The following is a 72,089-nucleotide window of genomic DNA, read 5'->3' as shown; positions in this document are numbered from 1 at the left end:
AATAAGTGGGAAGGTCATTTCAACAGTTGGGGAACCACCCACTTCTTGGTCTTTTGATAGTGCCTTAGAAAGATGATGCTATGAAAGTGCTGCACTCAATATGCCAGCAAATTTGGAAAACTCAGCAGTGGCCACAGGACTGGAAAAGGTCAGTTTTCATTCTAATCTCAAAGAAAGGCAATGTCAAAGAATGCTCAAACTACCACACAATTGCCCTCATCTCACACGCTAGTAAAGTAATGCTCAAAATTCTCCAAGCCAGGCTTCAGCAATACATGAACCATGAACTTCCAGATGTTCAAGTTGGTTTTAGAAAAGCCAGAGGAACCAGAGATCAAATTGCCAACATCTGCTGGATCATCGAAAAGCAAGAGAGTTCTGGAAAAACATCTATTTCTGCCTTATTGACTATGCCAAAGCCTTTGACTGTGTGGATCACAATAAACTGTGGAAAATTCTGAAAGAGATGGGAATACCAGACTACCTGACCTGCCTCTTAAGAAACAGCTATGCATGATATTTTACATGTTTCAATGCCATTGAAACGAGATGCCAGTCCAGGTTCAATGCACGATACTGGATGCTTGGGGCTGGTGCACTGGGACGACCCAGAGGGATGGTATGGGGAGGGAGGAGGGAGGAGGGTTCAGGATGGGGAACACATGTATACCTGTGGTGGATTCATTTTGATATTTGGCAAAACTAATACAATTATGTAAAATTTAAAAATAAAATAAAATTAATTAAAAAAATTAAAAAAAAAAAAAAAAGAAACAGCTATGCAGGTCAGGAAGCAACAGTTAGATCTGGACATGGAAAAACAGACTGGTTCCAAATAGGAAAAAGAGTACGTCAGGGCTGTATATTGTCACCCTGCTTATTTAATTTATATGCAGAGTACATCATGAGAAACGCTGGCCTGGAAGAAGCACAAGCTGGAATCAAGTTTGCCGGGAGACATATCAATAACCTCAAATATGCAGATGACACCACCCTTATGGCAGAAAGTGAAGAGGAACTAAAAAGCCTCTTGATGAAAGTGAAAGTGGAGAGTGAAAAAGTTGGCTTAAAGCTCAACATTCAGAAAACCAAGATCATGGCATCCGGTCCCATCATGGGAAATAGATGGAGAAACAGTGGAAACAATGGCTGACTTTATTTTGGGGGGTTCCAAATCACTGCAGATGGTGATTTTAGCCATGAAATTAAAAGATGCTTACTCCTTGGAAGGAAAGTTATGACCAACCTAGACAGCATATTAAAAAGCAGAGACATTACTTTGTCCACAAAGGTCTATCTAGTCAAGGCTATGGTTTTTCCAGTAGTCATGTATGGATGTGAGATATGGAATATAAAGAAAGCTGAGCAGCAACGAATTGATGCTTTTGAACAGCATCGTTTTTGAACAGTGGCATTGGAGAAGACTCTTGAGAGTCCCTTGGACTGCAAGGAGATCCAACCAGACCATCCTAAAGGAGATTAGCCCTGGGTGTTCATTGGAGGGACTGATATTGAAGCTGAGAGTCCAATACTTAGACCACCTGATGAGAAGAGATGACTCATTGGAAAAGATCCTGATTCTGGGAAGGATTAAGGACAGAAGGAGAAGGGGACGACGGAGGATGAGATGGTTGGATGGCATCACCGACTCAATGGACATGAGTTTAGATGAACTCCAGAAGTTGGTAATGGACAGGGAGGCCTGGCATGCTGTGGTTCATGGAGTCGCAAACAGTTGGAAACGACTGAGTGACTGAAATGAACTGAACTGAACTGAGCAGATTATAATCAGTTTTGTCAGATACTAATTGCATTGGAATTATGTGATAAGTATTTTAAAAAAAACAGTTTCCAGTTTGTATAATTAATATATTTTACTTTAAAAATAGTGAAATTTATAGACTGTTTACTAGATTTAGATTGAAGTCCTTATTACTCAATTAAAAGTAGAGTAAATTGAATTCACATTCTCACTAAAACCCTTATTAAGTGTGTCATCTCTTAGAGTAGTGGTATTCAAATTTCAGAAAAAAATTCCAAACCTTTTACTAAATACTTTTTAGTAAATTATTTTACTAAATATTTTAGTATTTTACTATTTTTCTCTATTTTATTATTTTACTATTATTAGTTACTAAATTGTTACTAACCACTACTCTAAAATATAAATATGTTAACTTGTATATGGGGTGACTATCCTTATATGGCATATGTTTTATAAACTTAATCAGAACACTCAGAAGTCTTTAAGAGGATATATTTTTATAAATATATTTCTAATCACAAGAAATTCAGCACATTCTTTTTTTTTTCTCTAATTTTATTTTATTTTTAAACTTTACATAATTGTATTAGTTTTGCCAAATATCAAAATGAATCCGCCACAGGTATACATGTGTTCCCCATCCCGAACCCTCCTCCCTCCTCCCTCCCCATACCATCCCTCTGGGCCGTCCCAGTGCACCAGCCCCAAGCATCCAGCATCGAGCACATTCTTAACTTAGAAATTAAACCACAAGATAGGGCACTGTTTATTTTTAAATATAAATCCCTTTTTCCAATAATCTGATATTTTCCATCTGTTGCCAATCTTTTATCAGATATAATTAAAATAATCATTTTGTCTCATGATATAGCAGATGAAAAGCTTTAACTGGGATATATTAAATGTCCTATCTGCTTTTTTCTCATTGTGTTTGAATCACTGGTGCTATTTTTAATAAGCTGTTTCCTTACAAGAATATTTTAAGACCCTTAGGTCGTTATTCATTTTCAAGATTTATGTAGCTTAAGCTAGCCGTTATAACATATAAATCATGTTAATCTGGCATATGTATACTGTACTTTGTCAAAACACAATGAGAGAAAAGAAGCTATAGATGGTACAATTTTCACCTACTACCTCATGGAACTTTACACTTCCTTAAGGATATAACCTATTCTGAGCATCACACATGACATTCTGGTAGATATGGTCTCAGAAAACGTGTCATTATCAGTCAAAATATTAAATGTTAGTAAAGCATATTGCCTTTTTATTTTTAAATTCAAAGTTTGTTTTAAATGCATACTTCTCATCTTTGATAAATGCTCTTTAGAGCATTGTTATGTAATTATTTTAAAGTATTAGTTGTCTATAGTAGAAAGAGGGCTCTATTGGTGGCTCAGAAGTAAAAATCCATCTGCCAATGCAGGAGACGCAGGTTTGATCCCTGAGTGGGGAAGATTCCCTGGAGAAGGAAATGGCTCCCCACTCCAATATTCCTGCCTAGGAAATCCCATGGACAGAAGAGTCTGGTGAGCTTCAGTTCATGGGGTCACAGAGTCAGACATGACTTAATGACTAAAATAGCAGCACTAGTAGTGGAAAGAAGTAATAAAAACATATTTGTACATTGAATATGTCTTTTAAAATATCTTGAAACACTGTATATCTGTAATCTATATTGTTAGTCACTCTGAAGAGTCAGGTCTTCTGCCTAAATAAACAATAATTAACAACATATATCCTGCCTTTAAAATTCTCAAAAGTCAGACATAAAGCATATAAGATATAAAAAGATTTTTGAAAGCAGGAGCATTTTCTAACAGTATTCTTTATGTTGTAATTAAGCAATACCTAAAATTACAAAAAAGTTATCAATAGTGGTGCCTTAGGTAGTCTGTTTTCAAAACAGAAAATGTGTCCTAAAAAAAAAAAGAAAAAAAGCAAATGTGTCCTATCCAAAAGGCTCACTTCTATTATTGCAATATATTTAGCAATATTCACTGATACATGTTTTATTTTAAAGATGTTATGTATTACCTTTTTTTGTATTACCTTTTATTATTAATATTTATCTCTATAATGAGAAAACCTTCTCCTTTGCAGGGGATGAGGTTTTTAGCAGGGGGATTTGTTAAGAACATGAGGGCATCATAATGTGAGCAAAAGGAGAGGGAAAAGGTACTTTCTATCAATGCTGGGTGCTTAATAAAAAATAGAGTTCCTTCAAAGGAAGAAAGTTGTCCTTTATCATAGGTATTGGGATAGTTGACCTCTTCTGAAGAGAAATAGTAAGCTATTTAAAATACTGTGGTCCTTAATAGTATTTTAATCAAACAGTGGTTTGATTGTATTATCTATTTCATTGGTCATGCCTCTGCAACCATTTATCAGTGAGTGCAAGGACTTGCCCTGCACCACTTTCTCAGAGAAATGAACTCCTGTTGTAGGAAGGCAAAGGGAAGAAATTCCTTGGTTGGCAATAGAAACTTATCATTATTATTAAAAGATAGTATTTGCTGGAAACAAAGTACAAAGTCCCTATAAAAGCCTAAATAAAATGGGCAACATTCTGGAAAATCTGTACCTAAGACCTCCAATTCCAATGTTGCTTCTGAAAGCCAGGTAAAAGGGGACCTAACAGGAGGAAATATCTCTGTCCAGATGTCCTTCTTAACAGGTGAAAATCTATTACTTGAGGTCCATTTGAGTCACATAGGACCCATTTCATTGCAAGAAAAGATACTTGACTTGAAGTATGTTAAATAATAGAAATTTGCATTTCCATGTTACAGGTAGTCCATGCTAGGAAATTCCAGACCTGATACAACACTTGAACAAATAAGTTCTCCATATTCACTTCTCTGGTCTATTTTTATTTATTAATTTTGGTTATAAGAAAACTGCAGTAGCCTCTGAGTACCATTTCTTTGTTTCAGTTATTGAAACAGAAAGATGGAAAGGATTGTTTATCTGTTTTGCTTGGAGAAGAAAGTCATGCCTGGAAGACCTACATCCACTTCCCATAATTAAATGCCAAGCATGTGTCATATGCTCACTCATATGCTAATTACTGGCAAGTGACAGAGCAAATATGTTTCATACCCTGGCACATGGAACATTGCCACCCCCAATGAAATAAGAGACAAGGAAGAAGTGGGCAGCATTAATTGAAGAGTAACTAATCCTAGCTCATTATTATCTAGCCCATTATTTTTGTCATTATTTTTTTTCTCCTTGGCTCTCTTTGTACCTTGGGATCAACAACAACAACAAAAATATCTCATGGGCTTTCATGCATTGTTTTACTAACCATCAGTTGAGTTTGGGTGCTGGACACTGCAAATATAAATCTTAATACGAGACAAGTCATAGTAGCAGATTCACCTTACCTAGTCTGGAAGACAAGATATAAATAGCAATGAAAGGTTTTCAGTATGAGGGATCTGAGTTTTAAAGCAGAGTAGATATTGTATATGTAAAGGTCAGGTGATGAGGAATGGCATTTACAGAGGGACGGGAACAAAATTATGAAGGATACAACCTACAAACAGTCGGTTTTGAGTACAGGGATTATAAGCAGGTTTGTGTTTCTGGAGAGTGTAGGTTAAAGCTAGAATTTGCTAGATATAAGGTGGTTGACTGCCTCTTTAAATTAACTTTGTAGAGTTATATATTAATAAGTGATTATGGACTGAATGTCTTGGTCCTTTCCAAAATTCATAAGTTGAAGCCCTTATGTGATCGTGATTGGAGATGGAATTTTAAGGAAGCAATTCAATTTATGTGAAGTCATGAAAATGGGGTTCTAATGACAGAATGAGTGCCCTTATAAAATGAGACTAAAGAGCTTGTGCTCTCTATTAAGGTACATCAAAAAGCCAGCCATGTGCAAGCCAGAAAAAGAGCTCTCACCAAGAACCAATTGGCCAGAATCTTGGTCTAGGATTCTCTACCATCTCTAGAGCTATGGTAAATAAATTTATATTTTATTTAAGCTACCCAATCCCTGGATTTTAAGACAACAGCCAGAGCTAAGACATAGATATACAAAATCATTGGGGTACTTAAATCACCCAGGTAAAATTGAAGAAACTAGTGACTCAACTGAGAGCAGAATCGTAGATAAGAAGCACAGGACAGAAGTTATTTAACATCAGCAAAAGTCTTTTAGGACACAAAAATGAAGGCAATCTAATGCCTGTTATAAACAGGAAAGCAAACTCTAGTTATCTAACCATCATATCAGGGATTCCCTGGTGGCTCAGCAGAAAAGAATCCACCTGCCATACAGGAGATGTGGAATTGATCCCTAGTCCAGGAAGATCCCCTAGAGAAGGAAATGGCAACTCACTCCAGTATTCTTGCCTGGGAAATTCCAAGGACAGAGGAGCCTGGCAAGCTACAATTCATGGGGTCACAAGAGTCCAACATGACTTAGCGACTAAACCACTACTACCAAGCATCATATCATGGTAAAGAATACTGAGGTCACTACCTTTGAGGACTAGTATTCCAAAGAAAGAAAAAGGCCATGCTGGCTTTCTGGATAATGTAGCAACAAAGACTAAGGGGGTGACAACATCTCCTGTCGAATATTGAGATATGTAAGTTGTGAAGAAAAAATGTCACTGAAAAAGATCTGCTGGGGAGACCTTGACCTCTGGGGACAGATAAGTTATAGTTAGAGCAACCAGGTGATGGGCAGGTACAGACAAGTAGTAAAGGTTTTGGGAAATTTGCTGGGGGGCCAGATGAGGGAGAATATGCCTCTCTTTTCAAGAATATTCTTAGGCAGTTATGACTAGATGGTAATGATCTTCTTGTGAGATTAATAGTGGTGTCTTGTGTATTTTTATCATGGTAATCCAAGTCTATGCCCCAGCCAGTAATGGGAAGAAGCTGAAGTTGAATGGTACTATGGAGACCTACAAGACCTTTTAGAACTAACATGTGAAAAAGATATCCTTTTCATTATAGGGGACTGGAATCCAAAAGTAGGAAGTCAAGAAACACCTGGAGTAACAGGCATATTTGGCCTTGAAGTACAGAATGAAGAATGGGCAAATGCTAACGGAGTCTTGCCAAAGGAATGCACTGATCATAGCAAACAACCTCTACCAACAACACAAGAGAAGGCTCTACACATGGGCATCACCAGATGGTCAACACCAAAATTAGATTCATTATATTTTTTGCAGCCAACAATGGAGAAGCTCTACACAGTCTGCAAAAAACAAGACCAGAAGCTGACTGTGGCTCAGATCATGAACTCCTTATTGCCAAATTCAGACTTAAATTGAAGAAAGTAGGGAAAACCACTAGACTATTCAGATATGACCTAAATGAAATCCCTTACGATTGTACAGTGGAAGTGGGAAATAGATTTAAGGGCCTAGATCTGATAGAAACAGTGCCTGATGAACTGTGGATAGAGGTTCAAGACATTGTACAGGATACAGGTTTGAAGACCATCCCCAAGAAAAAGAAATGCAAGGAAGCAAAAGGGCTCTCTGAGGAGGCCTTACAAATAGCTGTGAAAAGAAGAGAGGCAAAAAGCAAAGGAGAAAAGGAAAGATATACCCATTTGAATACAGAGTTCCCAAGAAGAGCAAAGAGATAATGAAACATTTGTCAGTGATCAATGCAAAGAAATAGAGGAAAATAATAGAATGGGCAAGACTAGAGATCTCTTCAACAAAGTTAGAGATACCAGGGGAACATTTCATGCAAAGATGGGCTCGATAAAGGACAGAAATAGTATGGACATAACACAAGCAGAAGATATTAAGAAGAGGTGACAAGAATACACAGAAGAACTGTACAAAAAACAGCTTAATGACCCAGATGAGCACGATGGTGTGATCACTCACCTAGAGCCAGACACCCTGGAATGCGAAGTCAAGTGGGCCTTAGGAAGCATCATTATGAACAAAGCTAGTGGACATGATGGAATTCCAGTTGAGCTATTTCAAATCCTAAAAGATGATGCTGTGAAAGTGCTGCCCTCAATGCAGCACATTTGGAAAACTCACCAGTGGCCACAGGACTGGAAAGGTCAGTTTTCATTTCAATCCCAAAGAAAGGAAATGTCAAAGAATGCTCAAACTACTGCACTATTGCCCTCATCTCACACACTAGCAAAGTAATGCTCAAAATTCTCCAAGCCAGGCTTCAATAGTATGTGAACTGTGAAGTTCCAGATGTTCAAGCTGCTTTTAGAAAAGGCAGAGGAACCAGAGATCAAATTGCCAACATCCGCTGGATCATCAAAAAAGCAAGACAGTTTCAGAAAAAAATCTACATCTGCCTTATTGACTATGCCAAAGCCTTTGACTGTGTGGATCACAGAAAACTGTGGAAAATTCTGAAAGAGATGGGAATACCAGACCACCTGACCTGCCTCTGAGAAATCTGTATGCAGGTCAGGAAGCAACAGTTAAAACTGGACATGGAACAACAGACTTGTTCCAAATAGGAAAAGGAGTGTGTCAAGCCTTTATATTTTCACCCTGCTTATTTAGCTTATATTCAGAGTGCATAATGAGAAACCCTGGGCTAGATGAAACAAAAGCTGGAATCAAGATTGCTGTGAGAAATACCAATAACCTAAGATAAGCAGATGACACCACCCTTGTGGCAGAAAGTGAAGAAGGACTAAAGAGCCTCTTGCTGAAAGTGAAAAAGGATAGTGAAAAAGTTGGCTTTAAGCTCAACATTCAGGATACTAAGATCATGGCATCTGGTCCCATCACTTCATGGGAAATAGATGGGGAAACAGTGGAAACAGTGTCAGACTTTATTTTTTGGGGGCTCCAAAATCACTGCAGATGGTGACTGCAACCATGAAAATAAAAGACACTTACTCCTTGGAAGGAAAGTTGTAAACAGCCTAGACAGCATATTAAAAGCAGAGATATTACGTTGCCAATAAAGGTCTGCCTAGCAAGACTATGGTTTCTCCAGTAGTCATGTTTGGATGTGAGAGTTGGACTATAAAGAAAGCTGAATGCCAAAGAATTTCTGCTTTTGAACTGTGGTGTTGGAGAAGACTCTTGAGAGTCCCTTGGACTGCAATGAGATCCAACCAGTCTATCCTAAAGGAGATCAGTCCTGAGTGTTCATTGGAAGAAGTGATGTTGAAACTCCAATATTTTGGCCACCTGATGAGAAAAGCTGACTCACTGGAAAAGACTCAGATGCTGGGAAAGATTAAAGGCGGGAGGAGAAGGGGACGATGGACATGAGATGGTTGGATAGCATTACCAACTCAATGAATATGAGTTTGGGTAAACTCTGGGAGTTGGTGATGGACAGGGAGGCCTGTCGTGCTATAGGCCATGGGGTTTCAAAGAGTCAGACATGACTAAGCAACTGAAATGTATTGAAGATGTGTATGTGCAGGAAAAAGTTTATCATGCATAGAACAAAAGACTCAGTGGCCTCTCTTAATTCACATAGTTGGTGTTTCTAATCTACTGAATGGAAATTAAATGTATATATTTATTGTTACTTAAGTGTATTTACTGAAAGAGGAACTCCCCAGGTCAGTAGGTGCCCAATATTCTATTGGAGATCAGTGGAGAAATAACTCCAGAAAGAATGAAGGGATGGAGCCAAAGCAAAAACAATACCCAACTGTGGATGTGACTGGTGATAGAAGCAAGGTCCAATGCTGTAAAGAGCAATATTGTATAGGAACCTGGAATGTCAGATCCATGAATCAAGGAAAATTGGAAGTGGTCAAACAAGAGATGGCAAGAGTGAACGTCGACATTCTAGGAATCAGCGAACTCAAATGGACTGGAATGGGGGAATTTAACTCAGATGACCATTATATCTACTACTGTGGGCAGGAATCCCTCAGAAGAAATGGAGTGGCCATTATGGTCAACAAAAGAGTCCGAAATGCAGTAGTTGGATGCAATCTCAAAAACGACAGAATGATCTCTGTTCGTTTCCAAGGCAAACCATTCAATACCGCAGTAATCCAAGCCTATGCCCCAACCAGCAATACTGAAGAAGATGAATTTGAACGGTTCTGTGAAGACCTTTTAGAACTAACACCCCCAAAAGATGTCCTTTTCATTATAGGGGACTGGAATGCAAAAGTAGGAAGTCAAGAAACACCTGGAGTAACAGGCAAATTTGGCCTTGGAATGAAATTTGGAATGAATTTGGAATGAATCAGGGCAAAAACTAATAGAGTTTTGCAAAGAAAATGCACTGGTGAGGGTGTGGAGAAAAGGGAACCCTCTTACACTGTTGGTGAGAATGCAAAATAGTACAGCCACTATGGAGAACAGTGTGGAGATTCCTTAAAAAACTGGAACTAGAACTGCCTTATGATCCAGCAATCCCACTGCTGGGCATACACACTGAGGAAACCAGAAGAGAAAGACACACGTGTACCCCAATGTTCATCGCAGCACTGTTTATAATAGCCAGGACATGGAAGCAACCTAGATGTCCATCAGCAGATGAATGGATAAGAAAGCAGTGGTACATATACACAATGGAGTATTACTCAGCCATTAAAAAGAATACATTTGAATCAGTTCTAATGAGGTGGATGAAACTGGAGCCTATTATACAGAGTGAAGTAAGCCAGAAAGAAAAACACCAATACAGTATACTAATGCATATATATGGAATTTAGAAAGATGCTAACAATAACCCTGTGTACGAGACAGCAAAAGAGACACTGATGTATAGAACAGTCTTATGGACTCTGTGGGAGAGGGAGAGGGTGAGATGATTTGGGAGAATGGCATTGAAACATGTATAATATCATGTATGAAATGAGTTGCCAGTCCAGGTTCGATGCACAATACTGGATGCTTGTGGCTAGTGCACTGGGATGACCCAGAGGGATGGTATGGGGAGGGAGGAGGGAGGAGGGTTCAGGATGTGGAACACATGTATACCTGTGGTGGATTCATTTTGATATTTGGCAAAACTAATACAATTTGTAAAGTTTAAAAATCAAATAAAATTTTAAAAAAGAAAAGAAAATGCACTGGTCATAGCAAGTACCCTCTTCCAAAAACACAAGAGAAGACTCTACACATGGACATCACCAGATGGTCAACACCAAAATCAGATTGGTTACATTCTTTGCAGCCAAAGATGGAAAAGCCCTCTACAGTCAAGAAAAACAAGACCAGGAGCTGACTGTGGCTCAGATCACGAATTCCTTATTACCAAATTCAGACTGAAATTGAAGAAAGTAGGGAGAACCACTAGACCATTGAGGTATGACATAAATCAAGTCCCTTATGATTATACAATGGAAGTGAGAAATAGATTTAAGGGCCTAGATCTGATAGATAGAGTGCCTGATGAACTATGGACTGAGGTTCATGATAATGTATAGGAAACAGGAATCAAGACCGTCCCCACGGAAAAGAAATGCAAAAAAGCAAAATGGCTCTCTGGGGAACCTTACAAATGGCTATGAAAAGAAGAGAAGTGAAAAGCAAAGGAGAAAAGGAAAGATATAAGCATCTGAATTCAGAGTTCCAAAGAACAGCAAGAAGAGATAAGAAAGCCTTTCTCAGAGGTCAATGCAAAGAAATAGAGGAAAACAACAGAATGGGCAAGACTAGAGATCTCTTCAAGAAAATTAGAGATACAAAGGGAACATTTCATACAAAGAGGGCCTCGATAAAGGACAGAAATGGTATGTACCTAACAGAAGCAGAAGATATCAAAAAGAGGTGACAAGAATACACAGAAGAACTGTACAAAAAAGATCTTCACCACCCAGATAATCTCGATGGTGTGATCACTGACCTAGACACAGACATCCTGGAATGTGAAGTCGAGTGGGCCTTAGAAAGCATCAGTATGAACAAAGCTAGTGGAGATGATGGAATTCCAGTTGAGGTATTTCAAATTCTAAAAGATGATGCTGTGTAAGTGCTGCACTCAATATGCCAGCACATTTGGAAAACTCAGCAGTGGCCACAGGACTGGAAAAAGTCAGTTTTAATTCCAATCCCAAAGAAAGGCAATGCGAAAGAATGATCAAACTACCACACAATTGCACTCATCTCACATGCTAGTAAGGTAATGCTCAAAATTCTCCAAGCCAGGCTTCAGCAATGGGTGAACCATGAACTTCCAGATGTTCAAGCTGGTTCTAGAAAAGACAGAGAAACTAGAGTTCAAATTGCCAACATCCGCTGAATCATCAAGAAAGCAAGAGAGTTCAAAAAAAACACATCTATTTCTGCTTTATTGACTATGCCAAAGGCTTTAACTGTGTGGATCACAGTAAACTGTGGGAAATTCTGAAAGAGATGGGAATACCAGACCACCTGATCTGCCTCTTGAGAAATCTGCATGCAGGTCAGGAAGCAACAGTTAGAACTGGACATGGAAAAACAGACTTGTTCCAAATAGGAAAAGGAGTACATCAGGGCTGTATATTGTCATCCTGCTTATTTAACTTATATGCAGTGTACATCCTGAGAAACGCTGGGCTGGAAGAAACACAAGCTGGAATCAGGATTGCCGGGAGAAATATCAATAACCTCAGATATGCAGATGACACCACCCTTATGGCAGACAGTGAAGAGGAACTAAAAATCTCTTCATGAAAGTGAAAGTGGAGAGTGAAAAAGTTGGCTTAAAGCTCAATATTCAGAAAATGAAGATCATGGCATCTGGTCCCATCACTTCATGGGAAATAGATGGGGAAACAGTGGAAACAGTGTCAGACTTTATTTTTTGGGGCTCCAAAATCACTGCAGATGGTGACTGCAGCCATGAAAGTAAAAGACACTCCTTGGAAGGAAAGTTATGACCAACCTAGGTAGCATATTCAAAAGCAGAGATATCACTTTGCCAACAAAGGTCCGTCTAGTCAAGTCTATGGTTTTTCCTGTGGTCATGTATGGATGTGAGAGTTGGACTGTGAAGAAGGCTGCGTGCTGAAGAATTGATGCTTTTGAACTGTGGTGTTGGAGCAGACTCTTGAGAGTCCCTTGGATTGCAAGGAGATCCAACCAGTGTATCCTAAAAGAGATCAGTCCTGGGTGTTCTTTGGAAGGATAAAGCTTAAACTCCAGTACTTTGGCCACCTCAAATGAAGAGTTGACTCATTGGAAAAGACTCTGATGCTGGGAGGGATTGGGGGCAGGAGGAGAAGGGGATGACAGAGGAAGAGATGGCTGTATAGCATCACTGACTCGATGGACTTGAGAGTGAGTGAACTCCTGGAGTTGGTGAAGAACAGGGAGGCCTGGCGTGCTGCGATTCATGGGGTTGCAAAGAGTTGGACACAACTGAGTGACTGAACTGAACTAAATTGTTTTTAAACAATATTACCTTTAATTGAACATTTTTCTTAGGTTTCAGTTCAGTTCAGTTCAGCTGCTCAGTCGTGTCCGACTCTTTGCAACCCCATGAATCACAGCACTCCAGGCCTCCCTGTCCATCACCAACTCCAGGAGTTCACCCAGACTCATGTCCATCGAGTCAGTGATGCCATCCAGCTATCTCATCCTCTATCATCCCCTTTTCCTCCTGCCCCCAATCCCTCCCAGCATCAGAGTCTTTTCCAATGAGTCAACTCTTCACATGAGGTGGCCAAAGTACTGGAATTTAGTTTTAGCATCATTCCTTCCAAAGAACACCCAGGGCTGATCTCCTCTAAAATGGACTGGTTGGATCTCCTTGCAGTTCAAGGGACCCTCAAGAGTATTCTCCAACACCACAAAAAAATAAATGTCACTATGTCCCACATATTATAGAACTCCAGGATGAATTTGAAACGTGTACCATAGATTTGAGATTCTAGTTGACTCAGTGGTAAAAAATCTGCCTGCCAATGCAGGAGATGCAGTTTCATTCCTGGATAAGGAATATCCCCTGGAGAAAGAAATCACAACCTACCCAAATATTCTTGCCTGGGAAATCCCATGGACAGAGGAGCCTGGTGGGCTACAGTCCCTGGGATTGCAAGAGAGTCAGATATGAGTTAGCAACTAAACAAGAATAAACCACTGATTTACTCCATAGAATTTGGAGAACAGGTGTTGTTTTCTAAGTACAGAATAAGTAGTTTGCAGTTCAGTTCAGTTGCTCAGTCATGTTCTACTCTTCTCAACCCCATGAACCTCAGCACACCAGGCCTCCCTGTCCATCACCAACTTCCAGACTCCACCCAAACCCATGTCCATCGAGTCGATGATACGATACAACCATCTCATTCTCTGTTGTCCCCTTCTCCTCCTGCCTTCAATCTTTCCCAGCATCAGGGTCTTTTCAAATGAGTCAGTTCTTTGCATCAGGTGGCCAAAGTTTTGGAGTTTCAGCTTCAACATCAGTTCTTTCAATGAACACCCAGGACTGATCTTTAGGATGGACTGGTTGGATATCCTTGCAGTCCAAAGGACTCTCAAGACTCTTCTCCAACACCACAGTTCAAAAGCATCAGTTCTTCGGTGCTCAGCTTTCTTTATAGTCCAACTCTCACATCCATACATGACTACTGGAAAAACCATACCCTTGACTAGACATGCCTCTGTGGACAAAATAATGTCTCTGTTTTTTAATATGCTGTCTAGGTTAGTCATAACTTTCCTTCCAACGACTAGGCGTTTTTTAATTTCATGGCTGCAATCACCATCTGCAGTGATTTTGGAGCCCCCCAAAAATAAAGTCAGCCACTGTTTCCCCATCTATTTGCCATGAAGTGTTGGGACCAGATGCCATGATCTTAGTTTTCTGAATGTTGAGCTTTAAGCCAACTTTTTCACTCTCCTCTTTCACTTTCGTCAAGAGGCTCTTTAGTTCTTCTTCACTTTCTGCCATAATGGTGGTGTCATCTGCATATCTGAGGTTATTGATATTTCTTCTGGCAATCTTGAATCCAGCTTGTACTTCTTCCAGCCCAACGTTTCTCATGATGTACTCTGCATATAAGCTAAATAAGCAGGGTGACAATATACAGCCTTGGTGTTGTATATTTTTGGGGGTTGGACAAATGTATGATAATATATATCCATCATTATAATATCACAAAGAGTAATTTCACTGACCTAAAACCTCTTAATATATATATATATATTTTTTTTTTTTACAAAATAATATGTTTATGCATTTTGTCTCATTAGTATGATTCCACTTTACTGTGTTTTCACTCTCCAAAAATAAAACAATTTAAAAGATTACCATGACTTTTCACAGTGGGTAGAGACACATTTAGAAGACCTTGTTGTGTGTCTCGCTATCATCGAAACGTTTCTTCCCCTACAGGAGTAGTTAACTCAAAAGAGGGAACAGATGGTAGGAGAGACATAAACAGAAAAGAATTTATTTGTGCAGGATTGCACCTGGGCAAATCATACCTTTGACCCTGTCTTGGAGAATAGGAGAAAGGAGTTCCAGGAAACATTTTCTCTTTTTCTTGTTTCCTGTCACAGCATTATTAATCATCTTTTAAACCCATAAATTAACTCCAGCGAGTCTTAGAAAGATGATCTTTATCTTGTAACTTAGCCCATGTAAATGTCACCAGATTAAAATCATGCTCATAATCACTCTATAAAATTATAAAGTCTGGGTCTTTACTCTGAAAGCCCTTTTCACTTGTCAAGGTGATAGGTGACCTGATTAATTAAAGTTAAGTCTTTAGGATAAAGGCTTCTGACTACCTTCATTGCTTTAAGCCTTGATTTAATAACTGTCAACTTTAAAAAATCAGTTTTATATATCAAACAAAAAGTTAGAGATACATCTGGAAATAATATTAAAACTAGTAAAAAGTATATGTGATTGAATTGTAAAAATTAGAAATATTTTTTGAAATGTTGAATAAAAATCTGGCTAGTGTGAACCATATTTTTTATGTCAATTTATATTATGTCACAATAAGTTTCTGAGTCTAACAATAAATTAAAAATCAATAACATGGAAAACATTTTTCCCAAACAAGGGGAGAATTTGTTTTGTTTTTCTTTAAAGAAATGGCAATAATCTTTTATCATGTAAGACTCTCAACTGATGGATCAAGAAGACTTGAATCTGTTTAAGAAAACAAATTTTAAAGCTTTATGCATATTTTCAGGTTTTCTTTTAATATCCAAAATTTAAAATCATCTTATGTCTCTTTAATGACCCCTAAAACTGAAGGAGTAAACAGACGCGAGGAAATAATATGCTGTGTAAGCTGACTTTTGCAGCCACAAAATGGCTTGAACTCTTTTTTTTTTTTTTTCTTTACTATGTTTTATAGAAATGCTTGTGGTAAAATAAGACGTGGCATTCTATTGGAGAAAACATATCAACATCAAGCTCTTTACTCACTCACCATGAGAATATTTGTTTGTTTATTCATTTGTTTTTGTTAATGTTGTGATTTCCTAGATAAACATATGGTATCCACTTCCTCTTTTTAAACTTTTAGTGTCTTTATTACATAGATGTGATCAAGGTCTTCCTGCAGAGAGCGTCTGAAAACTAAGCAAGAGAAGATGAAAATTTCATTGTTTTAATACTCCCTGCTTTTGACATTTTAAACAGGATTTGGTTAATACCTCTAGTTCACTTCCCATAAAGTTTAAAAAAAAATACTTTTCAAGATAGAATCCAGAATTATTTTGTTACAGCTGAAATAACAATTCATTTAACTGCCAATTTGAAGTCTGGTTATGTCAGAAAAGATAGATGATTAGGAAATATATATTAATCTAAAACAAACCCTATTTGAGGGCTAAATCCTAAGTAATCCATTATGTAGTAATCCATCTTGTACAGTTAGACTCTCCTTTCTCTGCAATTCCACAGAACTGGGCTAGCTTTTTTTCTCAGTATCATAGTTGTCCATTTGCCAGGCACCCTTCCCATTATACTGTTCCTCTAGGTCATGAGCTGTGTCTTATTCTTTGTAGACATTCCAGTGCCTGGATAGTGAATGATTGAATAAATAAAGGTATGAACACACAAGTAAATAACATCAGTAAGAAAGATTTGAAATATAACTTGGGGTACATGATTATTCAAATGTAAAATAATTTATGGAAAATGATAAATTTTAAAAAAGATATAAGTAGTGAAATGAATTTTGTATAATTTTTTTTTCTAAACACTGAATTATGGGAGTTGAATTAATATTTATTGGACTATTTGTTAGGCTTCTTTGGATGATCTAACCAGGCAAGAAGGAATGGGGAAGGGAGTAATAATATAAGGATGACTCATTGGAAAAGACTGTGATGCTGGAAGGGATTGGGGGCAGGAGGAGAAAGGGATGACAGAGGATGAGATGGCTGGATGGCATCACTGACTCGATGGACTTGAATCTGAGTGAACTCCGGGAGTTGGTGATGGACAGGAAGGCCTGGCGTGCTGTGATTCATGGGGTCGCAAAGAGTCGGACAGGACTGAGCGACTGAACTGAACTGACCTAATCAAATTTTATTAATCAGGGTTGAATTTTAACCACAGAAACTTATCTAGCTTGTGCATTCAAATAAAGCTGAAAATCAGTTTTCTGCCATGTAAACTTTGGACTTTTTTTGTTTTTTTTTCACGCTTGCTGCTGCTGCTGCTAAGTCACTTCAGTCGTGTCCGACACTGTGCGACCCCATAGACGGCAGCCCACCAGGCTCCCCCGTCCCTGGAATTCTCCAGGCAAGAATACTGGAGTGGGTTGCCATTTCCTTCTCCAATGCATGAAAGTGAAAAGTGAAAGTAAAGTCGCTCAGTCCTGTCCGACTCTTGGCGACCCCATGGACTGCAGCCTACCAGGCTCCTCCCTCTAAGGGATTTTCCAGGCAAGAGTACTGGAGTGGGGTGCCATTGCCTTCTCCGTTTTTCATGCTTAACCTTAATCAATTCAAAGAAATAATGGTTGTGAATTGTGGTACTGGAGAAGATTCTTGGGAATCCCTTGGACAGCAAGGATATCAAACCAGTCAATCCTAAAAGAAATCAACCCTGAATATTCATTAGAAGGACTGATGCTGAAGCTTCATTTGAAGCTGAAGCTCCAATAGTTTGGCCACCTGATGCAAAGAGCACACTCATTGGGCAATAGAAGATGAGATAATTGGATGGCATCATGGACTCAATGGACATATATCTGAGCAAACTCTAGAGATAGTGAAGGAGAGGGAAGCCTGGAGTGCTGTAGTTCATGGAGTTTTAAAGAGTTGGACACAACTTAGTGACCAAACAACAACCACCTTTATTTACTTGAACAAACTTCAAAAAGTTTGCAAAATATAAATAACATTAGAAAAATATTAGGGCTTCCTAGATGGGTCAATGTATAAAGAATCTGCCTGCAATGCAGGAGATGCAGAAATATATTATATGTAGGATTTTAACATCAGATATAGAAAGCTAGGTACAGCTACCAAAAGCTGGATTTACAGAAGAGAAAGCTCAGGATTAGGATCAGAATAGAACTTAATAGAATAAGCCAAATAATTTTCAAATATTTAAATTTGTATTAAATGCATGAGGCATTTCTCTAGTATCTTATATCTTACAGTTCCAAACTAGGTATTGACCAGCCACACAGGTAAACAGATAGGTGACCCTGGTTCTCCTGATGGAAGCTTCCAGGGAGAGGTGGTCACTTGCCTTTTTCTTGTAGGCCTCACAGTCCAACCTCCTGGGGACTGTCACATTCCACTGGGAAGTCTGGGATGGCTGTGTGGTCTGCAAGTCAGGCAGTGACAGACACAGAATGTTGTCCCCAGGTTTTGTCTGCCTCTGACTTCCCAGGGTGAGCCTACTGGACCAGGTTGGGAGGGTCTGGCCTCTGGGGGAAAAAGATGGACCCCAGTGAGAGACATAGCTGATTTCCTCTCAGAACATGACATTCTGGATGGTCTACTCAGGGGTCCTGATCCCTCGCTTCCTTTCGAGGTCAATAGCTCCTCTGGACTCCATCTCTAAGCCCTTTAAGGAGTCACATTGCCCAGCTTACCCAGGCTCTCAGGACACATGTCGAAGGTTTATAGCTCTACTCCCTAGCCACAAGACCAGCTGCATAACTCCCCAAATTTCTTGAAGGAATTCAGGATGATGTTGGTGCTCACTGACATGAGCCTGTCTTTGGGCACCAGGAACAGAAATGCAGTCACGTGGGTAGCATGGGCCCTGGATGTGGACGGATGATCCGCAGCAGTGACCATGGAGTCTTTCTTGGCCAGCAGGAGTTGACATTGTTTCCAAACTTGGAACAACCTACCTGACCTGTGCCTCCTTGGAACCTGAGGCCACCCTGTCTGCGGCTGCCTACCTCCCCAGCTCCTACTCCTAAGTCAGCTGCTCTTAGTAGCGCCTGGTGTCCTACTCAAGTTTTATGACCAGCTGCTTGTCAACTGTAAAAAAAAGCCCTTGATTTCATCTCAGTAATCCCACATTGCCTCCCTGAGGTAGTGCATGAGTTCTCAAAACACTGGGATCTTGTTTTTCTCTAGGGCAGACTTCAGGGAGATGATAATTGGAATAATACTTTCTAGGAAATTCCTCCTTTGAACTTAAGACAAGCTCCTTCTGCACCTCCTACATGAACACTTTGGCTTGGGCCAGGTCCTCCTCCTCCACAAGCTGGTCCTTGTCTGGTTTAGCCCTCAATGTCTGCAACCTGATCTCCTTCAAACTGAGCACCTCAAATGTGTCTGAGAGGAGTTTGCTGTCTTCTGTGTCCACAGGAGGTCACTGTCAGTGAAGTATACCAGGATGTAGCTGAAGATTCTGGAAGTGATGTTGGACCCCTGCTCATCCGTGAAGTAGTGTTCCGGGAGAAACTTGTAGATTTTCATCTACTTTTCCTTGTCCATATTCCCCTTCAGGGAGAATAGCCACTTCTCTCTCTCCACCTGGGGGAGCCTAGTGAAAGTTTTGTGTTTCTCAAAGTTATTGAAGAGGAAAATGCACTCAATGAGGTGCTGGAAAAATATGTTTGGGTTCCTCTTCAGGAGCAATGGGCCAGACAGACTGCCCTGGTGCTGGTGACCTCTGGGTTCAGGTCTACTAGTGTGCTGATGAAACAGAGGAACAGGCAACACTTTCACTTCACCAAGTCCTCCTGCAGGGGTCGGGTGAACAAAAGTAGTGTCTGCTTCTGGAAGAAAGTGTTCAGGTCCTTCAGATGTGTGTGGATGTTGGGGATGTACTTGTTTCTTGGGGCTGTGTAGTGGACACAGAGGTCACATAAGATGATGTTGTTGAGAACATTCCTGCCTATGCCCACCTTCTAGTCCCTCTTTCAGGTTCATGCGAGTCATGCCCTCTGTGATCAGAGGACAAGCCATCATCACCTTGGGAAAGCTGTGGTTACAGCATGAGGACCTTGTCAAGAATAGTGTCCCCATCTTGGTGTGAGAGCTGGAGGTGGGCATAGACAGGAGCTCTCATTGTCCATCACAGCCAGGATAAACCCCTCCAGCCAGACCTTTTGTAGATGGACACACCAGGATTGGACCATCAGCAGTTCGGTAGAGATTGCAAAGTCTGCTTGTTGACAGACATGGTGATACCAAAACACTGATTATGCAGGACAGGCAGCTTCTCTCTCATACACAAGATAGCACAGTGTTCCAAGATGTTCACTAAGACCTGGACTGCAGATTTCCTGACGTTGGTCTTCTCATCACTAACCCTGTTCCTCAGCATCATCATGAAATCCTTTTCTGTTGAATTTTTCTGAGCACTCTTTTGGTGGCTCTCTACTCCTGAAACTGAAGGAGTGTTATCCAGAAATGCCTGCATGCTGTCCAATGGGGACGTGACAAAGGACTCTAGGCCGTGTGTGAAATTGGACACAGCCTTGCTGTGGACCATTGGGTCCTTGTCTATACAGTGGACAAACAAGATTTCCTGAACCAAGAACTTATGCTTCAGGAACTTCTCATGCTCAAGGGGAAGTGGGTCATCTACCTCTTATCAGGTAGTTCCAGAAGAGCCAAGGCAACATCTAGAGTGAAACCTGGAAAAGACATTAGCATCTGGTACTAATTCATAAATTCAGGCCATGAAAGAAGCATATTCCTCACAAGGAAGCTTGTTGAGCAGCTGGCCCAGAGGATGAGCCATATGGGTTTCAGTTCAGTTCAGTTCAGTTGCTCATTCATGTCCGACTCTTTGTGACCCCGTGGATCACAGCACACCAGGCTTCCCTGTCCATCACCAAGACCCAGAGCTTGCTCAAATTCATGTCCATCAAGTTGGTGATGCATTCCAACCATCTCATCCTCTTTTTTCCCCTTCTCCTCGTGCCTTTAATTGTTCCCAGCATCAGGGTCTTTTCCAATGAGTCAGTTCTTCGTATCAGGTGGCCAAAGTATTGGAGTTTTAGCTTCAGGATTAGTCCTTCCAATGAATATTCAGGACTGATCTCCTTTAGGATGGACTGGTTGGATCTCCTTGCAGTCCAAGGGACTCTTAGGAGTCTTTTCCAACACCACAGTTCAAAAGCGTCAATTCTTTGGTGCTGAGCTTTCTTTATGGTCCAACTCTTACATCCATATATGATTACTGAAAAAACCAAAGCTTTGACTAGATGGACCTTTGTTGGCAATGTAGTGTCACTGCTTTTTAATATGCTGTCTGGATTGGTCTAGCTTTTCTTCCAAGGATCAAATGTCTTTTAATTCATAGTTGCAGTCACCATCTGCTATGATTTTGGAGCCCAAGGAAATAAAGTCTATCACTGTTTCTATTGTTTCCCCATCTATTTGCCATGAAGTGATGGGACCGGATGCCGTGATCTTAGTTTTTTGAATGTTGAGTTTTAAACCAGCTTTTTCACTCTCCTCTTTCACTTTCATCAAGAGGCTCTTTAGTTCCTCTTTGCTTTCTGCCATAAGGGTGGTGTCATGTGCATATCTGAGATTATTGATATTTCTCCCTGCAGTCTTGATTCCAACTTGTCCTTCATCCAGCCTGGCATTTCACATGAAGTTTTCTGCATAGAAGTTAAGTAACCTGGGTGACAATATACAGCCTTGGTGTACTCCTTTTCCTATTTGAAACCTGTCTGTTGTTCCATGTCCAGTTCTAACTGTTTCTTCTTAACCTGCATACAGATTTCTCAAGAGGCAGGTCAGGTGGTCTGGTATCCCCATCTCTTGAAGAATTTTACACAGTTTGTTGTGATCCACACAGTCAAAGGTCTTCGCCTAGTTAGTAAAGCAGAAGTAGGTATTTTTCTGGAACTCTCTTGCTTTTTCGATGATCCAATGGATGTTGGTGATTTGATTTCTTGTCTCTCTGCCTTTTCTAAATCCAGCTTGAACATCTGGAAGTTCTCAGCTCACACAGTTTTGAAGACTTGCTTGGAGAATTTTGAGCATTATTTTGCTAGTGTGTAAGATGAGTGCAATTGTCATAGGTTTGATATTCAGATTTATTGAACACCTTGCCACAGATGTGTTGTAGGACTGGATGTATATAGTTTCTTTTAGTTCACCCAGAACTTACAAGCTGGATGACCAGGTTTCTACTGCTGACAACTGGAGACATGATGGCAAGGGGGCTGTGATGGCAGTCTTTGCTCACTTGTCTCATTAATATTATGGAGACCATCTGATGGAAAACACATCTGAGAATCTTGTTTCCTTCTCTGTGAATAGGGAAGTAAAGCAAATACAACCCATGATAGGCCAGTTCTGGTATATATTTTGCTTCATGGAGATTTCCAGCTTGTATAACATGAAATTCATGAACAACTGGTTCAAAATTAGCTAATGCAACAAAGACTTTCTACACAATTATGTATACACTCTGGCTTCTCTTTTAGGGAGAACTTGGGAAGAAGTCTTGAAAGCTCTTCAAACATAAGAGGTGGCATTTAGAATTTGACAATGGTCTTCAGAAGAAGAAAAAAATCTCTTCATCTCCTTTGTCTCTTCATCCTCTTCTTTAGTAACCTCATCCATCTTTATCACCTCTTTCTTGCAGGGCTTCCCTCTTCTCTTCTTTGGATTGGCCTCAGTGTTTTTTGGTTGCTCTTTTTTCTTTTCTCATCTAAGCTGGATTCTTGAGCCCACTCTTTTTAGAATCTGAACATATTTATCAAACAGCAGTGGGTGGAAAACTTGATTGAATTACCCTGTCTGCTACTTCCAGAACAAGAAGATAAAGCCCAGCAGTGTGAAGGATGAATTCCTGCTGTTGAGCACTGTCATTTTTCTTAACCACCTTATGAATGAAGTGATTAAACATGGCCATCAGCATGTTGTGGGAAATTCTGTTCTCCCCAAAGAAGGCCCAAATGCTCTTATTCTAAGGAGACTGGCTTGCCTTTTTGGAAGTTTTTGGTCTTCTGCTTGTGTTCAAAAGGTGTTCTGTAGGATCTGTTCCATATGCAGATGGATTTCAGATGTATTTGTGGGGAAGGATGTGCTCTTCCTGTCTTATTCCTCTGCTATCTTGGAAGTTCTTCTGGACTGGTTTTTTCTAAAGTACTCTATTATTTTATGTAACAGGGTCACAAGGCAGCCTGCATTTGCTTATCTATTTCTTGCAAGATAACCAGAAACATGAACTTGTTCTTCCTTCTATTTAATTAACATTATAATTCTTAGTATAAAGGATAATATAACTTTCCTGAACCTATTATATTAAATATTCTTATGGTTGTAATCTGTCATTAAAGGATTACATTAGAAGATAGCTGGTAGGAAACACACTGAGAAAAAAAAGTTGTTTTTAACTAAATTCTAGAGAACCTCTGTTGCTGAAATTTGATCTTTGGAATACTGTAATAATATTACTATAGAATATGTTAGTATTGGAATACTAGGAATAGCAATTACTATGGAATACTGCACAGTAATTGTTAAAGTTTATTGAGCATAATCCAGGCATAGTTTTATGCTCTGTAATGACCAAAATGGGAAGGAAATCCAATAAAGAATGGATATATGTATATGTATAGTTGATTCACTTTGCTGTACAGCAAAAAATACAACAGTGTAAAGCAATTATACATCAATGAAAATATATATGTATAAACATATCATTTTTGATAAATTAATATAATGAAACATAGTTGTTATAAATTCATGGATGATGGAACTATTACTTTCATATCCTAGCTTTGCTACTTGCATATTATTTGGAGAAAATTGCTATGCTTTCTCAAAAATAATCCCAATTTATAAGATAATGCTAGTTTTTGCTCAAGTTTATTACATTGTCATAAGATATATTTCAGAAAAGGTACATAAAATGCCTATGGATCATGTGAAGGCATACAACCCACAATGCCTGGCTCAGAGTAAATGTTCTATGAATAGTATGTGTATACTCAGCCACTTAAATGTCTAGAGATTTTAAAACATTGGCCCAAATCATACATCTTATATGTTAAACTTTTAAACCATATCAGATAATAAAGTCCTCTTCTGTCTCTACAGACTGTTTTCCACTATTTTCCACAAGCTTCTGTAATATATGAATTTGAAAATTAGCAATCCTGAAAATGAAATTTAGGAAAGTTCTCTATCACTTAGTAACAGGGATTTTTCTAGCACCTCCGGTTATCACAGGTTATATCAATTCAGGTCAGTCACTCAGTGGTGTCTGACTCTAGGCAACGCCATGAATCGCAGCATGCCAGGCCTCCCTGTCCATCACCAACTCCTGGAGTTTACTCAAATTCATGTTCATCGAGTCAGTGATGTCATCCAACCATCTCATCCTCTGTCACCCCCTTCTCCTCCTGCCCCCAATCCCTCCCAGCATCAGAGTCCTTTCCAATGAGTCAACTCTTTGCATGAGGTGGCCAAAGTACTGAAGTTTAAGCTTTAGCATCATTCCTTCCAAAGAAATCCCAGGGCTGATCTCCTTCAGAATGGACTGGTTGGATCTCCTTGCAGTCCGAGGGACTCTCAAGAGTCTTCTCCAACACCACAGTTCAAAAGCATCAATTCTTTGGCGCTCAGCCTTCTTCACAGTCCAACTGTCACATCCATACATGACTCCTGGAAAAACCATAGCCTTGAAAAGATGGACCTTTGTTGGCAAAATAATGTCTCTGCTTTTGAACACGCTGTCTAGGTTGATCATAAATTTCCTTCCAAGGAGTAAGTGTCTTTTAATTTCATGGCTTAAATCACTATCTGCAGTGATTTTGGAGCCCCAAGAAATAAAGTCTGATACTGTTTCCACTGTTTCCCCATCTATTTCCCATGAAGTGATGGGACCAGATGCCATAATCTTCATTTTCTGAATGCTGAGCTTTAAGCCAAATTTTTCACTCTACTCTTTCACTTCCATCAAGAGGCTTTTGAGTTCCTCTTCACTTTCTGCCATAAGGGTGGTATCATCTGCATATCTGAGGTTATTGATATTTCTCCAGGCAATCTGATTCTAGCTTCTGTTTCTTCCAGTCCAGCGTTTCTCATGATGTACTCTGCATATAAGTTAAATAAGCAGGGTGACAATATACAGCCTTGACGTACTCCTTTTCCTATTTGGAACTGGTCTGTTGTTCCATGTCCAGTTCCATGTCCTATATGCATGTCCATGACCTGCATATAGGTTTCTCAAGAGGCAGATCAGGTGGTCTGGTATTCCCATCTCTTTCAGAATTTTCCACAGTTTATTGTGATCCACACAGTCAAAGGCTTTGACATAGTCAATAAAGCAGAAATAGAGGTTTTTCTGGAACTCTCTTGTTTTTTTGATGATCCAGTGGATGTTGACAATTTGATCTCTGGTTCCTCTGCCTTTTCTAAAACTAGCTTGAACATCTGGAAGTTCATGGTTCACATATTGCTGAACCCTGGTGGAGAATTTTGAACATATACTTCACCACAGTTTTAGATGAGTGCAACTGTGCAGTAGTTTGAGCATTCCTTGGCATTGTCTTTCTTTGGGATTGGAATGAAAACTGACCTTTTCCAGTCCTGTAGGCACTGCTGAGTTTTCCAAGTTGCTGGCATATTGGGTGCAGCACTTTCACAGAATCATCTTTCAGGATTTGAAATAGCTCAACTGGAATTCCATCACCTCCACTAGCTTTGTTCATACTGATGCTTTCTAAGGCCCACTTGACTTCACATTCCAAGATGTCTGTCTCTAGGTGAGTGATCACACCATCCTAATTATCTGAGTTGTGAAGATCTTTTTTGTACAGTTCTGTGTATTCTTGCCACCTCTTAATATCTTCTGCATGTGTTAGGTCCATACCATTTCTGTCCTTTATCAAGCCCATCTTTGCATGAAATGTTCCCTTGGTATCTCTAATTTTCTTGAAGAGATCTCTAGTCATTCTGTTATTTTCCTCTATTTCTTTGCATTGATCACTGATGAAGGCTTTCTTATCTCTCCTTGATATTCTTTGAAACTCTGCATTCAGATGCTTATATCTTTCCATTTCTCCTTTGCTTTTCAATTTTCTTCTTTCACAGCTATTTGTAAGGCCTCCCCAGACAGCCATTTTGCTTATTTGCATTTGTTTTTCTTGGAAATGGTCTTGATTCCTGTCTCCTGTACAATGTCATGAACCTCTGTCCATAGTTCATCAGGCACTCTATCTATCAGATCTAGTCCCTTAAATCTATTTCTCACTTCAACTGTATAATCATAAGGAATTTGATTTAGGTCATACCTGAATAGGAAAAGGAGTACATCATGACTGTATATTGTCATCCTGCTTACTTAACTTATATGCAGAGTACATCATGAGAAACACAGGACTGGAAGAAGGACAAGCTGGAATCAAGATTGCTGGGAGAAATATCAATAACCTCAGATATGCAGATGACATCACCCTTATGGAAGAAAGTGAAGAGGAACCAAAAAGCCTCTTGATGAAAGTGAACGAGGAGAGTGAAAAAGTTGGCTTAAAGCTCAACATTCAGGAAACTAAGATCATGGTTTCTGGTCCCATCACTTCATGGCAAATAGATGGGGAAACAGTGGAAACAGTGTCAGACTTTATCTTTTTGGGGGTTCCAAAATCACTGCAGATGGTGATTTCAGCCATGAAATTAAAAGACACTTACTCCCTGGAAGGAAAGTTATGACCAACCTAAATAACATGTTCAAAAGTAGAGACGTTACTTTGCCAACAAAGGTCCATCTAGTCAAGGCTATGGTTTTACCAGTAGTCATGTATGGATGTGAATGTTGGACTGTGAAGAAAGCTGAGTGCTGAAGAATTGATGCTTTTGAACTGTGGTGTTGGAGAAGACCCTTGAGAGTCCCTTGAACTGCAAGGAGATCCAACCAGTCCATTCTGAAGGAGATCAGCCCTGGGATTTCTTTGGAAGGAATGATGCTAAAGCTGAAAGTCCAGTACTTTGGCCACCTCATGTGAAGAGTTGACTCATTGGAAAAGACTCTGATGCTGGGAGGGATTGGAGGCAGGAGGAGAAGGGGACAACAGAGGATGAGATGGCTAGATGGCATCACTGACTCAGTGAACTTTGGTTTGGCTTAACTCTGGGAGTTGGTGATGGACAGGGAGACCTGGCGTGCTGGAATTCATGGGGTCGAAAGAGTTGGACACGACTGAGCGACTGAACTGAACTAAACTGAACTGAACTGAATGGTCTAGTGGTTTTCCCTACTTTTTTCAATTTAAGTCTGTTTTGGCAATAAGGAGTTCATGGTCTGAGCCACAGTCAGCTCCTGGTTGTTTTTGCTGAGTGTATAGAGCTTCTCCATCTTTGGCTGCAAAGAATATAATCAATCTGATTTTGGTGTTGACCATCTGGTGATGTCCATGGGTAGAGTCTTCTCTTGTGTTATTGGAAGATGGTGCTTGCTATGAGCAGTGTGTTCTCTTGGCAAAACTCTATTAGCCTTTGCCCTGTTTCATTCCGTATTCCAAGGCCAAATTTGTGTGTTACTCTAGGTGTTTCTTGACTTCTTACTTTTGCATTCCTGTCCCCTATAATGAAAAGGATATCTTTTGGGGGTGTTAGTTCTAAAAGGTCTTGTAAGTTTTCATAGAACCATTCAACTTCAGCTTCTTCAGCATTACTGGTTGGGGCACAGGCTTGGGTTACGATATATTAAATGGTTTGCCTTGGAAATGAACAGAGATCATTCCGTCATTTTTGAGATTGCATCCAAGTACTGCATTTTGGACTCTTTTGTCGACCATCATGGCCACTACATTGCTTCTAAGGGAATCCTGCCCACAGAAGTAGATATAATGGTCATCTGAGTTAAATTCACCCATTCCTGTCCATTTTAGTTCGCTGATTCCTAGAATGTTGATATTCACTCTTGCCATCTCCTGTTTGACCGCTTCCAATTTGCCTTGATTCATGGACCTAACATTCCAGGTTTCTATGCAATATTGCTCTTTACTTCATTGGATCTTGCTTCTATCACCATTCGCATCCACAACTGGGTATTGTTTTTGCTGTGGCTCCACCCCTTCACTCTTTCTGGAGTTATTTCTCCACTGATCTCCAGTAGCATATTGGGCACCTACCAACCTGGGAGTTCCTCTTTCAGTGTCTTATCATTTTGCCTTTTCATACTGTTCATGGGGTTCTCAAGGCAAGAATACTGAAGTGGTTTACTATTCCCTTCTCCAGTGGACCACACTCCGTCAGACCTCTCCACCATGACCTGCCCATCCAGTGGCCCCACAAAGCATGGCTTAGTTTCATTGAGTTAGACAAGGCTGTGGTCTGTGTGATCAGATTGACTAGTTTTCTGTGATTATGGTTTCAGTGTGTCTGCCCTTGATGCCCTCTCGCAACACCTACCGTCTTACTTAGGTTTCTCTTACCTCAGACATAGGGTATCTCTTCACGTCTGCTCCAGCAAAGCACAGCTGCTGCTCCTTACCTTGGATGAGGGGTATCTCCTCACGGCTGCCCCTTCTGACCTTGAACGTGGAGTAGCTCCTCCCTGCCCTTCTGCTCCTGTGCAGCTGCCACTCCTTGAACATGGGGTAGCTCCTCCTGTCTGGTCCTGCACCATCGCAGCCTGGCACTGTTGGCCTCCGCCCCTGACCTTGGGTGTTGAGTAGCTCCTCTTGGCCACCGTCCCTGGCCTCGGACGTGGGGTAGCCCCTCTCATTATATAAGGTTAGATACAGGTTGCTGCTGCTGCTGCTAAGTTGCTTCAGTCGTGTCCGACTCTGTGCGACCCCATAGAGAGTAGCCCACCAGGCTCCCCCGTCCCTGGGATTCTCCAGGCAAGAATACTGGAGTGGGTTGCCATTTCCTTCTCCAATGCATGAAAGTGAAAAGTGAAAGTGAAATCACTCAGTCGTGTCCGACTCTTAGCAACCCCATGGACTGTAGCCTACCAGGCTCCTCTGTCCATGGGATTTTTCCAGGCAAGAGTACTGGAGTGGGGTGCCATTGCCTTCTCTGAGATACAGGTTATATAAGGTTATATACAGGTTATATAAGAATAATAAATAATATTTGTCTCTTATAAAGAATGAAAGTTCTCAGCAGTTTATATTCTCTAGTAGTTGCTTGCACGTTCTGCTTCTTTTATTTTTATGATTCTTAAATTATTATTATTGAGCAAGTAGGAAGGCAATTATCAAATGTAGTTTTGTCTTCTTAGAAGGAACACTTTAAAATGCTCCTCTTAAAAAAAAATTGCAATTTTAAATTCTCAGATGACTCATCCATTGTCTCTCTTACTTCTATTTAATAGGGGGAGGAGAGAGGTTTTATATTTTCTTCTTAGAGAATTTTTTCATTATTTTAATTTGAACGGTATTCCTGTGAACAAAATGTTGGAGTTTGGGATACGAGAAGGTAGAGAAACTATACCAAGTTCCCAGATTATAAACATTACCTATACAATAAAGGATATTAGATTCACTTGCTCAGACAGTAAAACATCTGCCTACACTGTGGGAGACCTGGGTTTGATCCCTGGGTGAGGGACATCCTCTGGAGAAGGAAATGGCAACCCACTCCAGTACTCTTGCCTGGAAATCCCATGGACTGAGGAGCCTGGTAGGCTACAGTCCATGGGGTCCCAAAGAGTCAGACACGACTGAGTGACTTCACATCATACAGTAAAGGAAAGGGAACACTGGTGTTACATATTAATCATTTCATATGTTCCATAGAAAAATATAGAATAATAACAACTGTATTTTCTATCCCAGGAGGTATTTCTGCATTGCTGCCAACATCTGCTGGAACATCAAAAAAGCATGAAAGTTCCAGAAAAACATCTATTTCTGCTTTATTTACTATGCCAAAGCCTTTGACTGTGTGGATCATAATAAACTGTGGAAAATTCTGAAAGACATGGGAATATGAGACCACCTGACCTGCCTCTTGAGAGATCTGTATGCAGGTCAGGAAGCAACAGTTAGAACTGGACATGGAACAACAGATTGGTTCTAAATAGGAAAAGGAGTATGTCAAGGCTGTATATTGTCACCCTGTTTATTTAACTTATATGCAGAGTACATCATGAGAAATGCTGGGCTGGAGGAAGTACAAGCTGGAATCAAGATTGCCGGGAGAAATATCAATAACTTCAGATATGCAGATGATACCACCCTTATGGAAGAAAGTGAAGAGGAGCTAAAAAGCCTGTTGATGAAGGTGAAGGAGAGTGAAAAAGGTGGCTTAAAGCTCAACATTCTGGAAACTAAGATCATGGCATCTGGTCCCATCACTTCATGGCAAATAGGGAAACCGTGGAAACACTGTCAGACTTTCTTTTGGGGGGTTCCAAAATCACTGCAGATGGTGATTGCAGCCATGAAATTAAAAGACGCTTACTCCCTGGAAGGAAAGTTATGACTAACCTAGATAGCATGTTCAAAAGCAGAGACATTACTTTGCCAACAAAGGTCCATCTAGTTAACGGCTATGGTTTTTCCAGTGGTTATGTATGGATGTAAGAGTTGGAATGTGAAGAAAGCTGAGTGCCGAAGAATTGATGCTTTTGAACTGTGGTGTTGGAGAAGACTCTTGAGAGTCCCTTGGACTGCAAGGAGATCCAACCAGTCCATTCTAAAGGAGATCAGTCCTGGGTGTTCTTTGGAAGGAATGATACTAAAGCTGAAACTCCAATACTTTGGCCACCTCATGAGAAGAGTTGACTCACTGGAAAAGACTCTGATGCTGGGAGGGATTGGGGGCAGGAGGAGAAGGGGACAACAGAGAATAAGATGGCTTTATGGCATCACCGACTCGATGGACATGAGTCTGAGTGAACTCCAGGAGTTGATGACGGACAGGGAGGCCTGGTGTGCTGCAATTCATGGGGTCGCAAAAAGTCACACATGACTGAGCGACTGAACTGAACTGAATCAGAGTTAAGTTATGCAGTTAGTATATTCTTACTATTGCCTTTTGACCACCAATAAAATGGCTGTTTTAAATTTAAAGACTCAAAGAATTCAATTACCATATAAATAGTAAGAAGAAATAAAGCTTAATATACAGCTCATTTATTATTATAAGATAGACATTGATTCTATAATGCAGTGTAAGTCAAAAAAACTAATCTTATTTACTAAAGCAATAGTGACTAGATTTACATTGTCAGATATGACATCTACAAACACAAGATAAAAGAAAGTACATATACAAAAACTGGAATTATAATCTAACATCAAGGGATTTTTCTTTAAAACATATTAGCTTGGATAATCAAGAGTTTTTTACTTCATCTTTAACATTTCTATTAGTATGAACTTACAAATAGATATACTTCAATGAAAAAATTTAAGAAGATAGGACAAATGAAAGAATAAATCAATTAACTATAATATTCAATTCCATTAATAATTTTCAGTAAATGATTTACAGTTTATTTAATATCACTGGGGCATAGTAAGGCCACAGGTTTTCTAATGTGTTTTTGTTGCTGACAATCTGCTAAATGTTCTCAGAGATTTGCAAATTCCTAACTCATGGTCAACATTTTGTTGAAGTTTATTGTCTTATAACTGTAAGCAATTTTTTCTAATTCCATTTGTTTACACAAAGCCTAGCTGTCTGACTACAGAAGATACTCAAAATCTTCAGTCTATAATTTTTTATGTCTGAACACAATTATTCATCTTACAGAAATATGATGAATCTCCTAAATGCCTAAAATGTAACTAAGTAGCAAAGCAAGCCTGATGTCTGGGACCATGAAAACAGCTGGTTTTATACTGTTTTCTGCTACACTCTGTTCTTTCAGTTTTAAAGAATATGTTCATTTTGATATTTGGCAAAACTAATACAATTATGTAAAGTTTAAAAAAAAAAAAAAAAAAGAATCTTTTTAAGAGTCTATGGACTGTTCTGTTGGGATTGTCCTGTGAACTTGAAGCAGTGAAATGGGGACACCATGAACATGGAATACACTGACACTTCTCTTATAAGTCTCTCATTTACCTTAAGATAGGGAATGGAATTTATATTATAGGTAGTGTCTGCTATTATACATGGGTTTCCCAGACAGTTTAGTGGTAAAGAATCCACCTGCCAGGCAGGAGACACAGGTTTGATCCCTGGGCCAGGAAGACCCCCTGGAGAAGGAAATGCCAACCACTCTAGTATTCTTTGCCAGCAAAGGTATATCTAGTCAAAGTTATGTTTTTTTCCAGTAGTCATATATGGATGTGAGAGTTGGACCATAAAGAAGGCTGAGCACTGAAGAATTAATGCTTTTTAACTGTGGTGTTGAAGAAGACTCTTGAGAGTCCCTTGGACAGTGAGTAGATCAAACCAGTCAATCCTAAAGGAAATCCATCCTCAATATTCATTGGAAGGACTGATGCTAGAGCTCCATTACTTTGGCCACCTGGTGAAAAGAACTGACTCATGGAAAAGACCCTGATGCTGGAAAAAATCGAAGGCTGGAGGAGAAGGGGTTGACAGAGGATGAGATGGTTGGATGGCATCACCAACTCAATGGACATGAGTTTGAGCAAACTCTGGGAGATGGTGAAGAACAGAGAAGCCTGGCATGCTGCAGTCCATGGGGTGGCAAAGAGTCAGACATGACTGAGTGACTGAAAAATAACAATCAGTATTCTTGCTTGGGAAATGCTATGGGCAGAGGAGCCTGAAGAACTACAGTTCTTGGGGTCTCAAAGAGTTGGACACAATTTAGCAACTAAACAACACATTGTGCATGATTTTTAATGATAAGTAAATGGATACATAGAATTATTTAGACAGAAAATGAGATTTGTATGAGATCTTACCCCAAACCTTGAAGATAGGTATTTCTTTGCTGTATACTTTAAAATATATTAATATTAATTTTTAAGAATCTCAGATTAAGCATAGTTAATAGCATTATTTCCTTTTATATGAACGTCTAAAGGGAGCGCACATCGTTCAACCCCTTTCATGCATTGCTACATTTTAGGTAGGAGTTCTGGTTGATTGAACTATATAAAGAGAATTAAACAAAAAAGATTATACATGGATACTTTTGCTGGAAAAAAGTGTGGCACTTAAGTTGTTTCTATGATTCTTTTGAATTTTGCCAAATTTAGATGCTACAATATCAAAGATCACCACAGTCAGATTTCCACAGTCAGTTTAGTCACTCAGACATCTGACACTTTGCAACCCCATGGACTGCAGCAGGCCAGCTTACCTGTCTATCACCAACTCCCAGAGCATGCTCAAACTCATGTCCATCAAATTGGTGATGCTATCCAACCATCTCATCCTCTGTTGTCTCTTTCTCCTCCTGCCTTCAATCTTTCCCAGAAACAGAGTCTTTTCCAGTGAGTCAGTTCTTCACATCAGGTGGTCAAATTACTGGAGTTTCAGCTTCAGCATCAGTCCTTTCAATGAATATTCAGGACTGATTTCCTTTAGGATTGACTGGTTGGATCTCCTTGCAGTCCAAGGGACTCTCAAGAGTCTTCTCCAACACCACAGTTCAAAAGCATCAATTCTTCGGCCCTCAGCCTTCTTTATGGTTCAACTCTCACATCCATACATGACACTGGAAAGAGCATAGCTTTGATTAGACATACCTTTGTTGGGAAAGTGATGTCTCTGCTTTTTAATATGCTGTCTAGGACTCAATGGACGTGAGTTTGAGTGAACTCCAGGAGTTGGTGATGGACAGGGAAACCTGGCGTGCTGCAATTCATGGGGTTGCAAAGAGTTGGACACGACTGAGAAACTAAACTGGACTGAACTGAACTGAAGGTTGGTCATAACTTTTCTTCTAGGGAACAAGCATCTTTTAATTTCATAGCTGCAGTCACCATCTGCAGCAATTTTGGAGCCCAAGAAAATAAAGTCTGTCATGGTTTCCATTGTTTCCCCATCTATTTGCCATAAAGTGATGAGACTGGATGCCATGATCTTAGTTTTTCGAATATTGAGCTTTAAGCCAACTTTTTCACTTTCCTCTTTCACTTTCCTCAAGAGGCTCTTTAGTTCTGCATTTTCTGCCATAAGGGAGGTGTCATATGCATATCTGATATATATTTCTCCTGGTAATCTTAATTCCAGCTTGTGCTCTATCCAGCCTGACATTTTGTATGATGTACTCTTCATGTAAGCTAAATAAGCAGGGTGACAATATACACCCTTGACATACTCCTTTTCCTATTTGGAACCAGTCTGTTGTTCCATGTCCTGTTCTAACTGTTGTTTCTTGACCTGCATACAAATTTCTCAAGAGGCAGGTCAGGTGGTCTGGTATTCCCATCTCTTGAAGAATTTTCCACAGTTTGTATCATAGTCTCTCTAGATTTTATTTCAACATTAAAAAATAGTGTTACCAAAAGTGGGGTCTGGTTTCTCACAGCTCTAAAGTCAATAAAGAGGCAAGACTCGTAGAAAGGAAAGGAAAGCAAGTTTGCTTTAACTTAACTTTAAAGGCTGGCAACAGAATGTGGGGGTCATTCCTGTCCAAAGGCTGACTTCCCCTACTGGCAATCAGCATTCAAGAGACTTTAGATGCAGAGGGAGGGGCTATATGCAGAAATGGCACAGTCAGCTCTCATAGTCATCTTAAAATTGGTCATGTTCTGATCTGATGAGCATCATATTGATTGTTTTTTTTTAATTTTATTTTATTTAACTTTACAATATTGTATTGGTTTTGCCATATATCAAAATGAATCTGCCACAGGTATACATGTGTTCCCCATCCTGAACCCTCCGCCCTCCTCCCTCCCCATACCATCCCTCTGGGTCATCCCAGTGCACTAGCCCCAAGCATCCAATATCGTGCATCGAACCTGGATTGGCGACTCATTTCATATATGATATTATACATATTTCAATGCCATTCTCCCAAATCATCCCACCCTCTCCCTCTCCCACAGAGTCCAAAAGACTGTTCTGTACATCAGTGTCTCTTTTGCTGTCTCGTATACAGGGTTATTGTTACCATCTTTCTAAATTCCATATGTATGCATTAGTATACTGTATTGGTGTTTTTCTTTCTGGCTTACTTCACTCTGTATAATGGGCTCCAGTTTCATCCACCTCATTAGAACTGATTCAAATGTATTCTTTTTAATGGCTGAGTAATACTCCATTGTGTATATGTACCACAATGTTTTTATCACAGTTAATCTTCAGTTCCAGGGTCAGTTTTTCCTTTTCTTTGAGGCCAGTTCTCAGAATTGTGGCAGCTTATATCATGGCTATAGTCTGGTCATCATATAGTTAACTTCTTCACCTGCATAGGGGGAGGAGAGTGGATTCAGTATCTACATGACAGCTCAAATGTCCTGTAGACATGTTTATCTCAGTTGTGGCCTAGAAATGGAGGGGAGGACTAAGGAGCTATTGTTTAATGGGCAGAAATTTTCAGCTTTGGAAAATGAATGGTTAGGAAATGGTGGTGAAGTTTTCTAAAAAATGTGAGTGTACTTAATGCCAGTAAAGTGTACACACTTTTTTTTTTTAACATGGTAGGAAAAAATACTATATTTTCCTCTTAAGGCTGAGATAGAACAAAGTTCAAAGATAGAATTTTAAAATCTCATTCGTTAAGCTTGTACTATTTCTTTCATTATTGTGTAGAATTATCTGTATCTCTTTTGGGATCACTCTTTACATCCATTTTAGTTAACAAAAATCTTGTTATTTGACCCCATTATTTATCTGTGATGACTGAAAACTTTCAACTAATATTAACCAAATTGCAAGAGAGTTCCAGAAAAACATACTGTGTGGATCACAATAAACTGTGAAAATTCTGAAAGAGATGGGAATACCAGACCACCTGACCTGCCTCTTGAGAAATCTGTATGCAGATGAGGAAGAAACAGTTAGAACTGGACATGGAACAACAGACTGGTTACAAACAGGAAAAGGAGTATGTCAAGGCTGTATATTGTCACTCTGCTTATTTACCTTATATGCAGAGTACATTATGAGAAATGCTGGGCTGGATGAAGCACAAGCTGGAATCAAGATTGCGGGGAGAAATATCAATAACCTCAGATATGCAGATGACACCACACTTATGGTAGAAAGTGAAGAGGAACTAAAAAGCCTCTTGATGAAAGTGAAAGTGGAAAGTGAAAAAGTTGGCTTAAAGCTCAACATTCAGAAAACAAAGATCATGGCATTCAGTCCCATCACTTCATGGCAAATAGATGGGGAAACAGTGGATGACTTTATTTTGGGGGGCTCCAAAATTACTGTGGATGGTGATTGCAGCCATGAAATTAAAAAAATGTTTACTCCTTGGAAGGAAAGTTATAACCAACCTAGACAGCATACTAAAAAGCAGAGACATTACTTTGCCAACAAAGGTCCATCTAGTCAAGGCTATGGTTTTTCCAGTAGTCATTTATGGATGTGAGTATTGGACTATAAAGAAAGCTGAGCACCAAAGAATTGGTGCTTTTGAGCTGTAGTGTTGGAGAAGACTCCTGAGAGTCCCTTGGACTGCAAGGAGATCCAACCACTCCATCCTAAAGGAGATCAGTCCTGGGTATTCATTGGAAGGACTGATTTTGAAGCTGAAACTCCAATACTTTGGCCACCTGATGTGAAGAGCTGACTCATTGGAAAAGACCCTGATGCTGGGAAAGATTGATGGCAGGAGAAGGGGACGACGGAAGATGAGCTGGTTGGATGGCATCATCGACTCAATGGACATGAGTTTGGGTAAACTCTGGGAGTTGGTGATGGACAGGGAGGCCTGGAGTGCTGGGTTTCATGCGGTCGCAAAGAGTCAGACACAACTGAGCAACTGAACTGAACTGAAACAAATTGTAGCCAAAATTTAGAATATGCACAAAACCTGTAATGTTAAAATAGCAGCTAGATTAATTTATAAAGTAGTTCCTCAAAGGTACAAATATTTTCAAAGTCTTATTGATAGCAGGCTACAGAAAGAAAACATATTATTTCATTCATATATATATATATATGTTTTATCTCAACATTTTTATATAACAAAAATAATAGGCATATGAAACATTTTAAACTTTGACAATTTTTACTTTAATATTACAACTTGTTTAGATGCAGTTTTTATGTTCCTAATAATTGCATGTATTTACTTCATATTTTTCTAATTTCCTAAGTGATATGTTTATCAAGATCATGTGCTATACCAAAACTTGTGCTTGTGTTATTACAAAAATGATTTGTCTGAATTTTGAGCTTTCCAACTGAATTTATATTAATAATCCCTATAACACAAGATGTTTGATTTTAACCAGAGTGAAATTCCAAAAGATTTTTGATTCCATGAATTAGTTGAAAAAATTAAATCATTGTTGGAATTAATTTGGCTTCTTTTTTATTTGAAGACATAATATTAACAATTTGTAAGTTCTGTGTAAACTTCTGCTGTTGTAATGAAGCCTACCAATTAACATCTATGCATCACTTACAATATGTTCAAATCAATAATGTTACTGCAGGAGAATAGTTATTTAAGTGAAAAGTAATGTTTCATAAAGATACATATGAATCTAACTTCTATAATTGCACTTGGGAACAGGGCCTGGCCCAAGTGGCTCACTTGGTAAAGAATACACCTGCCAGTGCAGGAAATGCAGCTTTGATCCCTTGATGAGGCCAATCCCCTGGGGAAGGAAGTGGCAACCCACTCCAGTATTCTTGCCTAGGAAGTCCCATGGACAGAGGAGCCTCCTGGTTATAGTCCATGGGATCCCAAAGGGTCAGATACAACTCAGCAGACATGGACACAACGGTATGTTCAGAGATGATGACTTAACTATCTAATTAGATGAAGCCCACCTACTTTATGGAGGATAATCTGCTTTACTCAAACTGATTTGAATGTTAATGTCATTCAAAAAGTTTACCTCCTTAGCAACATCCAGACCAGTGATTGACCATATATCTAAGCACAGTGGAGTTGTCAAGTTGATACATAACCCCAAGGTCATTGAATGAAGTAGAATTGCTGCAATGAATATAGAATGTATTTCCAAAAAGAATAATATGTTTATTTCTTGATATGACTGCCTCTTCAACCATGAAAGTAGTTTCAGTTTGAGAAAATGGGAGGCATGGGTCTTATTCTTTTGATTTAAGCAAGCTTTAGCAAAGTAGGTCTTGAGGGTCAAATTCCATTAGCCAGCTTTTTTGTAAATAAAGTTTTATTGGAACGGCCATTCACTTAAGCATTGTGCACAGCTGCTCTCATGCTACAAAGGCAGAGTCCAGTAGTTGTCATGCAGACTTGGTGGCCCAAAATCTAAACTTGTTACTACATTTTTATTTATAGAAAATTCTAATCATTGGTTTAGAATCAAAACATACATGTGTTACCCGAACATCCTAGAATTTTAATATGAAACAGATAAGATCCAGGAAAAGTAAAGCTATAATATTCATCACACTTTCCCTCTGTCAAACAATGGGGAATAACTTCAACTGGTGGTAAATTTGTGCTCTTTGTAATTTTGTGGTAATTATAGTGTGTGTTTGAATGAATTGGACATGAGAATGTCTTATTACCTTTAGAAATTGCAACCAAAGTTTTCAAGGGACTACTTTTGTATTTGAGATGTTATTGCTCGTTGCAAGAGCTTTACTAATATATATATATATATATAATTTATATATATAAATATATATAAATATATATATATATATTTTTTTTTTCTTTGTAAGGCCAGAGTTACTACTCTCAATACTTGCAAAATGGACCCTTGGAACAAAAAAATGAATTATGTGAACTTAGTGGGTTATAAAGTGTGACCAGATAGGCTGTTAGGAAATTAACTCTCAACTAGTTTTCCAGTTGGAGGCTACTTATGCTTTTTAATCGCTAACTTGCCACATCCCACTATATTTTGCATACAGAATAATACATTCAATAATTTGGTTTCAAAGGCTAATGTGGTCATGAAAATTCAGTGTTTGTAGCCACTCAAGCTAATTGTTCCATTGAAAATATAATGAAGAAGCCATAAAGGAATTTCATAGATTTTTCAAAGTGCTGGAGCAATAAATGATCCCCCGTGGTTCCTCTTTGAAACATTATTTTCTGTGCTTCACAGCTCTTACTAACAGAATGAGAAATATCTGGAATGTATTTATGCATTAAAGGAATATGGACATTCCTGGCCAAGGCACAGATGGTAGAAATTAAAGTTCATTCCCTGGGATAGGATTCAGTATATGAATACAGAGATGCTGATAAATGATTTAAAAAGTTGAAGTTTACCATAGAGTGTGAAATCTTTCTAAGAAACATGTGAATCTATTAACAGTATTGCCAGGTGATTCTCCAAATGTGTTTTCATATATCTCTTTAAAATAGATTACATTTATTTTTAAGATATAAAATTTTTAGCTGGTACTTAACACCATTTAGAAAGTAATAAGCAAAGCATGTATGCCAATATGGATTAGGAAAAACTAAAATTGCTTACATTAAAATAAAAGATTATATTATATCTAGTACTTAAGCTAAACTGCTGTTGTTAAAGCCAAATATTAGCTCCCTCCATTAAATCAAGCCCACTGGTTTAGAAACATCCAGTCTGAATTCAGATTATCAGTATTTTGGTGACCATACTAAGGCTTAGGCATGAATTTTGTTGTTTTTTGTCATCAAAATTAATCTGCTAATTCTTACATAAAATAATGTAATATTTATAGTATATTTTAAAATGTCTTTTATAAGTATATTTTACTTGCCAACTATGTATTTAAAGCATTGGCTTTAGAAAGGAAAAAGAATGCAGAATTCTAGGATGACTGCCAATGACCAAAACCATTGAATAACCCTTGTTATTTTATGTAAGCAGAACCTCTGAATATGATGGAATATCACTTCCATGATTAAGTTATGTTATATGACACACAAAAAAGTAACCTGATATTTTGAGAGACGAGAGCAAATTAGTAAAAAGAATATAACATTAGGCAATTTTCTTAATCCAGAAGAAAAAATAAAGTAATAAAAATCCATAATTTACTCTTTTCATCAAATTATTATTTAATTTAGCTATATTTTATAAAATAAATTGTTGGTTTTAGATATTGATAAATAATGGAAAATGAAAAAATACATCATCCCAACTTTTGCTTCATTTTCAGTAAAAGTTTAAAAAGAATATCCTGAGGTTGCTGAAATTGCTTTAGAATTTTTCTTTTATTCTCAGTTATATATTTAGTTAGATTGGTTTCTCCTATGAGTGATGATAAAATAAAACATAGAAATTTTCACTGTAAAGTGTCAGATACTGTATCATTGCCATCAGTCCAACTTAGGTAAGACAAATAAGCAAACTCATAACACTTTATATGCATAATGTTCAAAATGTGCAAATATACCTTAAATATGACTAATTTCTTTTCATTTATGACATTTTAATTAATTTATTTTAATAGGAAAATAATTACTTTGCAATATCATGATGTTTTTTGCTGTACATAGACATGAATCAGCCACAGGTGCATTGCAGAATATCAAACAGTTGTGAATATACAACCATTTTCTCTATTGCCTATGTGCTTATTTTTAATTTTTATGATAAGCTTTAATTTTATTTATTGAAATGTAACTTTAACAGTAAAATTTGGGGTTTATAATTTGTGTATATTTTTCTAAATTTCATTTTCTAGTTCTTAGTTTTTTTGCTCGTGTATGTGTCTTATAGTAGAATTAATCCAGGGCTTTTCTTCATGGATGAAGAAAATCTGGCTTTTCTTTATGGATGGTTTTAGAAGCAATATCCTAGACTTTTGTATAATTTTTTAAAAGTTATATGCAGAATATATTTATGTAATTTGAAAGTCATATCTGGATAGGACCCTTAAATACAGGATTGACTCAAGGACTGCAATAGGATTGAAGTGCTAATGGTGGTTCAGGCATCGATTTAGTTGTGAAAAGCAGGTAAGAATGAATGTACCAGTTGTACTTCATATTTATTACAAATAAGTACAATGAAGATAACTCAAGCATAGTTATCTATGCTTAAAAATAAATACTTTAAAATATATTCAAAAGCTATTTTGAATAAAATTTAAAGTGATGAGTATCTAAATAAACTGCTGAGTTGCACAGGAAGTTCTCTGAGCTCTCTCCTAAATGGCCATGTACAACATTTACAAGGAGAGATTCATACTTATCCATTAATGCCAAAAGTGGTATACAGCAATAAATCCAGAATATTCAATTACCTTTACTTGGGTTTTAAGAAAGCAGTGGAAAACATCAGTAGATTTGAGGATCACCAAAACACTGGCCTCTAAGGGACAAAAGATATTGGTAGAAAATTCTTGATGAACCTTACCACCCTGGACCCCTAATAGTCCATGCAGAATAGGCATCAAGATGTCAGGAAAGGAAGCACTGGCTTTGTTGCTAGACATTAAAGATATGCATTTCCTAGAATGCCCTGAAGATTTAGATCTTCATTATTTGTTATTTTAACAAAAGCAACAGACAGTCTCAAAGAACACTGAAAAGCTTACCAAGCAAGAATTGTGCAGATAATAGCCCATGAAGATGGAAGTTGGGAGGTTAGAAATGCACAGCTTGCATTCTGTACCAAAGAGTGATAGCTGATATGAATTTTAGAAGTGAAAAAATTCTCTCCTTAGAAATGTGAGCTCAGATTTTGTATGTGAACCTGCAGCAGTTGGAAGCCCTAGAGCATTTTTGACTCCAGGAATGTTCTTCTCTCACTTTAACTGCCAGCTCCTGGTGGAATGAGACTTGGACTTTGCAGGTGAAGCTTAAGGACAAAACCAGGAATCACAGTCTGGGATATGTCAAAAATCAAATCAGATGACAAATGCCGAAGATAAGTCCTATCCATGGGAATATATGGCCAACAAGAGTCAAAGGAATGGACTAGAATTAAAAGTAGGGAATAAGAGAAAGAAATTATAATATTAATAAAAAATAACAATGACAATAATAATGCCTAGCATAAATTGATCACTTGTTCTAAGCATTGTCCTAAGCACTTTATGTATATTAATTCATTTAATTCTCTCCATTTACTTAAGAGATGGACTTTGTTATAACCAATCTTTTGTTTACAGATACAGAGACTAGATATAGTGAGGATAAAACTTGTTCTTATTCAGATAGAGAGCAGAAAAACTAATGTGAAATTGACTTAGAGATATTTACCCTGGTTACACTTGTGAAAGGATGCTGCTGCTGCTAAGTCGCTTCAGTCATGTCCGACTCTGTGTGACCCCATAGACGGCAGCCCACCAGGCTCCCCCATCCCTGGGATTCTCCAGGCAAGAACACTGGAGTAGGTTGCCATTTCCTTCTCCAATGCATAAAAGGGAAAAGTGAAAGTAAAGTTGCTCAGTCGTGTCGGACTCTTCGCGACCCCATGGACTGCAGCCTACCAGGCTCCTCCATCCATGGGATTTGCCAAGCAAGAATACTGGAGTGGGGTGCCATTGCCTTCTCCGTGAAGGGATGCTAGGTTCATTTAAAAGATAAACAATGAAGCAGGTAGAGCAGCTATTTAGATTTAGTTTGTAAAAATGTGTGAACAGCATACTAAGTACTTCAGATTTCATTATGTTTCTCTGCTCAAGTAACTCCATAACTCCTTTTTAATAAGAAATAAAGAATTGTCTAATAATTAGAATTTTTAAAATCCATTAGCCACCACAAGAGTTCTTCATTACTACATTGTTGAACATGCTCATGCAGAGTCTAAAAGTCTGTCAAGGGTTGTTTTAGAATAGAATCCTACATTGTTTGAGATATTTTTAATTGTAACCTCCAAGTTAGAGACCTTAAGATCCATTCTGACCCAAGATACTTTTATTGTCTCTCAAACAAACAGATATCCTGTAATTAAATATATGATATTAAAAAATTTTGAAACTATTATCCTGTATTGTAATATAACATGCTATGTGGGATTTTACTCAAAATTTAGAATAAAAATCACATGCTCAGATACCCTTCCAACCATCAATGTAATTTCAGTTTGCTTAAAGGAATCTTTGCATGAGAAAGGAATAATTACACTGAACTCCTATTATGTTTGTGTTAAAGAGATATGAGATGTAAACTCTGTTGTGCTTTCTCATTTTCTAATCCTGCCAGCTATTACTGATTATTTAAAGCCAATATATAACTTAAACATCTTTTCATCTCTAGTCATCAATGTGCCTTGGTATCTGTTTTTGAAACATGGTTAACATTCACTGAAATAGCAACCAGAATAGAGGAAGCATAAATTTAGGTTTGCCTGTTGGATAATAAGAAGACTCAGGTTAGACAGAGAGTGTTAGATATTGAATTTGGTTTTGAGTTTACTATGCCTGAAAGACAAAGAAGTAGGTGGTTTGGTTTTGTCTGAAGTTTTGTTGTTGTTGTTTTTTTCCATAGAAAATTATAAATAGTCTTCAATTCAGTTCAGTTCAGTTCAGTCACTCAGTCGTGTCTGACTCTTCTCGACCCCATGAATTGCAGCATGCCAGGCCTCCCTGTCCATCACCAACTCCCGGAGTTCACTCAGACTCACATCCATCGAGTCACTGATGCCATCCAGCCATCTCATCCTCTGTCGTCCCCTTCTCCTTGAGAGAATGTTAAATTTCAAGTGGAGTTATAGATTTGCAATGCATCCATGTATAGATGATAATTAAGAGAATAGGAGTGAGCTTTCCCAGAAAAAGAATACAGAATGATTTGAGGCCCTGGGAGAGAGAATAGGATATAGCACATTGTGGGGAAAGTGCTTAACATCGGCAGAGTCCTTCCTCAGTTGGAGAAGCAGATATGGTTTAGCTGTAACTATGGAATCTTGTTCCATAGTTAGAGAGATCAAATTGCCAACATCCGCTGGATCATGGAAAAAGCAACAGAGTTCCAGAAAAACATCTATTTCTGCTTTATTGACTATACCAAAGCCTTTGACTGTGTGGATCACAATCAACTGTGGAAAATTCTGAAAGAGATGGGAATACCAGACCACCTGATCTGCCTCTTGAGAAACCTATATGCAGGTCAGGAAGCAACAGTTAGAACTGGACATGGAACAACAGACTGGTTCCAAATAGGAAAAGGAGTTCGTCAAGCCTGTATATTGTCACCCTGCTTATTTAACTTATATGCAGAGTACATCATGAGAAACGCTGGGCTGCAAGAAGCACAAGCTGGAATCAAGATTGCCGGGAGAAATATCAATAACATCAGATATGCAGATGACACCACCCTTATGGCAGAAAGTGAAGAGGAACTCAAAAGCTTCTTGATGAAAGTGAAAGATGAGAGTGAAAAAGTTGGCTTAAAGCTCAACATTCAGAAAACGAAGATCATGGCATCCGGTCCCATCACTTCATGGGAAATAGATGGGGAAACAGTGGAAACAGTGTCAGACTTTATTTTTCTGGGCTCCAAAATCACTGCAGATGGTGATTGCAGCCATGAAATTAAGGACGCTTACTCCTTGGAAGGAAAGTTATGACCAACTTATATAGCATGTTCAAAAGCAGAGACATTACTTTGCCAACAAAGTTTCATCTAGTCAAGGCTATGGTTTTTCCTGTGGTCATGTATGGATGTGAGAGTTGGACTGTGAAGAAGGCTGAGCACTGAAGAATTGATGCTTTTGAACTATGATGTTGGAGAAGACTCTTGAGAGTCCCTTGGACTGCAAGGAGATCCAACCAGTCCATTCTGAAGGAGATCAGCCCTGGGATTTCTTTGGAAGGAAGGATGCTGAAGCTGAAACTCCAGTACTTTGGCCACCTCATGTGAAGAGTTGACTCATTGGAAAAGACTCTGATGCTGGGAGGGATTGGGGGCAGGAGGAGAAGGGGACAACAGAGGATGAAATGGCTGGATGGCATCACTGACTCAATGGACGTGAGTCTCAGTGAACTCCGGGAGTTGGTGATGTACAGGGAGGCCTGGCGTGCTGCGCTTCATGGGGTCGCAAAGAGTCGGACATGACTGAGCGACTGATCTGATCTGATCCGATGGAATCTTGAGAGTTAGGAGGTAAAGCTATTTCTCCTGTGTCTGGTCTTAGACTCACGGGATTTGAAGTTAAACAGACCCTGGTTAAATTTGAGTGTGACCTTTTCAGTACACTCAATTTTATACTACCTACCTGTATATAAATCTACTATTCTTACCTGAGCAATTGTCTGTCCTCCTCAAAGAGTACATGCTCATCCTTGCCACTTTTCACATATACTCTCTGTTTTACACACAGGAACCAACAGACTGTTTTAAAATATAACAGATTTTGTTATTAATCTGGCTTAAATGCTTTTAATAAAGCTTGAAGTCCTCATGGTGAACAAGTTCTACATGATCTGCCCTCCCCCAGCCCCGCCCTCTTGCTGTATCAGCCACACTGTCCTCCTTTGCTGCTCCTTGCACCCTTGTACTATCCAAACGCAAGCCTGCCTCAGCACTTCTGCAGTTTGTTTTCTGGCAGTAATCTTCTTTCCCAGATGATTGCATCTCTCCTAGTTTTTATTAGGTTTGGCCTCATATGGGTACACACACACACACATATATATACATATATATATATATGTATATATATATATATATATATATATATATATGACAGCAGGCTCATTCATTGACCTGTAAAACATTTATCTGTTTAATTTTCTTGATGGTACTTATTGTCACTTAATATGGTACATATTTACTTGTTTAGACATTATCTGTCTTCTCCCACTGGAATGTAAACTCTTTGAAAGGATTAACATTGTCTGGTTTATTCATGACTATATCCCCTATGTCTAGAACAGGTCCTGTAAACACTCCATAAACATATATTGAATATGTAATAATAGCTAATGCTGATAAAGCATTAATTGTATTCCTGGCACAGTTTTACGTGTCACCTGTATATCAATTCATTTGATCCTTGCAATGAAGATAATATTGCCCGTATGTACCATTATTATTCCTGCTTAGAAATAGGGTCACTAATGCACAAAACAGTAAAGAAATGTGGTCAAAAACACAAACAGTTAGGGGCTGAGCCAGGAATACTAACCAAGCAGCCTAGCTTTAGATTTTAAACTTGTCATGAAAGCAGTAGTGGGGATGGATAGATGGATATATCTTCTAAAAACAGTTATATAACATTGTATACCTTCTCTAAGCCTCAGTTTCCTTTCCTGTAAAATGGGAATACTTATAAAATTATCTACTTTATAATGTAAATGTCAGTTATTAACATTATGATGAAATTATGTATTAATAATAGCATATCAATTTACCTCTCCCAGACTGGGTTTTTCACATTTTATAAGTAATATTAGGCCAAAGGAACAGTAAATTTCTCCTGTTACCTGAGTAATGTCATTTTAAGAACATGGTCTCTTGAACCAGAATGCTGGGATTAAAATCTAAGTTCCAATGAGGTGGACAATAATGTTCATTTACAACTGGATATAGAAATGCTAGCTCTTACCTCTGGGGATGCCTGCATATCTGACCTTGACTTTTGGCTAATATCAGGGCAATGGAATTTATAATGGGCTTTTTATAAGGTGCGAAACTCCCATGGTGACACCCAGAGCTGGTTTGTTGGTTGGTATTTTTCACCTGACCTCTGTGGTTAGACTGCCGGGTTTGACTAGCTGGTCAGAGGGGCATGAAAAGACCCCATTTCTGGGGAACTTGTGTCCTGAGCTATTCTGAAGCCAGGAATCAGGACACACACCAAAAAACTGGTTTTTTAATGCAGAGACAAATCATGCCCATGTGTTCATAGGACCTTAGTGAGATTTTTCCTGGATGTCTCACACATTCTCAGTGCTTGTCTGTATACTCTCATTCTGTAACATTTAAATAAAACTTCATTGTGAGTATGCTCTGGGGAATTTGGTAAGTCCTTCCAAACATACAAATGTATGCAGTCTTCACAAATAACAATTGCCTGTGTTGTTGAACAACTTAAGTTTTTTCTCTGGTACTCAGTTTTTCCTCTACTAAACAGGGAAACATTATCTTACATACTGGGATGATAAAAGTTTAATTTAATTACATATACTTCTCATAAAAGTATGTAATACATAGTGAGAAATAAATGTTATTTTTATACACTTGATTCTTTCAAAGTCAAACGTTATACAATGGCTTGACTATGTGCTGATAGTAAAGATTATTTAAGGTCATATTTGCAATCTAATCTTGGCACTTCCAAAAGTACATTTGAATGTCATCATATAATTGTGTATTTTTGTTAACACTTAAAAATGTGGCGAAGCATCACATACACTTGACTACTATTCTTGACTTATCTATAACAACACAACATAATACCTAGGAGAAATGGACAATGTGAAAAATAACCAATTGTGAAAATGTCAACTGAGGAGTAATTTTCTTAGAAGCAATCTCATCTTTTAAATGCACTAAAAACAAAGAATTATAAAATAATGAATTGTTGAACTACCTCTTAAAATTTCATTTATTCAAACCCTGCCCAGTCACTTACCAGTTATGACTTAGGAGAGGGAGTTAACCTCTCTGTGGCTCAATTTTCTCCCTTATAAAAGTAAGAAAAGTAATAGAGCCAACTTCATAAATTGTTGTGAGAATTCAATGAGATAATCTATATAACAGTAAGTGCTCAATAGATACTCTACTTTATTTTCATTTAAAATTGATGATTTCAGGATTTCATAAGAGCAAAATTAAAAAGTTGCAATTTAGTGTGATAAAAAGCATTTATACTTTCTTAAATTTATTTATGTATTTAAAAAAGATACAGTAAGAAAGTACCTATTATATCATACTTATTATTTGATTATTTTATGTGTTTATTATGGGCCAGTAGTCTGATAGATGAAGGAATAAAATGTTGAAAGATAGTCACAATCCTTCCTCAGAGAATTTATAATAAATCAGTAACTTAAAGAGTGATAAGTATTATAATAAAAGAAATGCCATGTAGCAGTAGCATATGTAGAAACATATAAACTATTATTAATACCTTGGAGACTTCAGGAAATTAACCAGAGAAAATTTGTTCATTTGTGACCTGAAGGACAGGTAGACATTAATCCTGTGTCTTACAAAGTTAATAGCATTTATAGATATCCAGACACTTAATACAAGTTTGTTTATTTCATGGATTGGGTGAAGTCCAGAATGTCTGGAGAATAAATTAACAGCTAATAGTTTCATAGCTCAACAAAAAACAGTTGATACAATCTAATTAAAATAAGTCATTAAATCAAGGTTTGTCATTAATAAACATTTATATATCCCACCTTTTAAACTTCCTTTATGACTAAAGAAATTCCATTAGAAGTTATTTTACAGCAATTCTGGTAGCAAGTTCAGTTCAGTTCAGGTCACAGTCACGTCTGACTCTTTGCAACCCCATGGACTGCAACACGCCAGGCCTCTCTGTCAAACACCAACTCCCAGAGTTTACTCAAACTCATGTCCATCTAGTCAGGGATACCATACAACCATCACATCCTCTGTTGTCCCCGTTGCCTTCCACCTTCACTCTTTCCCAGCATTACGGACTTTTCCAATGAGTCAGTTCTTCGTGTCAGATGGCCAGAGTATTGGAGTTTCAGCTTCAACATCACTCCTTCCAATGAATATTCAGGAGTGATTTCCTTTAGGATGGACTGGTTGGATCTCCTTGAAGTCCAAGGGACTCTCAAGAGTCTCTCCAACACCACAGTTCAAAAGCATCAATTCTTTGGCACTCAGCTTTCTTTTTCTTTTTTTTTTTATAGTCCAACTCTCACATCCATACATGACTATTGGAAAAACTATAGCCTTGACTAGATGGACCTTTGTTAGAAAGTAATGTCTCTGCTTTTTAATATGCTGTCTAGGTTGCTCTTGGCTTTCCTTCCAAGGAGCAAACATCTTTTAATTTCATGGCTGAAGTCACCATCTGCAGTGATTTTGGAGCTCCCCAAAATAAAGTTTGTCACTGTTTTCATTGTTTCCCCATATATTTGCCATGAAGTGATGGGTCCAGGTGCCATGATCTTAGTTTTCTGAATGTTGAATTTTAAGCCAACTTTTTCACTCTCCTCTTTCACTTTCATCTGGAAGCTCTTTTGTTCTTTTTCACTTTCTGCCATAAGGGTGGTGTCATCTCCATATCTGAGGTTATTGATATTTTTTCCAGCAATCTTGATTCCAGCTTGTGCTTCTTCCAGCCCAGTGTTTATCATGATGTACTCTACATATAAGTTAAATAAGCAGGGTGACAATATACAGCCCTGACGTACTCCTTTTCCTATTTGGAACTAGCCTCTTGTTCCATGTCCAGTTCTAACTGTTGCTTCTTGACCTACATAAAGATTTCTCAACAGGCAGGTCAGGTGGTCTGGTATTCCCATCTCTTGAAGGATTTTCCACAGTTTGTTGTGATCCATGTAGTCAAAGGCTTTGGAATAGTCAATAAAGCAAAAGTAGATGTTTTTCTCGAACTCTCTTGCTTTTTCAATAATCCAACAGATGTTGGCAATTTGATCTTTGGTTCCTCTGCCTTTTCTAAATACAGCTTGAACATCTGTAAGGTCGTGGTTCATGGACTGTTGAATCCTGGTTTGGAGAATTTTGAGGATTACTTTGCTAAAGCGTGAGATGAGTGCAATTGTGCAGTAGTTTGTGCATTCTTTGGCATTGCCTTTCTTTGGGATTGGAATGAAAACTGACCTTTTCCAGTCCTGTGCCCACTGCTGAGTTTTCCATATTTGCTGGCATATTGAGTGCAGCACTTTCACAGCATCAACTTTTAGGATTTGAAATAGCTCAACTGGAGTTCCATCACCTTCACTAGCTTTGTTTGTAGTGATGCATCCTAAGACCCACTTGACTTCACATTCCAAGATGTCTGGCTCTAGGTGAGTGATCACACCATCTTAATTATCTGGGTCATGAAGATCTTTTTCTGTACAGTCTTCCATGTATTCTTGCCACCTCTTTTTAATCTCTTCTGCTTCTGTTAGATTGATACAATTTCTGTCCTTTATTGTGCCCATCTTTGCATGAAGTGTTCCCTTGATATCTCTAATTTTCTTGAAGAGGTCTCTAGTCTTTCCCATTCTATTGTTTCTTCTATTTCTTTGCATTGATCGCTGAAGAAAGCTTTCTTATCTCTTCTTGCTATTCTTTGGAACTCTGCATTCAGATGGGTATATCTTTTCCTTTTCTGATAGCAAGAGATTTTCTTAATTTTTCTTCGTATGACAGTGTCTTTCTCCTGCATTCCAAAAGAATATTTTCACTAGATAATTATGGGTTGCCCATCTTTTTCTTTCAGCATTTGAAAAATGTTATTTCCTTCCAAACTCTTGGCTTCTGATGAGCAATCCTCTGTTATTTAATTTGTTACTGCCCTGTAGATTATGCATCTTTTCTTGCTGGCTAGTTTAAGATTTTTCTTTTTCTTTGGTTTTAAAAAAATGATTCTTATTTTCTGGTTATTTATTTCTTTGAATTTATTTATTATGATCATTATTTTGATTGTACTAAGCTTCCTATATCTGTAGACTTAGGAGATTAACAAATCTAGAATGTCTTCAGACATTAACAGATCTACAAAGTTTTCAACCATTCTTTTTTCAATTTTTTCATTTGAATATTTCTCCTTTTTCTTTTCCTGGAACACTAATGGCTATGAATGATCTGTCAGAGTGTTGCTCAAGTTCTGATCTGGGCTGCTTCAAATTGCTTATGTAGACAAAGGTCCTGACCAAAGTGTCTTATATATACTCAGTGTAGCTTTGAAGAAGATATAGATCAAGATTGATGCTTTTTACCAGTGCTAATCTAATTGTTCCAACACTTCCATTGAATTATGTTTGAAAATCAGCTGACAATATACAAGTAGGTCTAGTTCCTGTCTCTATTCTCTTCCATTGATCTATGAATTTATCACTTTAATAAAATTATGCTGCCTTCATTATTATAATTTTATAGATCCTTAAATTATATGTACTTCAACTCTTTTCTTCTTTTTCTAAACTGTTTTTACTATTCTAGTTCCTTCACTTCTTCACAAAATGTTTAGATTCACATTGACAATTTCTGCTAAAATATTGTTGATTACAGGTTTAAAACCTGCTGATATTGCAAAGAAATTGCATTTATTACAGAATTATTTTTGCATTTAATTTATGGGTTAATTAGAGGAGAATTGACATCTTTATAATGTTGAGCAATCTGATCCATGAACAAAGAATACTGCCCTACTTATTTAGTTCCTGCTTAATTTGCCATATAAATGTTTTACAGTCTCAGTAAAAATTATGATTAGTGTTTCATACTTTTTGCAATGCTACTGTAATTTTAAAAATTCTAATTTTCAATTGTTCTTTTTTATCATAATTAATTATATACATTAATCTTGTATCTAGTATCCTTGATAATATAACACTACTTGATAATAGACTTTTTTGCAGATTCTTTAGAATGTGTTGCATAGAAAATCCTGTCAATTGTGAAGAAAAATAATTTTCTTCTCACTTTTTATTCTGTATTTTATTAAAATTTTCATACCTTATTGCACTGACTAGAACTTTCACTGCAATATTTATGAAGACTCACATCATTATCCTGCTGCTAATATTAAAGGGAACATAGTGTTTCATCCTAAAGGTCAGGTTAATTATACATTCTTCAAGGACACTATTTATCAGGTTGAAAATGTTCACATTAATTCCTACCCCCTTATAGATTATTTCAATGATAAATTGATGTTGAATTTTGTCAAATGCATCAGTTGAAATTATAATATTTTTTTCATCTCCAGTCTGTGCTTTGAGCTACATTGATTGATTTTCAGATGTTGAACAACTTTAAGTTAACAGAGCAGACTCCACCTTTTCACCGTATAGTATCAGCTTTCCCTTGCACTGCTCTGCATATCCTTAATATAACCTTGTTGAAGAAGTACATAAATATTTATATTTATCTATATTTACTAATATTTTGTGGAAGTTTTTGCATTTATGTCCATGAAAGTTATTCTGCAGTTTTATTATAACTCCTTTCTTTGGTTGGAAATCAGGATAATTCTTACCTTAAAAAAATCAGTTGGGCATGTGTTCCTACCTCCTTCTCTAATGTAAAAAAGGGATTGTTTCTTAAATACTATATAGAATTAATGAGCAAGATTATTTAGGTCTAGAACTTTCTTTGTGGGAAAGTTTTTAAATATAAATTTAATTCATTTAAAATGAGACAATTTGGATTATTCTTTAATTTCTATTGATGCTTTCTATAATTCAAGTAACTTATACATTCATACACATTGTCAAACATTTTAACATGTTTCTTTTTAATCTCCCCTTAGTTTTTCTTTAATATCTGCAAAATCTTTATTGATGGACCAATTTTATTCCCAGTATTGGTAATTTATTTTTTTTAACATTTTGAAGTAATAGTAGATTTACAGAAGAGTCACAGGAGAGTTCCTGTGTATTCTTTACCCATCTTCCCCTAAAGCTAACATTTTACATAACTATCGCATAGGAAATGGCTATCCTGTGCAGCATTCTTATCTGGGCAATTCCATGGACGGAGGAGCCTGGCAGGCTACAGTCCACGATGTTGCAAAGAATCGGACATGATTGAGTGTGCACACACACAGCATGGTTATCAAAACTGAGGAACTGACATTGGAAAAATACTACTAACTAAAATGCTATCTGTACTTAAATATATCTTTTATGATTCCAGGGTCTAATCCATAGTCTCACTTGGCATTTAGTTGTCATGTCTCCTTGATCTCCTCCCATCTATGGCAGCTTCTCAATCTTTGTGTTTCATGACCTTGGCACATTTGAAGTGTCTTTGTCAGTTATTTTATATAATATCTCTAAATTTGACTTGTCTGATATTTCTTATGCTTATTTTGAGCTAATGCATTTTTGGTAAGAATATCACAAAAGTGATATGCTCTTTCTTGGTGATTTGTATCAGAGGTACATGTTATCAATATGAAAAGGAGCCTGGCAGGCTACAGTCCATGGGGCAGCAAAGAGTAAGACATAACTGAGCACAGCCAGAACAGTGATGTTGTAATTTCTATAAATTTGTGTCAAAGAATGTATCTTCTCCATTAACTTGCCCCTCCCTCAGTGTTAACCTGTTGCTTTTTGTTACTTAGTGCTTGCCAGTATGCTTTTGGAGAAAGTATCCTTACCTCATGTGTAGGACTTTTTGTGTTTCCTCCTGTCTTCCCCATGAGACTCAATTTTTGAATCTGTAGTGGGTTTTGTGTGGGAAAAAGTATGTTCCCCTAGAAAAAATAGATTTCTAATAATATTGATATAGGATCCTGAGCTCTAGAATATTTCTTGATACTCCCCTAAGTTTTTAGGGTTTCTTTTATCCTTCTCCAACTCATAATCAAATTTCACTTGCATCTGGCAACAGCAGAATCTGTTGCTCTTCTCTCTGGTGAAGGCTTTTCCTCAGTATGAGAAGTGAATGCACAAAGAGGGTAGAGTTTAGAATCTTTCCAGCACCAGCAGTAAATTTCTTCCTGCAGGCATTGAGGGACAGAGATTCTCTTTGGGTTCATTCACTACTATAGTCTTTCTTATAAGCTTCTAATGAAGATTTGTGACAAGGATCCTGCAACTGACTATGATTTACCTCTTTTTTGGGGCTCCACGGGGTCCTATGGGCTTCCCTGGTAGCTCAGCTTGTAAAGAGCTGGTAAAGGCGTTAAAGAATCCACCTGCAAAGCTGGAGACCTCGGTTCAATTCCTGAATCTGCAAGATCTACTGGAGAAGGGATAGGCTACCTACTCCAGTATTCCTGGGCTTCCTTGGTATCTCAACTGACAAAGAATCTGCCCACAATGTGGGAGACTTGGGTTCAATCCTTGAGTTGGGAAGATTCCCCGGAGAAGGGAACAGCTATCCACTCCAGTATTCTGGCCTAAAGAATTCCATGGACTGTGTAGTACATGGGGTCACAAAGAGTCAGACACAACTAAGCTACTTTCACTTTCACTAGGGGTCCTATACTGTCACTGCAGATCACATGCATTCTTTTCACATTTCTTTACATTAGTTCTGTTTAGTCTTATTCACTTAGTATCAGTCATGTCTTCCTCTTAAGTTCTCTCACATGTAAATCAGTCCCTGGCATCCCTTCTGTCTCCTCAGAGACATATATCTCTCCAAATTTATATTTTTTGTAGCCATTTCTCATTTATTGAGTGAGATTTTTCTTCCAGCTTTTTCATTCCAAAAGGAAAGGAGATCTTTATTTTTTTAATTTAAATGTGGTTATAATTGAAAATACCTAATAGCCTAATTTTGATCTTCTTAAAAAAAATATATAATAGAATTTTGATGTTTTGATTTCCCCAGAACTTTTGCTAATGCAGCTAAGATGCAACAAATCAATGTTTCCAAGAGAAGTTTTTACAAGATAAACTTGTTTAAACCTACTTAAAAGAATTACCTCTAATCATGATAAATTTTTCCACATGCTTAGAGTTCCAAGAACTTAAGATCTTTGTCATTTATTTTCCCATTAACCAGTTCACTCTATGGGCAGAATATTCTGGGCATTGATAGCTCAGTCTCTCCTCTTTCTCTTACTATCTTTGCACTAATAGAAATCATGGATTGTCTTCTACTTCTCCATATTACAAATGTAACTAGCCAGACTACATATATGGAGACCAATTCTTTGGCTTGATATTGTTAGTAATTCAATAGATGTAATTCCTTAATTCCTTGAATTCAGTTATAAGGCCCATTTGTATTCCATACTAACTGCATTCTCTAATCCAATTGCTATAAAAAATAGTGGTCATATTTTATTCCTTACCTAATTAGTTATTCTTTTAAACATTTTTAATACTTTTTGAGCCTCAACAGGGAAGAGGTGCTCTGTTGGGGACACCAATATCTTTTGCATGACTGTAGACTTTGTAGAGTAGGAAAACACAAAGTATATAGAAGTGACTTTTTGTGGAATCTAGCTATGTGTCTTTGGACCTTATAGGATTTGAGTGGAGCTTTGATTTTAATGATTTCTAGTGCCTGACAAGTTTTAAGCCTTGGGCTTTATGGTATTTTGAATTTGGTGGTGAGTCCTGTTTATGGAAGAAGCTTTGTTCATGGTTCAATGGCTATGTTTAGAAAAGTAAAGAGGTAGGAAAATGTAAACAAATCTTGGGGAAGGTGTTGGGAATGCAAACATGTAAAGGTAAATGAGTTTATGTGAGCAAAGGCAAATGCAAAAGGAAAAGAGGGATGAGTGGCTGCTTTGGGGGCTGGAAGAGAATCTCATATATACTGCAGGGTACAGAAATCAAAATAGGTGGGCACAGATCCAGAGATAATTCAATTATAAGAAAAGTAGACGGGTGACCTCTCCAACACCAGGTAGCCAAGAGAGTAGTCACAATTCCAAGGGCATGTATGCAGGCTCAGGTAGTGAAATTTGCAAGCTGTTGCTAATTTGCAATACAGGTGCAGTATCTCCTAGGAATGTTTGGCTGAAGCAAAGATTTGATGGTAAGAAAATGGATATTTTCAGTCTTTTTAAGCATTTATGTGCAGAATAATTTCAATTGCAGTTAAAATGCAAGGCATCTGAGCGTGCTTGTTCTATGGAGCACAGGGGAATTTCCAGCTTTAAATTGTTAGAGCTAGGCTTATGTAGACATGACTAAGTACACTGAATCAAATTCCATTCTGCGTTCTGGGCCATAGAGGATTCTGTGGAGGGATATAGAGACTTGTCCACAAGCTTGAGAATGAGAATTAATCTATGAAATTATTACTGTGTAGTTTAAGATGAGAGTATTATAGTAAGTGGGTATGCAGATATTGCTTGTGCCCATAAGGATTATTCCTGAACAACTTATAGAATTGAAAATGGAGGAAAACAGCATTTTCAGGAGCACATAACTAACGTTTGGTCCATTCCAGTTCAACTCACCCTTAATTTATGCCCACTGTGGCCTAGGCTTCAGCAACATAGCAGTTTCAGATCAAAAATATGGTGAGTATGATTCTCCAGTCAAAACAAATGCGGGGACCTTGCCTAGGATGCAGATTTCATAGAATGGCTGGCTTCTAGATATGGCAAATATGTTGCAACAAAATTAAGTTCTTGTTGGAGTTTTTCCTAATTGAATGTTAATGAATCCATCATGGATTCCAGACAACTGGCACAAACTTCCTGGTGTTCCAGACTGCCCACTGTTTCTTTTTTTTTTTTTTTTTCCAGTAAAGCCGAACAATACATTTCTGTACATTCTCCTTCAGTTCAGTTCAGTTGCTCAGTCATGTCTGACTCTTTGCGACTCCATGAATCACAGCACTCCAGGCCTTCCTGTCCATCACCAACTCCCGCAGTTCACCCAGACTCACGTCCATCAAGTCAGTGATGCCATCCAGCCATCTCATCCTCTGTCGTCCCCTTCTCCTCCTGCCCCCAATCCCTCCCAGCATCAGAGTCTTTTCCAATGAGTCAACTCTTCGCATGAGGTGGCCAAAGTACTGGAGTTTCAGCTTTAGCATCAGTCCTTCCAAAGAAATCCCAGGGCTGATCTCCTTCAGAATGGACTGGTTGGATCTCCTTGCAGTCCAAGAGACTCTCAAGAGTCTTCTCCAACACCACAGTTCAAAAGCATCAATTCTTTGGCGCTCAGCCTTCTTCACAGTCCAACTCTCACATCCATATATGACCACAGGAAAAACCATAGTCTTGACTAGACAGACCTTTGTTGGCAAAGTAATGTCTCTGCTTTTCAATATGCTGTCTAGGTTGGTCATCACTCCTTCACTTGAGTACAAATAAAACTCAGTCTTGGATGATAGTGATTCTGTGTACTCAGTCCCTGAGTGTTTAGCATTAGTGCGACTTTGTTTCCCAAATATATAGCTAATGCTTTGAAGATCTTGTTTCTTAATCTTTTATTCTCTTTAAAATATGAATGATTCCACTGGGTAAATGTATGATAATTTGTTTATCTATTGACCAGGTCGTAGATGTTTGGGTTATTTACAGTTTGTGGTTATGTGTTGCTAAAAGCAAGAAACAGCGTGGATGCATCTTAAAAGGGAAATAAAATAGACATAAAGTCCACATACCTTATCATTTTACTCATATAAAATTCTGGAAAGTCTAATGATAGAAAGCAGCTGACCAATTGCCAGGATCCAGGAGTTAACCAGAAAGTGTTACAAGGGAGATTTTGGGAGTGATAAAAATGTTATATATCATGATTGCAGGAGTGGTTTCAGGGCTGTGCACATTTGAAAAGTGCAGTAACTTGTACACTTGGCAATTTAAAAGTATGGACACATTTGCACATTTAAAATTGAACCAATAAATTCAGAGACTCTATAGAAACTTTAACAATCAACAGACAAAACAGCATAGGCTGCAATTGCATAAAGAAAATAAACTTTGAGAAGAAACTTGAATTCAATAGGAAAAAAAGTCGGGGAGAATAGTTTTAGATTTAAACTTAAGGTTTTGGTCTTTGAACTTCTAAGTATGAAAGGAAAGAAAAATATTTTGAACTTAAAATGTTTTATTGTTTTAAAATTCAAGAAAACTAATATTTAATCTTAATTTCTCACAGAGAGTTTGTTACTCAGAAAGGATGTAATATAATCAAGTTTGGCCAAAATACTGATACCTAATTAAGATAGGTTCCAAATAGGAAAAGGAGTACGTCAAGGCTGTATATTGTCACCCTGCTTATTTAACTTATATGCAGAGAACATCATGAGAAGCGCTGGGCCGGAAGAAACACAAGCTGGAATCAAGATTGCCCGGAGAAATATCAATAACCTCAGATATGCAGATGACACCACCCTTATGGCAGAAAGTGAAGAGGAACTCAAAAGCTTCTTGATGAAAATGAAAGTGGAGAGTGAAAAAGTTGGTTTAAAGCTCAACATTCAGAAAACGAAGATCATGGCATCTGGTTCCATCACTTCATGGCAAATAGATGGAGAAACAGTGGAAACAGTGTCAGACTTTATTTTTCTGGGCTCCAAAATCACTGCAGATGGTGACTGCAGCCATGAAATTAAAAGACACTTACTCCTTGGAAGGAAAGTTATGACCAACCTAGAAAGCATATTCAAAAGCAGAGACATTACTTTGCCAACAAAGGTCCGTCTAGTCAAGGCTATAGTTTTTCCAGTGGTCATGTATGGATGTGAAAATTGGACTGTGAAAAAGCTGAGTGCAGAAGAATTGATGCTTTTGAACTGTGGTTTTGGAGAAGACTCTTGAGAGTCCCTTGGATTGCAAGGAGATCCAACCAGTCCATCCTAAAGGAGATCAGTCCTGGGTATTCTTTGGAAGGACTGATGCTAAAGCTGAAACTCGAATACTTTGGCCGCCTCATGCGAAGAGCTGACTCATTGAAAAAGACTCTGATGCTGGGAGGGATTGGGGGCTGGAGGAGAAGGGGACGACAGAGGATGAGATAGCTGGATGGCATCACCGACTCGATGGACATGAGTTTGGTTGAACTCCGGGTGTTGGTGATAGACAGGGAGGCCTGGCGTGCTGCAATTCATGGGGTTGCAAAGAGTCGGACATGACTGAGTGACTGAACTGAACTGAACTGAAGCTATATTCATAATTTTCTTTTTTTAAACATGATTTTAGTTTAGAAGATATACTGGCCTCTCAAAGTAGTTGGGTAGCTTTTCTTATATCTCATACTCTCTTTAAGAGTTTGGATAAGATTAGGATGAGCTGTTCTTGAGATTTGGATGGACCCTGACTATAAACCACTTATATTATAACATATTCTATTAAAAAGTACCTAGAAAAAGACTGAGAGTCAGTTATTTAGAATAACGTACTCATCCAACCTACCAAATTCCCCACTTCCCCCCCCGACAATTGTATTTTTGATTTTGAGAATATGTTTGGCTTATTATAGCTATTTTCTAAAGATGCCACAGTCATAATTTTGCTTTATGCTATGTACTCTGAGTTCCATTTTTATTTAATTGCTGGTGATGAAGTTTATACTATTTCTAAGGTTCTTGGTTTGGAGGGTTTTCTCTGTCTTTGCTGGGTTATATTATTTTTACATTTAACCACATTTTTTTTAAATTATGAAGAAACGATGACATTAATAACATTACAAGGTTTAAACAAGAAAAAAAATCCTTCAACATGTATCACTGAATAAAAATTAAAGCCTGTAAATTGCTGACTTCTTTTTTTTTAATTTTTATTGGAGTATATTGATTTACAAAGTTGTATTAGTTTCTGCTATACAACACAGTGAGTCAATTATGAAATCAAATTATGAAAGTGAAAGTGCTAGTAGCTCAGTCATCTCTGACTCCTTGTGACCCTGTGGACTTTAGCCAGCCAGCCTCCTCTGTCCATGAAATTCTCCAGGCAAGAATACTGGAGTGGGTTGCCATTCCCTTCTCCAGGGGATCTTCCCAACCCAGGGATCAAACCTGTGTCTCCTGTATTGGGAGGCAGATTCTCTACCATCTGAGCCACTAGGGGAAGAGTTACATAGCAGGAATAAGTTGTACACATGCATGCATATACTCTTTTTTAGAGTATATGGCCCATATAGGCTCATATAGGCCCTATAATGGCCCATATAGGCCATTGCATAGTACTGAGTAGAGTTCCCTGTGCTATACAGAGGTTCTCATTAGTTATCTTATACACACACACACACACACACACACACACACACACACACGTGTGTAAATGTCAGTCTCCCAGTTTATTCCACATTCCTTCCCTTCATCTTTCCCCTCTGGTATACTGTGTTCTTAATTTAGCTTAAGATGTCTATTTAGAGCTTCTGTGTAACCTTTTTTTGCTTGAACAATTAGAGCAGACAAACACGTTTTTTGCCCTTATGTTACTAGCACTTTTGTTTCATATATTTTGCTACTACTTATTATGTATTTAGAATTTAATTTACTTTCTGACATTAACATCATGACAACTGCTTTCTTTTTATTTGCATTTTTTTCTAGATCTCATCCATTCTTTTACAGCCAAACCTTGCAAATCACTTGAGTTTAGGCAAGTCTCTTTGTACACAATATACAGTTGAATTTTATAACCCTGTATAGTTGGATTTAATTTTATAACTCTGAGTGGGAAGTTATTACATTTACATATATTGACTTGGCACATAATTTTGGTTTTATTTTGTAATCTTATTTGCTTTTCTGTTTTTTTTTTAATGTTTTACTAGCAGTTTCCTTTGTCTTCTAGCTTGTACTTTATGATCTGTATTATTGTTTCAATTCTGTTTTCTTTTGATAATCTGGAAATTATAGAATACTTTTCATTCTATTAGCATATTTTTCTTTATATGTTTATATCTATCCTTAATCTATATTTCTTGATTTATAGACCTCAGACACCAAGCTAAGGGTAGTGACCCTCTTTATAAAAACTAAACAAAAAATTACTTATGCCTTGTTCTATCATCATTCCTAAATCAGTTTTTATGTCTGAGATTTTGCCTCAGGTATTTTTAAGATAAATCATAATAACTTTTACAATTGACAGTGAATTTTTCACAAGTTGCAACACAACTCAATAGCCATAATTATCAAGTTAATACAATTCTGTGTTTATAGCTAGATTTAATGCTACCGTTACTACTTTGATACTGTTGTGTTCTGATTTTTATAGTTTTTATTTCCATTAATTGTTCAGTAATTTAGAGGGTGACATGAAGTAGATTTTGTTTGGAAATTATATAGACTATATGCTTCCACAGAGTGGTTGGGGACTTTATTTTTACTAAAACTATTTGGATGTTTGACATCTGGTGCTTATTTATTAAAATAGTTATTAATAATCTAGTGACTCTTTCCTTTCAAACACATTTTTAGGTGTTGAGTATACAGCACTGCATGAGCAGTCAAAAAGACAAAGATTTAAAACAATTCTTGATATGTGATTCCATGCTAGTAGATTAGTCATGGGACTGGTTGATACAGACTGAGATTAGCTGGAATTGGCTCCAAGGTGCAGTTTGGTCCCTTGTCTGCCTGCATGTTTGTTATCTTCTCTGGACCGTTGAGTGAATTGAGGATTGGAATATACCAGTGAGAGGCATGGACACTTCGGGCACAGAGGATCTTCTTGTGGGGTTGGAAGAAGCTCAAAAGAAGGAGGAGGAAACATGCGATGTCTCTTAAGGCTAAGCTTTCAGAGAAGGCAATGGCAACCCACTCCAATACTTTTGCCTGGACAATCCCACTGACGGAGGAGCCTGGTAGGCTGCAGTCCATGGGGTCGCTAGGAGTCAGGCAGGACTGAGCAACTTCACTTTCACTTTTCACTTTTCACTTTCATGCATTGGAGAAGGAAATGGCAACCCACTCCAGTATTCTTGCCTGGAGAATCCCAGGGACGTGGGAGCCTGGTGGGCTTCCCTCTATGGGGTGGCACAGGGTCAGACATGACTGAAGCAACTTAGCAGCAGCAGCAGCAGTGGTTATATGCTGCCTTTCCTCACATATCTGTGGTCAAGCAAGTTTTATGGTTAAGTCCATCATAAAGAGTCTATTTTGAATGCAAGGAGGAGTGGGGAACTGGGATCAATAATTCAAGTTGAACTGTGTCAATTTTTTATATTTTTCCATGTAATGAATGCAAATATTTTCATTAATGATTCAAGATTTCCTTTACTTCACTGAACATTTACTTTTTTTTTTTTTTAAGACTTTGAATATTTCCTCTTTCATTGCCTTTGTTCTTCTTTTGGGGTAAACTAGAATCCCACTGTTTCAGATCTCCTTTGTCTGTCCTCTACTTATTGTGTTCTTTATATGAACTGATCCTCTCAGCCCTTTTCTTTCACGTTATATATGATTTTTGTGAACCTGTCTTCCATGAAACTGATTTAGCTTTTTACATTACTGTTCTTTCCTTTCTGCTTCATTTCCACCCTATGGTATCTAATTGAGTTATTTTTCCTTAATTTATTGCCTTTGTGTACCTGGCCCAATCTTATCTTTTTCTTCCTTCAGTAGAGTTCTTATTTTTTATAGCTTAGAGTATGAATGGAAATCTATTTTCCAATTTTTCCTCATTTATTTATTTTTGTATAAAATCTGTTTACTGCATTTTATTTACATGTATCCTTTTCTTTTGTTTGGATGATTAAATTTGGACATAATACTTAGTTTTCCCATGATATCCCTTTCTCTATCTGTATCCTATTCCTACTCCTAGGACAAATTATAACTATGTACCAAAGTATCTTAGTTATATTTTGGCTGAACTGCTCAGTTGTATATTAAATTGCCCATTTTGATGTTCGTTTTGAGGTCTAATTATCCTCAAAAAATTACTATGAAAAAATGGATTTTTTTATTATGCTTTAAACCTGCTTGTCCCTCTAAGCTACCCATATCATTAAATGGTAGCCTTGTCAATTCAGATGTCAAGCATCCTCTTTTAATTGGGATTAAGCAGTAGTTTATCTGGAACATACTCTTCTAAATTTGTAGTATAAGATTATGATCATTTCCTAGCATTTTAGCATATATAAAGATCTTTTAGCCTCTTTTTTGATAAATTATGTTGTTTTCAGGGATGGGAAATCGTAATTATTCTTCCTTTTTTCCAGAAGTACTAGCTTTTAATAATTATGAGGACAGCTATCACTCAAAGTAACTCCTTTTGGGGGAGAAAGTAGTTTTTTTTTAAAATGGAAACAATGAGGTTTTCCATAAATCATTATTCTAATGTTTTCAGAATTAATAAAATTATCAATTTACAAAAAATAAACCCTGTCTGTCAAAAACCTCATGTCTAAGAAAAATTCACACTGGTTTGTTTTTGCCTGCTCCAGCAATGTTACTATGAGGTTCTCAGCTTATATTGGAGAAGGCAAGATCAAAGTAGCAGACTTCTTGTTTAAAAAGAAATGCTATTTAAAAAAACAGAGAATCTGTAATATGCTAAAACCTAATTTCATATGATGCTTATATTAGTTTCCTGTGGTTACTGGTACAAATTAAAGTAAACTGAAGGCTTAAAACAACAGAAGTTTACTTTTTATTTATTTTTAGCAATTCTGGAGGCTTCTGAATGTGTGTGTGTGTGTGCGCGCGTGTGCGTGTGTACAAAATCTCCCTTTACTTCCTTCTTAGAAAGAAAGAAAGTGAAGTCGCTCAGTTGTTTTTGACTCTTTGCGACCTCATGGACTGTAGCCTACTAGGCTTCTCCATCCATGGGATTTTCCAGGCAAGAATATTGGAGTGGGTTGCTATTTCTTTCTCCAAGAGATCTTCGCAACCCAGGGATGAACCCAGGTCTCCCACATTGTAGGCAGGCGCTTTACAGTCTGAGCCACCAGAGAAGTCTGGAAGTCTAGAGGCCAGAAGTCTGAAATCAACTCTGGGTTAATATCAAGGCCTCAGCAGGGCTCTTGCTGTAGAATGTAGGCAAGAATCTATTCCTTGCCTCTTTTAGCCTCTGGTGGCTGCTGAAATTCCTTGTTTTGCGGGAATTCCTTGTTTCTGACTTCCCTCTTAAAAGACATGTGGTGGCTCAGATGGTAAAGTGTCTGCCCGCAATGAGGGAGGCCCAGGTTCGATCCCCGGGTTGGGAAGATCCCCTGGAGAAGGAAATGGCAACCCACTCCAGTACTCTTGCCTAGAAAATTCCATGGATGGAGGAGCCTGGTGGGCTACAGTCCATGGGGTCGCAAAGAATCGGACATGACTGAGAGACTTCATTTTCACTTTCACTTTCAAATACATTTAGGATCCATCCTTATAATTCTGGATGTCTCAAGATCCTATTAATTACATTTGCAATTACCTTTTAATTTATTGTGTAACGTTTTTAGGTTCCAGGGAATAGGACCTGATATCTGTTGTTCAGTTGCTCAGTCATGTTAGACTCCTTGCGACCCCGGGGACTAGAGCACTCCAGGCTTCCCTGTCTTTCACCACCCTACAGAGTTTGCTCAAGCTCACATCCATTGAGTCGATGATGCCATCCAACCATCTCATCCTCTGTTGCCATCTTTCTCTCCTGCCCTCACTTTTTCCCAGCATCAGGGTCTTTTCCAATGAGTCAGCTCTTCGCATCAGGTGGCCAGAGTATTGGAGCTTCAGCTTCAGTCCTTCCAATGAATATTCAGGGTTGATTTCCTTTAGGATTGATATCTGTAGGGAAATGTTTTTTTCAGCCTACCACAATGCTGTCGCATATCCTGTCTCTATTCTGCTTTTAACTAAAACAAATTCTTCTGGAATTCACCTTCCTTCGGTCCTCTTTCTTTCTCCCAAATGTTAGCTGCTTTTATTCTCTGTCCTTTGGGTTTTTAGTCCATTGGAGGGAAACCATCAGCTTTCCTTAAATCCCTCCTTAAAAGTACTCTCATCCATATTAAACCACGCACACTTCATGTTATTTATAAATGTACTTTTAGCATAAAATAATTTCAAATAAGTTTTAAACCTATTTTGCTGGATAAAAAATGCAAGCATCTCATTTCATATAGAAATAATGCTTACTGTATGTGATAGTTTCTTTAAGTAGCCCATGCCAAATTTTATAAACATTTTATTATTAATATCTTTTACTCTTATTATCTAATTTTCTTTGTAAATAATTTTTTCCTTGGCCATAATGACATTATGAATGTGTAGATTTGTGTGTGTGTTTATTTTCAACCGATTTAAATGGGTTTAGAAATGGAGAAATGTAGCTTGTACCAATGAGAATACAAAAAAAAAGTCATAAGTTTTGATCACAAAAGAATATATTTCTTTTTGTAAAAAAAAATCCAGTTGTATTGATATATAACTGACATGTGACATTGTAATAGTCCAAGGTGTGAAAAACAATATTAGCATAAATTGTGAAATATTCACCACAATAAGTTTCAGTTCAGTTCAGTTCAGTTCAGTCACTTAGTCCAGTGCGACTCTTTGTGACCCCATGAATCGCAGCACGCCAGGCCTCCCTGTCCATCACCAACTCCTGGAGTTCACTCAGATTCACATCCATCGAGTCAGTGATTCCATCCAGCCATCTCATCCTCTGTCGTCCCCTTCTCCTCCTACCCCCAATCCCTCCCAGCATCAGAGACTTTTCCAATGAGTCAACTCTTCACATGAGGTGGCCAAAGTACTGGAGTTTCAGCTTTAGCATCATTCCTTCCAAAGAAATCCCAGGGCTGATCTTCTTCAGAATGGACTGCTTGGATCTCCCTGCAGTCCAAGGGACTCTCCAGAATCTTTTCCAACACCACAGTTCAAAAGCATCAATTCTTCGGCGCTCAGCCTTCTTCACAGTCCAACTCTCACATCCATACATGACCATAGGAAAAACCATAGCCTTGACTAGACGAACCTTTGTTGGCAAAGTAATGTCTGTGCTTTTGAACATGCTATCTAGGTTGGTCATAACTTTCCTTCCAAGGAGTAAGCGTCTTTTAATTTCATGGCTGCAGTCACCATCTGCAGTGATTTTGGAGCCCCAAAAAATAAAGTCTGACACTGTTTCCACTGTTTCTCCATCTATTTCCCATGAAGTGATGGGACTGGATGCCATGATCTTTGTTTTCTGAATGTTGAGCTTTAAGCCAACTTTTTCACTCTCCACTTTCACTTTCATCAAGAGGCTTTTAGTTCCTCTTCACTTTCTGCCATAAGGGTGGTGTCATCTGCATATCTGAGGTTATTGACATTTCTTCCGGTAATGTTGACTCCAGCTTGTGCTTCTTCCAGTCCAGCGTTTCTCATGATGTACTCTGCATATAAGTTAAATAAGCAGGTTGACAATATACAGCCTTGACGAACTCCTTTTCCTATTTGGAACCAGTCTGTTCCATGTCCAGTTCTAACTGTTGCTTCCTGACCTGCATACAGATTTCTCAAGAGGCAGGTCAGATGGTCTGGTACTCCCATTTCTTTCAGAATTTCCCACAGTTTACTGTGATCCACACAGTCAAAGGTTTTGGCATAGTCAATAAAGCAGAAATAGATGTTTTTCTGGAACTCTCTTGCTTTTTCCACGATCCAGCAGATGTTGGCAATTTGATCTCTGGTTCTTCTGCCTTTTCTAAAACCAGCTGGAACATCAGGAAGTTCAGGGTTCATATATTGCTGAAGCCTGGCTTGGAGAATTTTGAGCATTACTTTACTAGCGTGTGAGATGAGTGCAATTGTGCAGTAGTTTGAGCATTCTTTGGCATTGCCTTTCTTTGGAATAAATTTAGTTAACATCAATTACCTTGTAGTTAAGCATTTTTTCTTGTCATGAGAACTTTTAAGGTCTACACTCTTAACAGCTTTCAAATATACAATACACTGTTATTAACTATAATCATTATGCTGTATATTACACATGCAAAATTTAATTATCTTATAATTGGAAATTTTCACCCTTTTATAAAAGGGACAAAAATCCCACAAACCCATAGATACAGAGAATAGAACAGACTGACATTTGCCAAAAGTAGGGGTAGAGAATAGTAGAAATGGATGAAAATAGTCAAAAGGTAAAAAGTACATTTCTGACATAGAGGTTTTTATTAATATTATTTGAGAGACATGGCCTGGAATTGCTAAATACATAATAACTGATAATGCTAGCTTTTTAGCTTAAATATCACAATTTCTAGGTTGAGTCACTGAGACTGTAGAGCAAGCATGAAAGACCAGTAGCTTGCATTTGGAGATAACTTTTAATGTATGCATTTTTAATGGTAACACTTATTGGATTCTAAGTGCAAATCATAGAATTAATTAGCAACCTTAAGATTTGCAACAAACTGAAGAGAGAGTTAATATGCTTACTAAATTGATACAATTCCTTTGTATTAGGTCCATGACTGTCTTTGACTCTTAGGTCTATACATTTTTACTAGCTTGCAATTGTCTAGTCCAAATACATATATTTTCATTATTTATCAGTAGGCTAAGAAGTGAACTAAGAAACAATGAAAGCACTGAACCCAAGGCCACATCTGTTCACTGCCACCAATTAGAGTTGCATTAAAATAATCCTTTTTTTTTTTGCTATAATGATAACTGAGTTTTATTAAAAATAATAAACTCCCAGCTATTAAATCTGTAAAAAGCAGAAATGGCTCTGCTGGCAACCAGAGCAGCACATTCTCAACCACATACCAATAATGCTTACAGAATACAAGAAATGATCCAGCTAGACTATTCTGTGAGCTGAACTGAACTTCAGGCCACAACACTGCCACACTGCTAACAGGCTTGACTGCTGATCCCCCAGCCATGATAACTCTCCTCCGGACAGTGTGCTATCAAGAAGTTGCCCCACTACCTTGGAAACTTGTCATCAATTCCAGCCCAAGTAGAAATTCTGGTAAAAGCCAGCAAGCCCTTCTAACTCACATCCTCCCATATGTGATACTCCATATTTGCTCTGAGGTATGTCTCCCGTGCTGCAGCAAGCCCACTAAACATCTTCATTATTATTACTGTCTACTGATGTGTTTCATGGGGCATTTGATCAGTGCGATTTAACCATGATCACTTGAAAGTTCAACCATCTTCTTTAACATATTCTTCACAACTGTATTTTCATTGGCATATCTACTACCAAACTTCTGCATCACTTTAAACACCCTTGCATAGTCATTTTTGTTATTCATACATATTTACATATGTCCACCCTCCTCCTCCTAATCCTCCTCCATCAAAGCACAAGATGCCCTCACCTTTGAAGTTAGGTATGTCCCTATTACTTTCTACGTTTAATGAGTCAAGGGTGTGTATCTGGCACAGAAACTGCAAAAATTAATCATACCTACTCTTCCTTCTGTCTAGTTGATTTTAAAAGCATATATTGAAGTGGATCCTCTCTTACTCCACAACCCAGAGTAACTATAATGAGAAGACATTCTTTGCCCCTCCAGGCTTGTTCTAGATACACAGCATAAATAAAAATAATGTTTAACATGTTTAGCAACTGGGGAATTCCTTGGCAGTCCAGTGTTTAAAACTCCTTGCTTCTAATACAGAGGGCACAGGTTCTGTCCCTGGTCAGGCAACTAAGACCCCGCAACCTGTGGTACAGCCAAAAAAAAGAAAAAAATAATTAAAAATAAATTAAAAAACAGGGTTAGCAGCTGGGAATTTTGAATATTGTTAAACCAATGTACCAACTAACTTTCTGTGACTGATACAATGCACAGTTGTATTCGTGAATGACTTTTGGCTGCAATGTTATAAAATTCCTAGACAATTCAGAACTGTGATTTGTAATTGAATTTCATTTGTATATCATTAATAGGTACCTTTATTTATGTTAAGAATTATTTCTAATGATTCAGAAATTTATATATTTGTCAAAGTGTAGACTGTTGTTAAAAATGCATTTTGTTCAATTACTTCTACAATATTCCAGAGTCATATACGCTAAGAATTATTTGAAGTCTATTTTCAAACTTCAGAATTTTATTTTTTGTAATTACTTATTTTTTTTAATTTTATTTTATTTTTAAACTTTACAATTTTGTATTAGTTTTGCCAAATATTGAAATGAATCTGCCACAGGTATACCTGTGTTCCCCATCCTGAACCCTCCTCCCTCCTCCCTCCCCATACCCTCCCTCTGGGTCGTCCCAGTGCACCAGCCCCAAGCATCCAGTATCGTGCATCGAACCTGGGCTGGCGACTCGTTTCATACATGATATTATACATGTTTCAATGCCATTCTCCCAAATCTCCCCACCCTCTCCCTCTCCCACAGAGTCCATAAGACTGATCTATATATCAGTGTCTCTTTTGCTGTCTCGTACACAGGGTTATTGTTACCATCTTTATAAATTCCATATATATGCGTCAGTATACTGTATTGGTGTTTTTCTTTCTGGCTTACTTCACTCTGTATAATAGGTTCCTGTTTCATCCATCTCATTAGAACTGATTCAAATGTATTCTTTTTAATGGCTGAGTAATACTCCATTGTGTATATGTACCACAGCTTTCTTATCCATTCATCTGCTGATGGGCATCTAGGTTGCTTCCATGTCCTGGCTATTATAAACAGTGCTGCGATGAACACTGGGGTACACGTGTCTCTTTCCCTTCTGGTTTCCTCAGTGTGTATGCCCAGCAGTGGGATTGCTGGATCATAAGGCAGTTCTATTTCCAGTTTTTTAAGGAATCTCCATAGTGGCTGTACTAGTTTGCATTCCCACCAACAGTGTAGGAGAGTTCCCTTTTCTCCACACCCTCTCCAGCATTTATTGCTTGTAGACTTTTGGATCACAGCCATTCTGACTGGCATGAAATGGTACCTCATAGTGGTTTTGATTTGCATTTCTCTGATAATGAGTGATGTTGAGCATCTTTGAATGGAAGTTATTTAGTTAGATGACAGTTTTAACATAGCAGATAAATTAGGGAAGGAAATCTCTTTAAATATTTGTTGTAACTAAACCAACCATTGGGCTTTCCTGGTGGCTCAGTGGTAAAGAATCCACCTGTATTGCAGGCAGTATGGGGAAGATTCCCTGAAGAAGGAAATGGCAACCCACTCCAATATTCTTGCCTAGAAAATGCCATAGCTACAGTCCATGGAGTCACAAAGAGTCAGACACAACTAAATGACTAAACAACAGCAAACCTACTGTAGCGTCTATAGGATAATCTTCAGTAGGGGGGCATGTTCATTATGTGCTGGTGCAATATACCAAAGAGAGAGAACTGGGTTTATAAATATTTTTTTTTAGTTTTAGAAATATCCTCCTATGACATTAAGGAAGCACTTTATTTATAAGCTGCTTTTTGCTAACAAACTGAACTACAAGGCACAAATCACCAGCTGGATCCTCTGAGAGACAGGTTGCTCACAGTGAAAACATAGGCTGCCTCTGTCCCCTGTGCTCTTACACAACTGAACTCCACTTCCTTGGAAGTATGGGCACTTACTAAAAAAGAGGGGAATGGCACTAGTTTAAGTCTTCAGATTAAGTAACCTCAAGGAAAAGCAGTGGCACCCCAGAACAGATTTCACTCTGAGCCTAAGACAGAGGTTCTGAAACCACTGATACTTGCAGATTTATTGTCTAGTCAGACATTTACTGCTTCCCAAGACATTCTTCTTGGGACTTCTCTGTTACCTCTACATTGATAGACATCTAGAAAAAATTAAATCTCTTATTTCCAGTTGCATACCAGTATCTCCAGGAGTAAATTTCTGGTTGTATTTATGTTTGAGGTTTTTTTTGTCTCTTTGTTTAGGATGTTTTAGGAAAGAACAAAATCATCAGACAGAGAATCTCAGGGGTGCAGTGCAAATCCTACCAGGCTAAAGACCTTCCTTGCCTCCCAAAACAAAGCACTCTGTTCTCCCTGACCTATGTTAGACTCTCAGGGCTATGATTATGTTAAAAAGAACAAAACAAAACAAAACAAAACACCTCTCAGTGCCATAGCCTGTATCTATCTAATACCTAACATTTCAATCCTGGTAATGCAGACTTGCCATAAAATACACGTCCAAACTTTTGAGGTCTTATTCTCTTGTTTATCCTGTGCCTTAGTCAAATAGAACCTCTTAGCCCTTCCTCACACATTCTTTGCATTACAGCCTGTGTACATTTGCTTATGCTTTATCTTCTGTTTGATTCACTTCCCCTGTCCTACAAGATCGGACTCAGTTTTTCTCTGATGAATCAGTGTCTTCTTTCCTTTTATAAAACTTTATTCAAGCTAAAGAAAAAATTCAACCATTTTTTTCACACCCCCCCCCACCTCTGGCAACCACTAATTTGTTCTCTATATCTTATGAGCTTGATCAATATATGGGCTTGACACACACACACACATGTGTATGTGTGTGTGTGTGTGTGTGTATATATATATATATATATACACACGTACACATGCATAATTCCACATACAAGAGATGCTATGCAGTAATTGTCTTTGACTTATTTCACTTAGCATAATCCCCTCAAAGTTCAACCATGTTGTCATAAATGGCAATATTTCATTATCATTTTGTGGCTGAATATGATTTCTTTTTTTTTTCACTGCTGAATGATATTCTGTTATACACATATATATACTACAATTGTTTTATGAGCCCATTTAAAAACACTTATGTTGTTTCTATATTTTGACCACTGTAAATAATGTTGGAGTGAACATAAATATCTTTTAAAATTCTTGTTTCCATTTTATTTTTCCAAATAAATACCCGAAGTGGACCTGCCAGATCATCAGATACTTCTATTTTCAGATTTTAGAAAAGTATTTATTTCATTATTTATTTGCTTGGGTAAATAAGCTGCACTGGGTTTTAGTTGCGGCACACATGGGATCTTCATTCTTTGCTGTGACATGCGGAATCTTTTAATGATGGAATGCAAAATCTTTGTTGAGAAACTGGACCACTTAACTGTGGCTTGTAGGATCTAGTTCCCTGATCAGGGATCAAACCCTGTCCCCCTGTATTGGGAGCATAGAGTCTTAGCCACTTAACCACCAGGAAAGTTTAAATTTTCATGCTATTTTCATTAGTGACTGCACAAACTTATATTTCCAACAACAGTGCACAAGGATTCTCTTGTCTCTACATCCTTGCCAGTATTTGTTATTACTTGTCTTTTTTTTTTTTTAATATAAATGTATTTATTTTACTAGCAAGTGTGAGATGAGATATTCTTGGGGTTTTGATTTGCATTTCCCTGATTAGTGATGCTGACCATCTTTTCATGAACTGGTTGGCCATTCTTTTGCCTTTTTTTGGAAAAAAGTCTGTTCCTCAGACACTCTGCCCATTTATTAATCAGATTGTTTGCTCTGCTACTGAGTTGTATAAGTTCTTTATGCATCTAAGATATTAGTCTTTATCAGGTATATAATTTGCAAATATTTTCTCCCATTTAGCAGATTGCCTTTTTATTCTGTTGCTGGCTTCCTTTGCTGTGCAGAAGCTTATCATTTTGATGTAGTCCCACTTGTTTATTTTTGCTTTTGCTTGTGGTGTCAGATTCCAAAA

The sequence above is a fragment of the Bos indicus x Bos taurus genome, chromosome 6 (genome assembly GCF_003369695.1).
Source record: "Bos indicus x Bos taurus breed Angus x Brahman F1 hybrid chromosome 6, Bos_hybrid_MaternalHap_v2.0, whole genome shotgun sequence".
NCBI lineage: Eukaryota > Metazoa > Chordata > Mammalia > Artiodactyla > Bovidae > Bos > Bos indicus x Bos taurus.
Note: the sequence above shows the minus strand (reverse complement) of the source record.